This window comes from Euprymna scolopes, chromosome 21, assembly GCF_053919585.1.
Source record: "Euprymna scolopes isolate OS-2025 chromosome 21, ASM5391958v1, whole genome shotgun sequence".
Taxonomy (NCBI): Eukaryota; Metazoa; Mollusca; class Cephalopoda; order Sepiida; family Sepiolidae; genus Euprymna; species Euprymna scolopes.
The window spans coordinates 101,880,277-101,952,365 of NC_136502.1; the positions used below are offsets into that span (position 1 = coordinate 101,880,277).

Here is a 72,089-nt window from a genome sequence, read left to right on the forward strand (position 1 = left end):
ATAAGCTATTCTGTCAGCCACCTTCGCACTTGATTTCCCCAAAACACTTGGGTTCAATTGTAGCATAGGGATTACTGAAATGCCCCACCCATTTTAACTTAGGCGGTCTTTATTGGCTCTTCTTTCTCTCTCTCTCTCTCTCTCTCTCTCTCTCTCTCTCTCTCTCTCTCTCTCCTCTAATTGGTCTTCTGTTTCTGTTTCTCTCTCTCTCTCTCTCTCTCTCTGTTTTTTCTCTCTCTATTTTTCTCTCCTTTTGCCTTCCCTTTTCTCTCCCTCCTTTTTTCTCTCTCTTTTCTCTCTCTCTCATAGCATGAATTAAAAAAAAAAAAGCATTAAATAGCAAAGCGAGAGTGTTTACTCCATAAATATTTTATTGTTAAATTCTTCCGAATATGTTTTTTGTCATCGATTAATTCTTAAGTTTTCGTTCAATATTTTTTCTGGTAATTGATCTACATTTTTATTTCTTAAATTATTTTTACAAGGAAAGCACGACTTCCTAAGGTCCAAAAGCCACTCGAGGATAAGGGTTAATGAATATAAGATGGTAGTGTCGTAATCATTAATGGGTAGATTGGGTAGAATATCGATTATTTAAGGGGACGACTCAACAAGAACTTGTTTACTTTTGACTTAAAGGCGATCATGTTATAGTCAGCCAGGAAGCATGCCAGAGGAATAGAGTTCTACAGTTGGGCTATTTTAGGAAAGAAGCTTTGTTCATGGAACCTGTATTTAGATTAAGGCACAGATAAAGAGTGGGGTGGGGGGATTGTTGATAGTGATTGTAGCTAGGCGAGTGTTTTTTGTGAAAGTTTGGCAAGGAGGGACCATAGATTGGAGTTCAAATGAGCACTTGACATGAAAATAAAAATAGATCAGAGACAGGCTCGCAATGTCTCTTCTGTAGGAAAGAGGTTGCAGAGAAGAGGAAAGGTCATCTACTAGGTTTTGAAGCTGGTTTTGAACTCTATCAAGGCAGGATAGGGAACATCGAGCAGTTCCTGCTCAGATGTGGCAAAAGTACCATTTTAGGAAGTACTTAGCTCTTATACAGGTAGAGTATTCCATCGGCAATGAGATACCTTCTGGAGCAGTAGAGTGATCCAATTACTTTTCCTGTGATTTTGGCAACTGATTTGATGTATGTGTTCCATTTAAGATCAGGAGTGAAGGTCAGTCCCAGAAGCTTATCAAGACATGGTGCTTCCCCAAGACGAGAGCTATTCATTTTAATTGTGGCCAGATGGGGCTCAGGGTGATTGTGATGAAAAGAGAAAAGCTTGTTTTTAAACGTATTAAAATTAACGAGCCACCTTTTCTCCATGGCACCATGTTCTCAAGATCAGAAGAGAGAGAATCAGAAAGATCTTGGTCATCGTCGGCTTTTGAAGTGTTGCCATCGATTGTGGTGTCGTATTCATAAATGTCTAAGAATGATCTAAGAATGTGAGTTGGAAGATCATTGATGAAGATTAGGAAGAGAATTGGGCCAAGGATCGAACCCTGAGGAACGCCAGTGTTGATACTATGAGCTTCTGGTTTCTGCCCATCGACTTCTACTCTTATAAGCCTATCAAAGAGAAAGGATTTAATAATTGAGAGGACGCTTTCAGCTATTCTGTAGCTGGCAATCTTATAAATATAAATTTGATAAAATTTTTGTGGAGATGTGGAATAGAGGCCGCATCTTTTTTATGCCCTTTAATATTGGAAAATATCTTTTGTATTGAGTTAAATTTCTAATTTTTTAAACTCTTCAATGTCAAACTTTTATTCAATCTTGTAATCACTGGCAGCCATGTTTTTAGCGATTTTTTTTTTTTTTAATGCAAGAAAAAACATTTTACTTTTTAAGAAACGTTATTCACACACACACACACACACACACACACACACACACACACACACACACACACACACACAAATAAATAATATCTTGAGACAAAAAATTAGCTTTAAATATTTTTTTATACAAACAAAAATAAAAACAACTTTTAAAAGAAGTTAATAAATTTAAAAGTCAATCTCTAGAAAGTTTTTAGATGAGGATTGATAATTTGGATTATTTGGATTGTTGCAGCTAATTTAAACTCCTGTAACCCATCGGTTGTGATACCATAAATGTAACCTACCCTCTCTGATCAGATGTGCACATGGGCAAGATGTACAGTTATCCTGTCCCAGTTGCAACACCTTTAACTTCGGCTAGTGATGAACTCTTCAAAATGCAATCAGACACTTACTGGTCATTGGAATTTACCACTCTAATGTCCTGAATGCATCAAACGAGCATGACCATAAGTCCATGTGATAATGCAGAGTGACCCCCCCCCTCAAAAAAAACGGGCCCCAACTCTAATTAAGTCCCTTTTCTTAGTGTTTTGTCTGAAATGAAACTTTGGTCATAACTAGTTTATTATACTCAAAACACTTGGGTCTTTGGCCTTTTTTTCTCCATTCTACAGCATATGTTCTAGATGGCCTCCACTGTCTAGTCTGTGACCCTACCAGAAAGGTCTATCTGCTGGCTGTTTGTTGCCAGACGTCGTGGTTAAGTTCTTCCTTGTAAGTTCTCCAGTTTCAGCTGTGGCTTGAGTGTTGGGTATATGGGTACATCTGAAAACAACTGAGTTACTCAATAATTAATTAACGAAACATCGGACCTCATTTTTTGTAACAAAAATAATTATTTGCATTAAATAATTCCATATATAGTTCATACAAAAAGGATTAGTTAAACTCAGGGCTCTTCTGGACTTAAGACAAGTTGTTTCTGGTGTGACGTAACCCATAAATTAGATTACATAATTAATTAAAAATTGAAATATTTAATTTCAGGCCAACGAGAAATGTATCGTTTTTTTTTTTGTTATTTTAGTATTTTATCACCGAGGCAAATGAACATAGTTTCCAAGAGAGAGAGAGAGAGAGAAAAAAAGGGAGTATAGAAAAAAAGAGGGAGAGGCTAAACCTAAAAAGAGAGAGAAAGAGACAGTGAGTATAGAAGAGAAGGAGAGACATGGGAGAGGCGGCTATTACACAGGCTTGTAGGTGGCTGGTGACCTCGATCAAAAAACCCATCTTTAGACCCTGCGGGTTGCTAGGCAACAAAGAATAAAGGAAAGAAAGGGCTAAGAAATGTACTAAGAAGAGAAGAGAGAGAGAGAGAGAGAGAGAGAGAGAGAGAGAGAAAGAGAGGGAAAAATGAGGTACAGAACAGTTACTGCTTAGCTTGTGCGCCTAGCAGGCGTGTGAAAAACACACCCGGCAGCGACAGAAAAGCGAAGGAGATAATGCCTGGGAGAAACTCCATATCAGTCGCGAAAGAAGGCAATGTCAACAGCGATAAACGGCGAACTGAAGTACATTGGTCGCGACAAGCAGCGAACTTTGGGAATATACATTTTAACCTGTTCGAAAAGAAATGAAAGAAAACCGCTTGAAACAAAAAAAAAAAATAGAGGAAAGAAAAAAATAAAATCAGTAAGTTGCCCTTAGTAACAATCTCTCTCATATATTAAGACATTGGGTTCATTTTGCCATATCTGTTTGGACTGATATATTTTTTATTTTGATATATTTCTCATTGATGTTTTCAGTCAGTAGTTAAAGACACCCCCTTCCACACCCTTGTAATCTGTTTCTTTTATTTTACTTATCCCCCTCCCCATCATAGTTTAGTGTTTTACAATAAAATTTAACTTTGAAAGTTACCATTGCGTGTCGTGTTTTCCGTTATTTTCATACACTGTTCGTTTGTCTATTGTATATTTCCGGTTTTGAAAGAGTCTCTCCATGTTTTTATTTCAGCAAGGTGTACCGAACCCAGGCCACACATGTGGTTTAATGTTCATTGTATTTCATGAATATCTTTTTATTATTATTTTTTTTTTTATTATGAACTCACGAATGCGTTGTTATTATTGTCTGTTTGCATTAATAATAATGGAATTCGTAATACTGGAGTTATACCTCAAATCAAATTCTAGCAAATACAATGGAACCTCGGTACTCAACCATTATTCATTCCAGATGTTTGTTTGAACACCGAAATGTTCGATAACCAAAACGATATTTCTCTTTTAAATTAACTGAAATAGAATTAATTGGTCCCTTTTTTATCTGTAAACTTTGAGGATTTTATACATTTTATGGTAAAAGAATGTCCATTTCTTCTTTGTTGTTCAAATAATCAGTTTAGCTTTGTGTAAAGACTTTAAAGCAAAGTTTTTTTTGCGCAATTAATTACTGTCGTCCCGAGATACGCCCGCTTCGTTCATCGTATTGAAGTCTACTGACCTGTTTTTTTTTTACTTTCGTCCTTTGTCGTCCAACGCAAAAACGGGGTCGACGAATCGAATTGTGTGGTTCTGGTGCCACGCTGATGTGCTAAAAATAACAGACACTTTCTAGACTGTTGAAGGGGTTGCGATGACACTGTTCTAAATGTAACTCTCATCGTAAAGTTCAGACTCGCGTGGCGATATTGTCAGAGTGAGGTTGGTTCATAACACTACACTTCAAAAAATATCACAACCAGTATGAAATACAACGCTCCATTGAAGAACACCACTGCTTGCTTACATTCAAAGCGAAGCTGACGATTCGAACTCCAAAATTTTGTTCAACTACCGAGGTAAGAAAATCTCTAACTTTTGCTTCAAACACAGCGTTGTTTGATCATCAAAATGGTCGACAACTGAGGTATCACAGTAGCTTCTTCCACTTCACGACTTCAAAACTAACTCTTAGATTTCTCTGTTCATCGAGCGGGATTTGCATCTTCAATCAGTCCGAGGAGAAAAGGCAAGTCTTCAGCCAGCATGAAAGAATAGATCACTTCCTCTCCTAGCCAGCAAATGAGAAGCAAAAGATGTTCTCACCAGCCAGGTCTTTGGTTTTATGAAAAACGCTATGTCTTTCCTCTGGTTCTCTGAGGTCACTTTCTCCTCTTTTTTTTTCTTTTGAAATCCCTCTCTCTCTCTCTCTCTCTCTCTCTCTCTCTCTCTCTCTTCCCTTTCTCTTCTGAATCTCTCTTTTTTTATTTTCTTAACAAAAATGCTGCTTATCGGCTATCTGAAAGGTCCGCTGCTGACATCTCCCCCCCCCCTCACTCCAACCCAGGGAAAACAAACATTTCAGTCGCAATTTTTCTGATTTCTAGAAATCTTTTGTCAGCAAAACGAAAAAACAAAACTTTGTTTAAAATTTATTTTTCTGGTTAAAATTTGGCTTGCAACTGTCACTTCTAATCATCGTTGATGGTTCCTTTTTTTGATATCTCTAACAAGCGAAATTATTTCTCTACTTTTAGGACAACCTGAAATTTTTTGACAAAGTGTCAACCTGCCATGACCACATCTGACCCACTGAGCCTGCCCAGCAGGGAAATCCAGTGTCTCCCGGCATCAGAGACAGTATTACACTCTGTTCTTCTTCAAATGTATCTTGCAGAACTCGGGAATCTTTCTGTCAAACAGTATAGAATTTCAAACAGAAGGACCTATGCCATAGCGAATAAAGTACCAAGTAAAATTCAATTCTAAGTGACATTCTTATGGAGGTTGAGGGTTCAATTCTCAGTGTGGGCGATACAAAGAATGTAATTGTGAATTTTTTAAGAATTCTATGCAGTCATGGCTGATGGAACAAGAACATGTTACCCCCATAGGTTAACTAAAGGGTTCTGTTCGAAATTGTGTACAGACTCCAAGTTCGACAAGATACACCTGAAGGTTATATTGGCGGAGATGATGTAAGACTAACATTCAAAATGAAGATAGTAGTCCGAAATAATACACACTTATTATTTTCGCAACGTTTTGACTAATGTAACCTCATTATATACATATTTTCCAATTTGGAAATCTTTGTCAAATTTCAGAACCTAAACAGAATTTCAAACTAAACCCCTTATTAAATCCATGGGATTAGATCATTCTCATTCCATCAACACCTAGAGATCACTTGTGGGGATTGATGAGAGTTGGCTACGAACCAGATGTTGACACATCCACGGTCAGAGACTGAATAAAAAACGTCTTGTATGCACCGGCTCGACGCAGGGCTTCCGGTTGAAAAAAAAAAGAAAAATAATAATAAAAAAATGATTGCTAACTAATGAGAAATTTTGGCACCTTTTAAAAAACCATTGACCTCCATCACCGCTGGGAGCCCCCTGGAAAAATATAAAAGCCCAAGATTTTATGAACCAGAGAGAGAGAATTCAGCAGGAGGATTCAAGAGGAGAGTTTGTCTCACTACGTCAGTGATTCTGTCACCAAACCTTAAGAGATTAAGAAGAAAGACGACACTAGTGAACTGAAACTGACTCTGCTCCCACTTTACGGGCTGAACACCTTCATTTACTAACCATTACCTGATTCACACATAAATCGATAAGTACAAACCAAATGAACATTATTTTTTTGTCGATTTCTCTCCTCACTGACTTTTCTCTCACAAATTCACGAACATTCTCCTCCACCACTAAAACGAACACTTTCCGCTTACAGTCCATCAATAAATAAAGCTGCTTTTCTGACTTTAAAAATTTAATGTCTGTCGTAATTATTTTATGGAGTCAGATAATTACATGTTAAAATACAAACCTGATAAACCATGGGCTACATACTATTTAATTTATATATATATATATATATATATATTACTCATGGACTTCCTGGCATTGCCCTGTCATAAAATACACTTAAATATATTTTAATTTATGTAGATTTCATAAAGAACCTCTCCTCTATTGATTATCATCATATTGTACCATTATATATAGTAGTGATTTCAAAAGTTAAAATAAATATATGACTTGAGTGCCATCAACTAGAATTGAAACCAAAACAATCATCTTTCTAGTAATATTTGCTAGTGATGGGATGATTCCAATATTTTTCCCGATTCTAATACAATTACTGATTCTGAACGAGATTCCTGATTCTGATATAATTACTGATTCCAATTCTTTATAAACCTCTAAATATTTAATAATAAAAGTTTTTTCTCCCGATTACTGTAAAAACACATCTTAAATGTGCATGTATTTTCTCAAACGTAAAAACACATTTGTGAGGAGACGTTCTAGAGATTTTAGTTTTACTGGAAGTTTAAATCAATAAATATTTATTTTATTATTGCTACAAGCAGTGGAAGATGTTTTTTTAAAAACAAAATAAAATAGATAATTAAAGGAATCGGTTTTGGCATCGGAAAATAGACTCAAATTTTCCTGATTCTGATACCAATTTCGATACCTCCAATAACTCCAATTTTTCCGATTCCGTATTCCAATTCTGATTAATCGTCCCAACACTAGTATTTGCCAGCATATGACCTAAGGGTAGATGTATATCAAAACTTTACAAATAAAACCTACAAACCTGCGCATAAGTGTAGGAGTAGAATTTTGTTGCTAGACAAGTTTGTCGAGAGTACCTTGGATTGTTCATAAAGATGGCGACTATATTTTTAAGCCTTCATTTTGATGTTTCACATGTACGATGAAGATCTTTCGTCGCAGGAAAATTCTTCTATGAGTAGAAGTACTCATTAATTAAGTATTATGTTACTCTTAGTTATGTGTCTATGAGACACAATGAATAAAGGCGCTTATTAACAACCAACTTTAAATGACAGTTTTCCAGAGGTTGAAGGTTCAATCCTTACTGCAGGCAATAAAAATTAACAATGACATGTAATACTTATTCAACACTTTTACCCGGTTGTGGCTGATGGAATGAGAACACTACCTCCATGGATTAAATGAAGGACTCCATTATAGATTCCAGGATTCAACATAAAGATTTCTAAGTTTGAAAAGATATGCGACATGGTCTCTGGTCACAGGTTAAAGGCCCCAAATAAAAATGAAGATTTTTACAAGTGGTGACCCCCAAAACGACTTCCATACTACAGGAGACTATGCGAGGGGATGAGTTAGGTGTCTGTTCACATTACATTTAATATTCTGCATATTAATACAGCCAGGAAAGCAAGAAATAGGAAGGGAATTCCAAAGTCTAGCAGTCAGAGAGAAGTTCCAGCACCTAGGGATCACTCCAGTGAAGGGGTGTTATTTTGTTGCTAGATGAGTTTGTCAGGAGTACTTTGGATTGTTCATAAAGATGGCGACTTCATTTCGACGTTTCACAGGTACGATGAAGAGCTCTCGTCGCAGGAAAATCCTTCTCTTTATAACCACAAGAATTTACCCATGCAAACAATGCACTCATCAAGTGGAACACTCTGGGTTCAATGTTTGGTGGACAACACATGGCACGACCATTACACCCCCCCTCCCCGTGGGCCCGCATAATGTCTGCAACCTAGTGTTTTTAATGTCATTGTTTTTTTTTGATATTTGTTAAAATAAGAGTCGACAGATCGATTTTTAAAATGTGTGGTTTTAAGCTAAAACAACAGTGCTTACGCAACCAAAATATCAAAAATAGTAATATCGTACCGAAAATAGTAATATATCCAAAAATTACGAAAATTCATCGAGCAGAACAACTGGTATTGTATTTTTTGTAAAAAAAAAGTTTATCGCTATCAGATAAAACAAAACGTCAGCCATTAAAATGGTGAATAGAGAGATAAGTATGCCCCCCCCCGTATTCGCGATGTTCAAAGTGTTCACATCTAGGGAAAATGCCATTTCCCTCCAATTTTCCGTAAAAATTACCTTTAAGTATAAACAATTTTCTACTCGATGAGTTTTCATCATTTTTTAATATATTACTATTTTCGACATAAGTATTGTTTTTGCTTCAAATAACATATGGTAAATTTTTACGACGTGCCCCAGCGTATTATAAACATTCCAACCTCCTCGTGTTAAGAACGGCTTTCGGAATAAGCACCCCCAACTTCGAAAGCCGTTCTTAACATGGGGAGGTTGGAGGGGGTTATACTACGCTGTGGGGCAGGTCGTAAAAAAATGCCCAACATATTTAAAAATCGATCTGTTGTCAAGCGAAGCGAAAGCGCCGTTTTTTTTTTCTTTACTAAAACAAAGTTCAAGTAAAAATAAGTTCGTTGAGAGTAATTTTGAACACTGTAAATAATTTAGCTGTTTTTGAATTAAGAATTAATTTAACCATACTTTGGTTTCGATTTTTTTAAACTAAAAATCCAATTACAATAATTTGTCCAATTGAGGTGTGTGTGTGGGGGGGGGGGGAGTGATCGTGCACACTTGTCAATTTTGTCAAGTTTTTATGTTACTGCCAGGCGCAGTTATCTGCCCTTGATTTTTGCTACCCTTCCTCGGCCCGAAAGCGCCTATCAACAATTTCTAGGACCACCACACCACACACTAACCCGTTTAAATATTCTTTTGTGAGGGTGGTGTAACAAAAAACAGCAAAAAACAAAAAAAAACAAAAAAAACAAAACAAATCTAAAAAATAAAAAATCTTTCATAACACTCTAGTCTTGCACGGGCACTCCTTCTGCCATAGAATGTAGGTAATCTTGGGGTAGAGAAGGCGTCGAAACAGTTGCCTTTTTCTTCGTTTGGACGCGACTTAAGAAGCTGAAGGAAGATGATGATGTCCCTTTACTACTGGTCAGTTTTGTCGCGTAGGATTGTACTGCCCTCATTGTCCTGAAGAGACAAAGATCTTGGCACCGTCCTTATTGCTCCTCCACTATCTAACTTAAACAAACCTCTCAGAATGTAAATACCCGTATTTTTTACTTAATATTTCATATATCCGTCCATTTAGTGTCCTTTTGTTTTTCGCGTCTTTTTTTTTTGTTTTTCTTAAAAAAAAAACAAACAACATCGATCCGTCCTATTCGTTATTTTATATGATTAAATACAGCTTATATTCCGAAAGATATTTACGATATCAAGATAAATCTAAAAAAAACGGAAGGAATAAATTTCCAGGGAATATTCCGTCCTTGATCCACGGGCCCTAAGTCGTAGAAAAAAAAAATAAATAAAAAGCGATTAATTAAAAAAAGAATCAACATAAAAAAAGGTAAGTCATTTTTATTTTATTATTTTTTTTTATATATGTGGAGAGGGGATTGTGTCAAAATTAATTTATTTGTGACGGAAATTACAGACACGAGTGAAGATATTTTAACAACTGATTTATTTTGATATGTAAAAATAGCCGCACGATGTGGCCATAAACAAAAGCCTTATTTTGATTCCACGTTTCTTGGTCGAATTCTTCAATGTGAATTCGAAATCGATTCGAATAGTTACTTTTTTCACGCAAAAATAGTTGATTTTTTTTTTTCATGCCAAAGAAATTTAACAAAAAATGGAAATGTATTAGGCGTTTTCATGTTTCATTATTAACTTTTTATAAAGACTAAAGTCACACCGAGGTTTTAATTTGTTAAATATTAAAAATAGGTTCGGTGCTTCTTCACTGCTTAACTTACTGCAGTATTTTTAAATAGTTTTTTTTTTTTTTTTTTTTCAGATTAAATTCCAGTTTCATGATTTTTTTTTTTTTTTAATTTATGAAATTGTTAGGTGGAAGCACAAAAGTTACAATACATCCTCCCCTTTTTATGTTTATAGCTTTCAAAACTACGTTATTTCAGCACGGTAACAAATGTGTATACTGCATAAGTACTATAGGTTCTTATTTAAATTCGACTTAAACACACACACACACATCTTTGTACATGTCAGGGAACGAAGATGTCATATGGCAAGTCATAATTGATCAAATTTTTTTTTTTGTAAATTTTTACTTTCTTACCACCTTAGCACTTGCCTTTTAAAATGACGACTTTCAAGAAGTTTTCGGGCCTACTGAAAATGAATCACATTTAAATTTGGAGGATACACGTAGTTTTCTCGATATTAAGCATATTTTCCGATGTATTACTTAGTGTCTTCCAACACGCATTAGTACTTTTCAGTTGGGAAAAACATAGCCTCCAGTAAAAACACAATAATGGATAACTGGTTAATATCCAGAAAAGTACTTGTTTACTTCAAATTTAAAGGTGATATTCATTTTCAGCATACCAGAAAACCTAGACAAGTCGTCAATTTAACGGTGAATACTGAGGAAAAAAAGCGGGGGGGGGGGGAAACGATACTTTTTGGGGGGTTTGTATTACAGTATAACAAATAAATGTTATCAAAGGCAAGATAAATTACTTTTCTACCTAATTGGATATTTTTTAGTGTTTTTATTTAATGTAACATGTATATTCAGCTCTAAAAACATTAAGTGTTTACCGGAAAGTTAAAAATGGCGACCGACCGACACTCTCTTTGACACGGTAAGTTTGGGAAAAGGAGTTAAAAATAAAAAAAAAAAACTAAACAAAATACTGTTAGAAACTCGCTCAATATATGTTACCGTGACATAGGCTGGCATATATTCGGTGGGTTTTTAACAGTATTTTGTCTAGTTTTTATTTTTTTAATTTTTAACTCCTTTTTCCAAACTTACCGTGTCAAAGAGTGTCGGTCGCCATTTTAAATTTTCCAATACATCGGTAAACACTTAATGTTTTTCGAGCTGAATAAACATGTTACATTAAATAAAAACACTAAAAATATATCCAGTTAGGTAGATAAGTAACTTATCTTGCCTTTGATAACATTTATTTGTTATATATTTGTTTTTTGACAACTTTTTCGAATCTGTGTACACTGTACCGCCAAAACTGGGGGGGCAGGTCAGTACTTTTTGACGGACCGTCTTTTTAAAAATCTACCAAAAATCAGGTAATTATCCGATCAATACGAAATTTTCAGCGATTATTAGGAGAAGAATGAACTTTATAACAGTGTACTTATTTTTCATAAACGATATTTATATATATATATTTTTTTGCTTACAAAACCCCCCTTGTTTTGAAGTGGGAACAAATATGCTTAAAATAATCATCTGAAACTGAACAAAACATATTGTGTTGTTGTAAGGGACAGAATTATAGATTAAAAAAAAAAAAAAAAAAAAAATTGTTTGCATACCTTATTTTGACGTCTGAATATCAGAACTTCGATTGTGTTTAATTATCCCGCTTTTGAGTTTTGAAGTGTGAAATTCGGTGAATATGTTAAGTAAAATAATTAATTTAAGTTAAGCAAAACAAAAAAAAAATTTTTTTTATATTTATACGAAAAAAGCCATTTTAAAATTTTTGATAAATAAATTAACAATTTTTTTTTTAGCGAGCCGAATAATGCATGACCATTATTAAACAGAGCATGCTTTGAATAATCGATACAAAAAAAAAAAAAATTCGATAAATATTGTGCCCTTTGTGTTAAAAATAGCATCATTTTTTTCGATCTCGTTTGAAAACGTTTGCCGCCTTTCGACTACGGTGGACCAAACGCGCTGAAATAATTTTTTTTTATTCTGCTTTAAATTGCCCCCTCCCCCCATTTTGGGGAGCCTGGCCCCCACACACATACACATTAAAAACCAAACTCATACAAATGGTCACCCATCTGGTACTGGCCAGCCTCAGCTTGATAATACATTGAAATTTTCGTCACTGAAAAATAAGTTTTTTTGGCCTGTTTAGTCTTCCATAGTTTTCGTCTCATCGAAAGAAAACGTAAACAGAGTCGATCTGAACTCTTCGGCGACGCGAAATATCTGGTTACATATATGAATAAGTGGAATTATTTGCAATTCAGGTACTTATATTATAATATTTTTGCATATTCTCTTAGAAAATCATCCTAAATCTTAGTTAGACAATAAATGAATAAATAAATTATTTCAAAAACCCTTTTTTTTAAATATTTAAGTACGTTTTTTGTGCAAGACAAAAAATAACAATTGTTAACTTTTTGGGAAAATTTAACATTTAAAATTGAATTAAAAATAGTAGAAAAAGTTTTACATTATTCTGTTTTCTATATGATAAAATTCAGGGTTTTATCTTTCTGGAAAAAAAAAAGTTACTCAGAAATAATGGATTTTAATAAATGTAATTTAGTTTTAAAAAACAACAACAACTTGATTTTGCGGCCATTTTTGGCGGTGCCTAGTGTACAGTAATACAACCCCCCCCGGCTTTTTTTTTTTTTTTTTTTTTTTTTTTACAAAGGACTAAGGAGTCATGACTTATCAAGACCCGAAAGCAATTCGAGAATAAGGGTTAATGAATGTAAGGTGGTAGTGTACTTGTTAATGGTATAAAATACAAAAATAACGATAGACTAGAGACAGGCTCGCAACGTCTCTTCTGTGGGAAAAGGCCATTCCCTACTAGGTTTCGAAGCCGGTTTTGAACTGTATCAAGGCAAGAGTTGCGGAATTTTTGTAGGAATTTTTGACACCCCTAACACGAAACTGCGAATAAAATATAAAAAACTCGTAATTTCTCTTTTAAAAGTGGGTTGTTTATTTTCTTTATGGATTATACTTCCAAAAATAAACTATTAAAGTTGTTTTAAAAGTAATAGAAATATTTTTTAGTTTTTAAAACAGTAATGAAGTTTGCGAACTCAATATTTTTCAATTTTTAAAATTTAAAAATCTATCAATTTTTCTATTGATTCTATTTTTACGATATTTTCAGGGTCAATGTGAAATTTTATGCTCTTTCCAATAAACCGAATATAATATTTTAGACAAACGTTTTTTTTTTTAAATTCACGCCCCCCCCCCATTTTCAAGTGTCTATTAAATTTGAATATATTATTTATTGACCTTTTCTCTTCAATTTGTGATATATAAAAACTTTGAGTAAATTATTTATTTTTAAATAATTTACTCACCAAAGTTTTATACATCACAAATTGAAGAGAAAAGGTCAATATATAATATATTCAAATTTAAAACAAAAAGTAGTCTTTTAGAAATTTACCTGTAAAGTTCGAAGTTAAAATCTTTTTTTTTTTTTTTTTAACCACGTTGTTTGTTTTTTCTTTTTTTTATGAAACCTTGGTCCTTGCTCCTTTAATTGAAAAAAAAATTAGGGCTTGAATTACATTTTTCGATTAGTTATAAGCTTGGAAAGACAGAGAGTCGAATAATTCAGCCTCCCATTTTGAAATGTCTATTAAAAAGTAAATAATTCATTTACTCACCAAAGTGTTATATATCAAATTGAAGAGAAAAGGTCAATAAATAATATATTCAAATTTAAAACAAAAAAAGTAGTGTTTTTTAGAAATTTACCGAAGTTTAAAACCTTTTAAAAAAAAAAACAAAACGCGTTTTTTTTTTTTTTTAAATTTTTTTTTTATGAAACCTTGGTCCTTACTTCTTTAATCGAAGAAAAAATTAGGGCTTGAATTACATTTTTCGAGTTATAAGCTTGGAAAGACGGGGTGGAATTATTCACTATTTTTCATAAAATTTCTGACACACCTAGAGCTGTGTAATTTGGGGATATGTTCATTACTGTGACATGGCAGTTAAGTAGATACCATTGGTTACACTTGAAATTCAATATTTCGATTTTTGCTCTAATAACTAAGAAGCACCTAGTAATGTAAACAAAGATGGCTACTTTGCTCAGAGTGAAAGGTCGAAGGCTGTAGCTGTGTGTAGCTCTTAAATAATTGGGGGAGGAGTGAAGGTTGTGTGGTTAACGACACGAACTGACGATCTGGTGTCCCAATTTCGAATCCAGTTCATTCCATAAAAATGACTTTCACTTAGAATATTGGCAGCCTTCACGTGGTCTCTCCTGGAAGTACCTGATGTTCAGAAATAATTCTGACTAGAAAAATATCGGGGAAACCAATGCCTACGGTAGAATCTTCGGATTCATACGGTGTAGTATGATGATTATCGATTAAATATTCTAATTTTTCAACGCAAATGTGTATGTAAAGTAATTTTTGACTAATTTCCCAACCGTATTATCTTTTTAAAATAATTTATGTCGGTAATTGCTTACTCATTTGTCATATGTAATTAATATAGGTGCTAATGCAGAGAGTGATCCGCGCTATTTTTTTTTAAATCGTATTTCCAAGTTGGGTTTGCTTTACTGTACATATATATTCGAAAAAGTTGGCACAAAACAAATATATTACAAAAAAATGTTATCAAAAGCAAGATAAGTTACTTTTCTACCCAACTGGATGTTTTTAGCGTTTATATTTAATGTAACATGTTTATTCAGCTCGGAAAAACAAAGTGTTTACCGACGTATTGGAAAACTCAAAATGGCGGCCGACTCTTGCTCGGAGACGGTAAGTTTGGGAAAAGGAGTTATAAATAAAAAACCAGTCAAAATACTGTTAAAAACCCGCCGAATATATGTCAGCTTATGTCACGGTAACCTATATTGAGCGAGTTTCTAACAGTATTTTGTCTGTTTTTTTAATTTATAACTCATTTTCCCAAACTTACGGCCTTAAAAAGAGTCGGCTGCCATTTTATATTTTCCAATACATCGGTAAACACTGTTTTTCGAGCTGAATCAACATTGGCACCCGACTCTTTGACACGCTAAGTTCGGGAAAAGGTATTATAAATAATAAACTAGACAAAATACTGTTAGGAATTCGCTCAATATATGTTACCATAACAGAAGTTAACATATATTCGGTGTTTTTTTAACAGTATTTTGTCTAGTTTTTTATTTATAACTCCTTTTCCCAACTTACCGTGTTAAAGAGAGAGTCGGGCGGCCGGGGGCGCTATGTTAAATTTTCCAATACATCGGTAAACACTATGTTTTTCGAGCTGAATAAACATGTTACATTGAATAAAAACAAAACATATCCAATTCGGTAGAAAGTAACTTATCTTGCCTTTGATAACATTTATTTGTAATATATTTGTTTTTTGACAACTTTTTCGAATCTTTTTATTCAATTGTAAGGTTAAAGTACACAATAGGTACGAAAAACACCCTCCCCTCCCCATGTTAAGGATTTTTTTTTTTTTAAATGATAACGTTATTATATCACTCTGCACGAGTACCTTAATATAGATATAATACGGTGCTTGGTAAGATATAGTCGACAGATCGATTCTTTTTTTTTTTTTTTTTAATTTTTTTATTTTAAATATGTGGTTTTAAGCCAAAACAAGATTTACTTACTCAGTTGGCGTGTCGAAAATAGTAATATATTAAAAAATTACTAAAATTCATCACATAGAACAATTGCTATAGTAAAAAAATATAAATAAAAGAAATTTTCGTTCAGGTCCGTAGAAGTCATTTTTACAACATTTGTAGCCATAGACTTTTTGGTGCTTTGTGTACTTTTTCCACCGTGCTGTGAAATCATAACGTTATTTTGAAAACCATTCTTAAAACGGAGAGGGAAGGTGTTTTGTAACTATTCTGTGCTTCCATCTAACAATTTAATAATAAAAAAAGGGTATCGTGAAGCTTGAATTTAACCTGAAAAAACTATTTAAAAATAGCGCGGTGACAAAAGTGCAGAAACGGTAAACACCATGTCGTAAAAATTACGTTGGCGGACCTGAACGAGAATCACCCTCTTCCCCCCCCCCCCATCATATATTAGTGCCCAATAAATAAAAATCCATGAAAAAATTGCAAAAAACAAAGCCGTTCTTAACATGGGTGGGTGGAGTGGAGTAGTGGAGGGTATTTATTCCAAAAGCTGTTCTAGAGGGGGGGGGGGGTCTCGTTCAGGTCCGCCGTTATTTTGGTATTATTATACAAACACCGTGACAGGGTTAGGGTTAGGGTTGGGGTTAGGGTTAATTCGCTGTCACGGTGTTTGTATAGTTTTACCTTTGGTATTATTATACAAACACCGTGACAGCGTTAGGGTTAGGGTTAGGGTTTAGGGTTAGGGTTAGGGTTTGGGGTTAGGGTTAGGGGTAGGGTTAATTCGCTGTCACGGTGTTTGTATAGTTTTACCATATTTTTTACCCCCCCCTCTAAATTATATTTTAAAAAATATTAAAATTTATTATTTTCTTTTTAAAACCAAATCTCCCTCAGTAATTTCTTTAATTTTCTATTTTTTAGCGATTATCAAGACCCTGATATACCGGACATTATTTCTCGTTCTCACGTCGACATGTTTTTGTTTGTTTTCTGTGTTTTTTTTTTCACCGAATAAACGATTCCAAATAAATTAAGCAACATAGTCGGCGAGGTAGAAAAATCGATTTTACCCTTTTATAAACAACAGTAATAAGTAAATTCTTTTTATATTAATATAAAAAAAAATATGCGGTCTCGTTTATGAACATAATAAATAGTGAAACCACTAAGAACTTAGCCAGTTAGGTAGAAAACGGACACTTAGAAAATCGATTTTATTTAAAAAAAAACATTAAACAAGTAAAAATATATATTTTTTTTAAATATTATGGGGCTATAGTCTATTTAAAAAAAAACAATATCTCCTTCAAGAACGATCATAAAATGTTTTCAATCGATATTTATTCAATAAGGGACCAGTTTTCCTACCTAGCGAAAGGGGACGAGTTTTCCCGGGAAGAGTTTTCCTAAATTCGTTTTGCTTATATGGTGAAGATGTTGGTTTTATTTTTAATGTTTTTAATACAAAAAAAAAAAAAAAAAAAAAGCACCAACTATTTAACAACTTAGAGATTTGTAGACATATTTATGCTTGTTAAGAATCCTTAATGTCCTGATTGGATCTGTACTTTAAAATCTATATCCACGTGCTGTTAAATTTGCAAAATTTTCTTCTGGGGCTCATCTTGTAAACGCGTGTGTGCGTTTTAGCGTCCTAAATTCTTTTTTCTAAATAATTTCAACGCAATGATTTAATTTGGTTCACAGTTAAAATGACAATTTAAAATATAATATAAAAAAAATATTCATTACAATTTAATATCGATTCTTTTTAGGCAACTTTTAGTATCTTATTTTTTAATTTTAGATTAATATTAGAAGAAAAAAAATGAATGAATGAAAAAAAGACCAACACTAAAGAATCCCAAATCAATATTTAATGAAAGCTTGACAAACCGAATGACAACCGGCGACTCTTTAAGTGTGCAGTAAACGGTGTTTGGTCAGAATTGGTTCCTGATATTGATTAAAAATAAGCTTTTTTTTTTACTTAGGCCTATATTATAAAAATAAGTATTGAAATTGTTTGGATTTTTATTTGTAATTTAATTGCAACTTCAAATTGACAATTTTTATAGTAAAATTCGTATAAAATACCTTCATGAGGCAAATTACAACGCAATATTATAAAAATAAACAATATGGTACTTGTACAGTTTAATCAAGACATAAAAAAAATGAAAATATCGAAAAAGCTTATATTGTACGTATCCGTTATGGAATGAAGTTCTCCGAAAAAACAATTTATGATACCGAGCAAAAGGTTCGATTTTTAGGAAGAAAAGCGGATGAAGTAAAGAATAGATACCCCGTAGCAGACGACGCCGCCTGGCGGTGCCAGGCGCACGATTCAACTAACACCGGTGATTCGACCTTGACATTGGCACAAGCACATGGCGTCAGTTGTTTTTAAACACGTCAAATAGCAAACATGCTCGAATATTCACCAGCATTTTTTTAAAAATATATTTACAAAATTGAAGATTTAAAAGAAAAAGTATATATTTACAAAACATTTTTTTAAAATAAGTAACAAAACGAACGTATTTAAATAAAAGATATTTAAATAAACGGGTGTCTCTTTCTGTTTCGGATTTTTGCGACCAAGATTGATTTTTATGTGCCGTGTTTTGGGGGGTTGTGCGTTTTTAAGACAATTCAATATTTATTCTTTAAAACATTAACTTCAGCGACAATTAATATATTTTCAAAATAATATTTTTAAATATTACATTTTTACGAATATTCGCGACCAAGATTTAAAAAAAAATTCAAATAAAGACTGTTTGAATAAAACTTATAAAAAAAGGTTCATTCTATACGGTTTGGGCCATTTCTTTTTTGTGCGTTTTTGATACAATTCAATATTTATTTACAGTGCGATGTATGTCGGTGGTCAGTGAAGGAGAAATCGAGGAGAGGCCGAGGCAATTTTTTATGCATAATAAAATCACAAGTATAAACAATCGAGATAAAAAAATATATTATTTTATTCATATCTTTTTTTATAAGTTTTATTCAAAGTCTTTATTAGAACTTAATGTACTGTTTTTTTTTTATTAACTGTTTTATTCTTTTTATCAAACAAAAATAGAACTTTTATAATGAAATATATATTATGGACTGTTTTTCAAACATCGAAATTTTAAAATTAAAGTTTTATTTAAAACAAAAGAAAAGACGAGGTGTTTTTTCTTTTCGAGATATTTTTTTTCACCATTTATTACTTTGAAATTTTATTCACCAATGAAATAAAAAAAAACAACTTTTCGTTAAATATATTTTTAAAAAATTATTATAAAATATCTATAAAGTCTATTTTTATGTCTGTAAAAGTTTGTTGAAAGTTCAAATAAAGTTTATAATTTAATTGAAAAAAAAAAACACCTCGTCTTTTTTTTTTAAATCTTGGTCGCGAATATTCGTAAAAATGTAATATTTAAAAATATTATTTTGAAAATATATTAATTGTCGGGGAAGTTAATGTTTTAAAGAATAAATATTGAATTGTCTTAAAAACGCACACAGAACCCCCCAAAACACGGCACTGGTCGCAAAAATCCGAAACAGAAAGAGACATCAGTTTATTTAAATATCTTTTATTTAAATACGTTCGTTTTGTTACTTATTTTAAAAAAATGTTTTGTAAATATATACTTTTTCTTTTAAATCTTCAAAGGTTTTGTAAATATATTTTTAAAAAAATGCTGGTGAATATTCGACTGACGCCATGTGCTTGTGCCAATGTCAAGGTCGAATCACCACCGGTGTTAGTTGAATTGTGCGCCTGGCACCGCCAGAAGCTAGTAATAAAGATGGGGTGGGAGTATCGGCGCTTTACATGTAGTTATCTGCCCGTGCCGTGTTAAAAATTTTCACAATGGCTTACTTCAACGCGCTCTCATAAGAACGTGTTTTTCCGCTGTAAAAAAAAAAAAAAAAAAAACTACTCAATAAAATTAAATGAATTTTTTTTTTTTTTTTTCGGAGATCTTCAGTCCAAAACGGATGTGTACAATATAACCTTTTTTCGATATTTTCATTTTTTAGTGTCTTGATTAAAGTGCCAACGTATTTTATACGTATTTTTAAAATTCAAACAACACTTCTATCACGGAAAGCAACTCTGACTTTCATAGGTTTTCGAATCTGCTGAAAATGAATATCACAATTTAAAGCAGACAAATAGTTTTCTTTGTTTTTCCCAATGTCGGTGGCGGTCGCCATTCTTAACATGGGGAGAAGGGGTATTTTGCAACACGCATGTGCGTTAGGTGTGTCAGAATTTTTTGGGAATTTTTGACACCCTTAACACAAAACTGCATATAAAATATTCAAAACTCGTAATTTCTTTTTAAAGTGGGGTGTTTAATTTCTTTATGGAATATACTTCCAAAATAAACTAAAGTTTTTGGAAAAATAATAGAAATATTTTTTTTTTTATATAAACTGTTTACAAAATGCCTTCGCGCGCTCATGCAGCCATTTTAATTTTACGAGTTACACTTTTTTTTTTTTTTTTTCAATTTAAAAATCTATCAATGTTTCTATTGGTTCAGTTTTTACAATATTTGCAGGTTTAATGTGAAATTTTATGCTCTTTCCAATAAACAGACAAACTTTTTTTTTTTTTTAAATCACGTGGATTTCTTTTTTTTTTTTTTTTAAACCACGTGGATTTTTTTTTTTTTTTTAAGTGGAACCTCATATTTTTGAAAATATTGTCTAGTAAATATTAAGCACTTACTATAATTTTTTTCTATTTCATTCAGTGTTTTATTTTAGATTAAAAAAAAAATTCATTCCATTAAGAAGAAATAAAATATTTTAAATCAAAAACTCATGTATTTCTTTAAGAGAATAAAAAAAAAATGGAAAATTTGTCGAGGGGGTTGTTTATAAAAGTAAACTTATGAGTAAATGTGATCATTTTTCAAGTACGGTGACCCATATTGACTAACTTTTGTTGACAGCAAATAGAAAGGGGAGATTATGGCGCTTTTAGGCCTACGTAGTTCTCAACTGGAAGAAAGGGAGACAAACGCGCCCCGTGACCATCTGATACGACAATTTAAAGTCGCAGTATTTTTGAATCCTTGCTTAAAAAATTATTTTATTTAAAAAGTACATGGAATATAAAATATAAATATGGATAAATTCTTAACAACGAAGAATGGAAGTACCCATTGATTAGTATTTTTTATAGGCAAGTGATTGTTTGGAATTTATATATTTATTATATTTGAAGTAAGTTAAAATTTGTTGATTTTCTTAATCTTTTTTAAAGAATACAGAGTTAAAAAAAAAATAAATATTGCATATTTTGCTATTAAACCTGTTATTTTAAAATTTGGTCTTTGCCTCTTTTATTGAAAAAAAAATTAGGGTTTAAATTACATTTTTCAAGTAATTATAAGCTTCGAAAGATAGTCTACTTATTCAAGTTTTTATCACACATTTTTAATGGCGACTTCTGACATGCTAGTGCGTTAGTACTTTTTAGTTGGGAAAACATGGCTGCCAGTGAAAACCATGGATTACATTGAATAAGTGTTAATATCCAGAAAAATGTTTTTCTACTCCAAATTTAAATGTGATATTCGTTTTCAGCATACCCGAAAATCTCAAAGCCATCAATTTAATGGTGAATGTTTTGTTACAGTGAAAGTAAATATATATATATATTCACACATTTTCGTTCCAAGTTTTGATTCACAACAAGCCTATTTTTTATTTATTTATTTTGTTAAATTACTAATTAAGATACCGGTTAATGAGATGAAGATGTGTGTGTGCATATATATATGACTTCAAATAAATATTATTTTTATATCCACAGACATTAGTGTTTCATGCTTATGCAATCCTCAGTGTAGGAAGTGATAATCACTGATCAAGAGATACAAACCCAGTCACAATTCCACCCTTGACATCATAGATAAAGTAAAAAGGGGGAAAATAAGGAGGGGTCTTTAGTTCATGGCATTTCGAAGCTAAATGCTTCTCATCAGAAGAGGAGGGACAGAATTATGGCCTAAGGAGGTTTCTTTTTTTTTTTTTTTCTTATCTTTCCCTTTTACTTTTCCTTATTCTGATGATGTAATAAAGTTATATATACCTTTTTATTCTTCATCTTTCATTTAATATATTTTTGAATAAAAAAAAAATGATAATGAAAGAAATTTTTTTTTAAATTTTATTATTTTACACGTATTGTTTTTTCCTTGTCAGGTGGAGGATTCATTGTTTCGGGGAAACCTACCTTCTTCATATATTATTTTAATTGGAATTCATTGAGATGAGTATTATTTATATTAATTTATTCATCGCGGACTATTGTTCTCATCTTTATTAGTTTTTGTTTCACGACGTTTCGGCCAACTATTCTTCTGGCCTTTGTCAGGTGGTAACCACGACGGATAGGAACTTCGAATCTCTTAACTGCATTCTCAGCAATCACTGCCATCCGTAGTTGTTGCCGTCTCACCACGTTTTTTGCCAAGTAAACCTCAACAACTATGGATGGCAGTGATTGCTGAGAATGCAGTTAGGAGATTCGAAGTTCCTATCCGTCGCGGTTACCACCTGACGAAGGCCAGAAGAATAGTTGGCCGAGACGTCGTGAAACAGCAACCAATAAAGATGAGGATAATAGTCCGCAATAAATAAATTAATATACTGGGGCTATTGCAAAATGAGCAAATTAAAAATGTTTCAGTGAAAATAATAAACAGGTAACTTAATATGTGCTTTATTAATTTAATTTATTTATTTTCAGATTCTGGACTTAAATGCAGACTAAAAGAGAGAGTGGTCATTGTTGGTCTTAAAGTTCCGGCAGAATTTCATCTTTAAAAGAAGCAAAAATGGATTCCTTGCCAAGTAACAAATCTCTGCCAACAAACCTTTGTCTACGCCAAGGCTACCCGCTGCCAGCACATTGCGTTATCATAGATGACAAAACCTTTCACAGCCAGCTGACGCAGAATTACATGAAGAACCAGGAACTTTATAGCAAGCAGTTCATGCAGAACTGCTACCTTCAGGCGTCGTACGAGAAACCATTCCAGGCAGAAATCGGCACAAAGTCGCATCTTGCGGTGAAGACCTCCTCAGCTCCCGTAACTCCGTCGATGACCCTTTCCCCAGCATTAACAACTGCGTCAGTTAATTCATCACATCCGCACAGTAATCATGATCACCATCATCATGTACATGACCATCTTCAGCAATCATCACAACAACCACAGCAACAATTTTCACATCAGGATCATCAGCAGCAGCAGTTGCAAGAGTCTGATACGAAACCATCTATTATTGCAACAACGGCGGCTGCACTACTAAATCTGTCAGCAGCCACGGCAGCGAGTACAGCAGAAAACCGTCCAAAACGTTTTAGTTGCGACTTATGTTGTAAACTGTTTGCGCGTCGGGATACACTTCAGATCCACCAGCGGACCCATACTGGGGAACGTCCATTTCCCTGCGGGGTGTGTGGCAAGAAGTTTGCTCGGAAGGACAAGTTGCAAATCCACTTGCGCATTCACAGCGGTGAGCGGCCATTCCACTGTACACTGTGTCCAAAGAAATTCATCCAACGCGACAAGCTGCAAATTCACATAAGAACCCACAGCGGTGAGAAGCCCTTCTGTTGCGATCTCTGTCCAAAACGGTTCGCTCGCCGCGAGAAGCTCCAAATCCATCGTCGGATTCATACTGGGGAGAGGCCCTATAGATGTGACATCTGTCCAAAGCAATTTTCACGCGGGGACAAGCTGCAGATTCACAAGCGGTCGCACAGTGGAGAGAAACCATTTCGATGCGACCTCTGTCCGAAGCAATTTGCTCAGCGGGACAAGCTAAAAATCCACGCAAGGACCCACAGTGGGGAAAAACCATATCACTGCGACATCTGTCCGAAACAATTTGCCCGGGGGGACAAGCTGCAGATCCACAAACGGACTCATAGTGGGGAGAAACCGTTCCACTGTGATGTATGTCCGAAGCAGTTTGCTCAACGGGACAAGCTCGTCATCCACCGTCGGATCCATTCAGGTGAGAAGCCATTCCCATGTGATGTCTGTGAGAAGCGCTTCTCACGCAAGGACAAGCTGCAGATCCACTACCGAACGCACACATTTGAAAGGCCATTCCGCTGCAGCATGTGCATCCAGCAGTTTGCCCGCCGCGACACATTGCTAGTTCACCAGCGTACCCATTCCGCAGAAAAGCCGCTTAGCTGTGAGGTGTGCGCGAAACCGTTTGCTCGCATGGACAAACTGCAGCGGCACCGGCGGACACATGCGCAGGTGAAAAACAACTTTTTGCAAGCGTCTTCTTGCAAGAACTTGAAGGAGTACATGCCTCTGGGCACCTATCTCTGGCAGAATGTTTACCCCGTATAATCTTCACAATGATAACTTTTTTTTTTTGTCCTCAGCTTTAATACCTAATCACTCCTGAACTGTCAACTAAACTCCAACCTCTGTCTCATCACTGAACCTTGGCATCCTTGTGCCTGTTTTACAAGTATTTCAATAGCAAGTGCTCTGATGAACTCCGAACACTAGTACTCCCTTGACGACAATATCCCCAACAAGCAGCAAAATCCCACCCCTACGCAGTAGAGATACCTAGACGCCATAAAGCCTTCTACGTGAATAGCTTTTTCTCTTGGACTGCTGCACTTCAGAATTCCCTCCCGGGGCCCCTGCTTCCCTGACTGTACTGACATGCAGAAATTCAAGTGAACAGACATCTTGCTGCTTAACTCCATAAATAGTATCCCTGATCCCAAATAGTAACCCCTCATGAATAACTGGCCCTGTGCCTTGTTTGGGGCAGGACATCAATAAAAAAATTTTTAAAAATTAAAAAATAACAATTTTGAGTATTTTATTTATTTTATTTTTTTAACTGTAGACAGCAAACCGAAAAAGTGGTAAAAAAAAAACAAAACATATAACAAATGAGTGCTTCTATATTATAACAAAAAAAAAAAAATTGAATTTCAAGTGAAACAAATGGTATCTATGTGATTATGTCACAAATAGTAACATATCCAAAAATTAAAGAAAGTGATAAGGTAGAAAAATAAGTGTTACTGAAAAACAGTTTTCGATAAAGTTTAGATAAGGAATAAAATTTGTCCGGCATTTTTAATTACGTTCATTACATGACGTAAGCAACAGAACTTAATTATCTCCCCTCTCAGCTTTTTTTTTTTTTTTTTTGTTAAGTAAGTGTAACATAGTAATTTAGTGTATAGTCTTAAGTTAGAATAAGAAAAAAAATTGTTTTATTTTTTAGCAATTATTGAGACTCCAAATCTGACTGCCTCATGTCAACGATTTTGTTGTTGTTCTAACTTACCAACTCGTTACTACTTGTTTTTTGAATTAAACTCTTTAAATAAAATTAAAACACCAAAAACTTATCCAGTTAGGTAGAAGAGTAACTTATTTGTCTTTGGTAACTTATGTTATATATATATATATATATATATATATATATATATATATATATATATGCTGTGAGAGTTGGCAGCGATTAGTATTTAAGAAAAAAAGTTCTCCTGTTGTTGTTTGCGGCAATACAAAAAAAATATATGATTTTTTTTTTTTTTTTTTTTTTTAGTTTGGTTTTCTATACTGCAAAATGCTCAAATTTTATGAGCCCCATACTTTTCCAGAAAAAATAAATGATGTCTGTTTTTAAAATTTGTAGCTATTAATCCTTACAAATGAACGGTCTTTATGTTAGTTACAATGTGGTAAGAAAAATTTCAGTCATGGAATTGTTAATAAAATACACAATATTTTCTGCAGTTCAACCTGTGCTCGCTTGGAATAATAACAAAAATCGAAATATTGAATTTCAATTAAAACCAATGTCATCTACTTAATTGCCATGTCGAAATTAGTAACATATCTAAAAATTATGAAAAATGATCAAGTAGAAAGTTAATGATTAATGAAAATTGTTTATGAAAAAAAAACACTGCAAATTATACTTAGATAATAAACAGAACTACAACTTAATAGTTACTTTCCTTGTTTATGTTAACTTTTTCTTGCGTTACATTTAAAAACGATCATGGCAGATCGATGGATTTTGAAAGTAAATGTGTTATGTAATGTGGCAATGTTACGAATTTTGACATATTTAAGTAGATAACATTGCTTTTAGTTCAAATGCAATTTTATGACTTTTGCTAAAATTTCAGACAAGCACTGTCCAACCTTATTTAATACAAATAAACTTTAGTCTTATTTATTCATTTATTTTTTCCTGAAATCCTCTCAGATGAATGCACAAACTTCAGTTTGTTTATGGTTTGTCCACCAAGTTTCAGTCAAAAACCTCCAACAGTCTTTGTTTTATTACGCCACCAAAGATTATCCACAACAACCACTTTACTCTATTAATCCATCACTGCATGAATTTTAATCTTAAAACATGGAATCGTTGCTCCTTAACGGGTTTGAAGGTAAGAATAAACCTCCAGTCATGATCTAGTGGTAGTTAAGTTTTATGCGAACAAACCGGTTTTATGAGAGTGGCGATTTAAAAAATTTTTTTTTTTAAAACAAGATGAGCTTACTCTTCAAACATCCAATGATTTATTAAAATGCTTGTGGTACACATTTGTGACAGTCTCATGTGACCGTCTCCTTTTTTGTCAATTCTAATAAGTTACAATGGTAGCTTCCAAATTATGCAGTCAAAATTACCTGAATATTACTGAATCATTGAACAAAACAACTTTAATCGTGTTAGCAGGTGAAAAATTGCCGCTATCTTTGTTTAATTTGAACGGAAAATTACCTCCCTGCTGAACTGTCTTGTGTTTTATGATCATTTTCATCAAATTCTATTTTTTATTTTCTTTAGTAAAAATAATTTTCTACCTTATCGATTTTCGTAATTTTTGGATATAATCATTTTAAAAATATGAGGAATACATAGATACCATTGTTTTCATGTAAAATTCAGTTTTACGATTTCCAAAAATCTCGTCCTAATTCTGTAGAAGCGCCCTTATCTTTTTACATCTTAATGTCAAAAGGAACTTTCATGGGCAAAGTTTCTAAGAACTACCTGTTTATGGAACATAATACTTTGAGACTGCTTGCCAGCTAACTGCAACATTTGCATTTTTAAGTCCAATGTAAACAAATTCTTATGAAACCATCCTTAGATAATCAAATTTTGCTTAGTTTCATCCCTTGTTAACAATCCTCAGTGTTGTCTCACTCACATGATCGTTGTTAACCCTCATCCTCAAGTGGCTTTTGAGCCTTGATCAGCAGTGATTCATTAGTAGGACTAGGACAACAGCATATTCTTTTCATTGTTTTGACTCTCGAGTGTGTATCCGTTGATATCTTATATGCTTTTATATAGAGTGATGTGGTTCTCAGTTGATTAACTGTGTCGGATATATACTCTAGAGTCAAAACAATGAAAAGAATATGCTGTTGTCATAGCCCTAATCATTAGTACATAAAAACAAAATGGATTGAGTTCTAGACCAATCAGTCACGAGTAACTGTGACAAAAACTAGAATCCCAGATGGGTTATAGTCAGCTAACGTATTTCCTGACTTTCGGCGTAGCGCTACCGGAAGCGGTGACAAGGTAAATCGGTTCCTTCACTTTTATTGTTCTTCAACATTTCTATTGTGAAGCGATTTATTGAAATAAAATATAAGAAAAGGACATTATTGAAAATTTAAAAATAACACAATTAGTCTTTATTTGCACTTTTAATAAAAACTTTTTTTTTTTTAATTTTTATTTTATTTGAAATTTTATAAGAAATATGTTTATGAAATTATAAAAATTAAGTTATCGTAATCAAAATAACAAAATCATTCTTAATTAAAATTTTTAAACATGTTTTTAATAATTCTTTCAAAAAAAAAAAAAAAAAAAAAATTGAAGGAACTGATTTGCCTTGTCACCACTTCCGGTAGCAGACACACCGGAAGTTAGGAAGTACATTAGCTAACTATTATCTTAGATGGCAGAACTTTGACCTTACCATGATGAGAAAGGGTTGGATTTTAGGGGGTCAGTATTGCAGCTGTAAAAGCTGGCATTAGTACGTTTGTTTAATTTCCTATGCTTCTCCATATGGTCAATTTAATGTGACAAATCCAGCTCCCCTAAAAAAAACTTTATGTATAGCGTGTAATAAATGCATCACTCCCTCTGAAAGGAAGATCTAATATCAAGGAAAATGGCCTTTTCAAATGGTACAAGATCTTGGAATCGTTAATAAAATTCACAATCTCTTCTGCAATCCAACCATATTTAGTACGTATAAACTTCAGTATATGCCTGACTTGTCCACCAGAGTTTCAAACATGAATATCCAACAGTCGTTGTTTTATTGCCATTCATGTTGCTCTCTATAAGCAAATGTGGTAATAGTCAGCTAGCATCTTCCCTATTTTTTTGTGTGATGCTACCAGAACTGGCGAAGAGGTAAAACAGTACCTTTGCTTTTTGTTATTCAGTATTTGTATTTTGAAGCAGTTTATTGAAATAAATATAAAATAAAAAGGACATTGAAAAGTATGCAATAAAAAATAACAAAATTAGTCTTTATTTGCACTTGTAATAACACACTTAGTGCAAATAAAAAAAAACATTTAATGCAAATAAAGATTAATTCTGTTATTTTTGATTGTATAATTTTCGACAATGTCCTTGTATATATTTTACTAGTGATGATGGCGGGAGCTTGGCTTGTGCATAAAATACGCTTAAATATATTTTAATTTGTCCAGATTTCATATATATTATTAATCATAATTTCAAGTAAAAGAAAAAGCACTTAGGTGCCATCAGCTAGAACCGAAACTGTAGTATTCAAAGCTGGTAACGTTATCACTGTACCACCAACGTGACTCGCATATAAACTGAGATGAATGTTTAATGATTTTTCAATTTTGACCCATTAAAATCTATTTTAACTGGATAAAACCCCATAAAAATTCCAATTATTTGAGGCCCCAAGCGTTACTCTGCGACCTTTAGTTTCAAAATATGGAGACAGACAGACATATAGCCTTTTATATATTAGATTTCAATAAATTGCTTCAAAATACAAATACTGAATTAAAAATAAAAAACGTAAAGGTACTGTTTTGGCTCGTCACTGTTTCTGGTAGCGCCATGCAGAAACTTAGGAAAGACTCTGACTATAACCACAAATTTAGATAGATTGTCAGTTTAATGTGGCAAATTGAACTCCTCAAAAAAGCATTCTGGGTACAGCGTGCAATAAATCTATGCCTCCCTCTGAAAGGAAAAGGTAATGACTAGGAGAATGGCCTTTTTAAAACAGTACAAGATCTGGCAATCCTTAAAATCGTTAATAAAATTCAATCTCTTCTGCAATCACTGCCATATTTGGTATGAATAAACTTCAGTATATTCCTGACTTGTCCACCAAACTTCAGACATGAATATCCAACATTCTTTGTTTTATTGCCGTTCAATGATAAACTCCGAATGTGCACTTCTGTATTAATGAAGCTCATTTAGTGTTGTGTGAATTTGATAACATCTTCACCAGAAGACCGTTCACAAGTTACACTATCATCCATCAAATACATGGGTTGCAATAGGAGATAATTGCAAGGGAGATAATTCGTGGTTAACTGGTTTGAATATGAAAATGACTTGTCAACCATGATGAATATTGAGTGCTAGTTAGTGATTAAGATGTTTTGGTCAGATGAAGAGGTGACACTGAAGGATGAACAATGGTTTAAACAGGATGGAGCAACATCCTACACTTTAAATAGATCATTGGAACGACTGTGGGGACACTGGTGGTTGTCGTCTCAGGAGTTTCACACTCAATGGACTTGAGGGATTATCTCAAAGACAATCTCAACATGTAAACTTTAAATCAATCCTCAGACTATTCTAGAACTAAAAAACCAAAAGGATTTATTGACAGTTTACAGATTGTTTTCAATGCTGATGTGCAATTTTGCTGCAAAACATTGAACGGTCATAAAACAGACTGTTGAATATTCATAACTGAAATTTGGTGGACAAGTAAGGCATAAATTATAGTTTACTTATTCTAAATTGTGAATTTTATCAATGTTTCCATAGTTGGTATTTGTTTGACATCTCCTATAGAAAAATAACCAAGCAATAAATCTATTCCACTTTTTGGTGGCGGAAATGAATGGGAAGACTGTCGTATGAAAAGACAAGATAAAATTTATTGAAATGTGATAGGATTCTAAAAGGTTGTTTATTGAAGTACACAGTGCCCTAAGTTGGCCTATTTTAAATTTACAAAAAAAAAAAAAAAAAAAAAAAAAAAACTTTACTTTTTAGGATCAGTTAAAACGTTTTAGATTTTTGCTGCTTGTGACATTTAAAAATCATGAGTCGCATCTTTCGCTTGGTGCGGATTGCGAACCCATGTGACTTTTGATCAAGGGCAAGTTGGTTGATGGACTCCTAACTGTTGAGAGATGTCCAATCAAAATCATTTTCTCTTCATCTTCTCCTTGGCTTTTCCCTGCCTCTTTTGCCTTCTAACATACTCTTAAAGCATAACTTTGTCAGGCCAGTGGTTGATCGTTTGACATGGCCAAAAATTTTAAGTGTTTTACTTTTTATTTTATCAAATAGAGGGGGTAAGGAAATAGTTTGACAAAGGGTAGATATTTTGTTCTGGCGATGTCCCATAATGAAACGCATGACATGATTTTGAAACCCATCAATGCAGTTGGTTAGTTGTTCAGTCCATGTGATACAATCAAGGCCATGTAAAACTACTGGGGAACATGAATTCGATAACTTACTTTAATAGTTATCAGCAACTTTTTTGATTTTAGAATAGTGTTGCATTTTGGAAAGCCACCTAACCCAACCCAATTTTGTGTTTCGATGTTGTCTCATGATCACTGGAGAAAATCAGTTTATGCCCTAAATAAATGAATTGGGTAAATTTAAAGTCCCAAAAAAAGGTCAAAATAACATAAGCTCTATTCCTTTTTCATGGCAGATTTTTTCAGTTAAATATTTTTTTAATTTTTTTTTATTTGTTTTATACAATCAAAGGGAGACAACTGCGTTACGTTTTCATTGCTGGGGGGTAAAAAAATTAAATTTTTGCATCAAAGGGAATTATATTTCGTAATTTTGAAAATTACGATGACACCAAATAACAAACTTTTGTGCTTATTTTTATTGAAGCTTATGAGATATGCAAGTTCAAAATAAATTAACAAGAAAATATTAAAAAAATATTAGGATGCACCAAAAAATTATAAAAAATAAGTAGAATTTTGATAAATTTAAGCCAGCATGTTGCATTTATTTTAGAAGGCAAATAATTTTCTAATGAAACAGTGAATCTCGTTCAGAGTTTGTGGGCGACTATTAGTAAATTAATTTAATTATTTATATATTTTTTTTTAATACAATTCAACTCTTATTTTCCATGTATTTTTGTGGCTATTTTCTTTTTTTCCAAAACTATTTCAACTAACTGGTAAGTTAATTATCTTTAAATCTAACTAGGGATTCAATAATATATAATTAAATAATAATTATTCTTTTATACCTATGGACACTGGTGTTTCATGTTTACGCAATCATCAGTGTAGGATAACAATTCCTGCCGGTTGAGGGATTCGAACTCCGTCACATAGCCACCTTTGACTCCATTTGCTAAGCCTCTACCTCTAATCCACCAGATAATTGCCACAAGAATGAAAGGAATTAAGAACTAATAAACGCTCAATTCAAGCACGGTAGACAATCCAAGGTGTTTGAACGATGAAAGTCTTGAACGTTGCATAAACGCTAGTTGACTGCGTCTTAGTTTATACTTACCAGAGAGTGACCATCCTTAAATACTCTTAAAGGGGGCTTGATAATTATAATTAAATAATAATTATTCTTTTATACCTACAGACATTAGTGTTTCATACTTATGCAATCATCAGTGCAGGGTGACAATTCCTGCTAGTCATGAGATTCAAACCCAGCCACGAAGCCACCTTTTGCTCCATTTGCTGGGCCTCTATTTCACGGCCATCAAACAATTGCCACAGAAATGAAGAGAATTCAGAACTATAAAACGCTGAATTCGGGCAAGTACAATGACAACCTACAGTGTTCACACAAGTGGAAGTTGTGAACATTGCATAGATGTAAGTTGACTGCTTTGCTGATGCAATTTTCTATCTATATAAAAGCCAAGTACGTCCAAGGATGGAGTACTGCTGCCACATCTTGGCAAGAGCTGCTAAAAACAGTCTGTCCTGCCTTGACAGAGTAAAAAGTAGACTCCGTGGCTTAGTGGGGATGCCCTTTTCTCTTCCCTGCAACCTCTCTCCCACAGAAGAGACGTTGCAAGCCTGTCTTTGTTTTATCGTTTTTTTTCCATGGCAAGTGCTCGTCTGAGCTCCAATCTCTGCCCCCCCCTGCCCACGCCAATCTTTCACGATAAACACCCATCTATCTGAAACTACTGTCAATAATTTTCCCCACTCTTTATCTGTGCCTAAATCAAAACATAGATTCCATCAACAAAGCTTCTTTCTTAGAAGTGCACGCCTGTGGAACTCTCTTCCGTTTGCCTGTTTCCCACTTGACTACAACTTGGATGTCTTCAAGTTCAACATAAACAAGTTTCTGATAAACTGCCCCCTTAAGTAAGACACTTTATCAAATCTCCAATACTAACGATTACTATGATACTATCCCATTGATTACTGTACATGCAATAACCCTTATTCCCGAGTGTCCTTCAGGTCTTGATAAGTGATGAACACCATGTTAAAAAAAAAAAAAAATTATAATTCTGCAGTATTCTTAAAGGGTCTTGATAATTATAATTAAGTAATAATTCATTTTTACCTACAAACACTAGTGTTTCATGCTTATACAATTATCAGTGTCGGATGACAATTCCTGTCGGTCGGGAGATTCTAACTCGGTCACAAAGCCACCTTTGACTCCATATATAAGCCCAAACAGAACAGTTATCCATTTAACATTTAAAAAATGTGCAGTATAATTTGATATCAAAAAAATTCAGTTTGGTAAAAAACCACAATTAACGTACTTGTCATGCCGAAATCAGTAAAAATTCTAGAAGTTAAAAAAAAAATGATAGTGGAACAGAAATTTTAAGTAAAAATAAAATTTAGTTTTGTATTTGATAATGTTGAAGAGGTCTTAAAATCCAAGGGAGGTAACTACAGTCCATGAATGTGACAAAATAATTGTAATCCGCCATTTCAAAATAGAAAAAAAAAAAAAGAGACGTTGCAAGCCCGTTTTTGTTTTATCGTTATTTCCATGGCAAGTGCTCGTCTGAACTCCAATCTCTGGTCCCCCCCCCTCGCCAATCGTTCACGAAAAACACCCGTCTAGCTGAAACTACTGTCAATAATTTTCCCCATTCTTTATCTGTGCCTAAATCAAGACGTAGATTCCATCAACAAAGCTTCTTTCTTAGAAGTGCACGCCTGTGGAACTCTCTTCCGTTTGCCTGTTTCCCACCTGACTACAACTTGGATGTATTCAAGTCCAACATAAACAAATTCCTGACAAACTGCCCCCTTAAGTAAGACACCTTATCAAATCTCAATTACTAACGATTACTACGATATTATCCCATTATTGCAATAACCCTTATCCCCGAGTGGCTTCTGGGCCTTGATAAGTGGTGACTCCCATGTAAAAAAAAAAAAAAAAAAAATTTCTCGATGTTTCTAAACCAACTACAAAGCTTGTTGCTCAATAATAACAACAACTGCAGCAACTGAGACTTCTGAATCTGACATGAATTTTCACGATAGATGACATTCTCTTCCAATAATCTAGTACTTTCCAGTTCGTCATGATCTCCGGCTCTGAAACCCGCAAAAAATAGTCAACAGATATAAGTATTCATTAAACTTCAGCGCCTTTAAATATTCGAATTGTTCTGTAATAAAAGAATATGAAAACAGTTAACAAATGTATCGCCCCCCCCTTTTTTTTTTTTTTTTGCGTGCAATAATGTTCCACCTCCATCGATTACCTTCTGTAACGCGAGAGATAATCACCATATCAAACGTTAGAAAGACAAAAACATTAAATCACTTAATTATTTTATCCCAAGATTGAACTAAACTTACCAACAACGTTTTTACAATTTAATAGCGATCCAAATTTAATTATATAAAATGAAACGACAATATTCGTTATGACAGGATTTAAATGGGTCAGACAGCCTAGCATATTAGGCTGGGGTGGTAGCATTGTACTGAATCTTGTGTCTCTTCCTTTCTCCCTCCCCATCAATTCATAGGCAACACCAAGGCGATAGGTAGGTTTTTCATTCTTCTCATTTGAAGATGCTCTATTACCTGCAGGATCAAAATAAATTAATAATGAAATATTAGTGGTACTTGTGGAAATTCCACATGGTTTCATTCATATGTAATATATTGATGTTGGCATTCTGTAGATGTTCAGCGTAAATGGAGACGCTCTGATATTATTGTAGTTCTTTTGTTAAAACTGCAAAAGTATCTAAGTTAGCAGGGATGCCTGGCGTATCCCGGTAGTAAAGTATGCTTAAATATGATATTTTAATTCTTGCAGATTTTGTATATATTATTATAGAGTTAATGTTCTATCGATTTTATATATTATTAAATTGCGATTTCAAAAATAATAAATATATCTATATGATTTGGGTTCATCAGCTTGAATTGAAACCGACCCCCCCTCCCAAATATGTGTGTGTGTGTGTGTGAACTTTAGTTCCTTCAGCTATAATCAAAACCGAAACCAAAACTTATGAAGAATTCTTGGTAAAATTATTTATTACAAGAAATGGAAGTACATAACAATTAAACGACCCGGATGTAAGCGTGACAGAAAATAACACACATGCTATTGTATTAATATATAGATGGCTAATATGGTGCTTTCTTCTTTTAACTTATACTAGCAGGCCGCCTGGTATTGCCCGGTAGTAAAATACGCTTAAATATGATATTTTGATTAATGCAGATTTCGTATTTATTATATTATATTGAACCCAATATATAATAATGATTTAAAAAGTTAAAAAAAAGACAAAATGGCTCGTGCGCCACCACCGAGAATCAAAACCAAAGTATTTAGCTTATAATTTACTTTTTCCTTTGATGTAAATACCTGAGCTATGAAGACATGTTTGCTACAAGGCTAAAAATTAAAACATGAACCAATAGCTATTACATTACACATACATATTCGTAATACCATCATTTGACCTTCATTTGGCAAATTCCATTTTTTTTTTTTTAATTTTTACACTTTCACACCGATTTTTCCAGGTTAAAACCCCAAATATAAAGTTTTGCATGAGTTCAAATGCCCTATACATTAAGTTTCATGTATGTAGACCAAAAACTGACAGAGGAGTTTGGTAGGCAAAATTTTTTAAACAAATATATATGCACATACATAAATGTATATAGAAAGAGGTTTGTGTTTACTATAACCTTTTTATGCAAATATTACTAAGTATAAATCATGTAGAATATCTGAATGAAAATAATTACACATTATAGTTAACTAAAGATGATCATCCCATAAGAAAACTGAAAAAACTAAATGGAATTAATTAAAATAGAATCAGTAGTAGGTTCTCTACAGTGTAATATATATATATATATATATATATATATGACATAATCATGCTAACACACAGGTTCCTGTTGGATCACCGAAGTTAAGCAACGTTGAACTTGGTCAGTACTAAATGGGTGACCATTTGGGATTTCCAGGTGCTGTATCTGCTTTCCGCTTATCTCGGCATTGTTTCCAGTCATTCTGGAATTCTCTTTGCCACTGAATTCAAACATTGCTGATTCAGAAGAGGTGTGGTTGGGATTGCGCAACCCTTGACTCACAATTAAACTAGCGTTTACTTTGAAAAGCTTCCTTTTCACAATGGTTTTATTATAAAATAGTAAAAAAAATTTTTTCTAAATAATTATAATTAATAATAATTTATTATAAAACAATATAATTAATAATAATTTATTATAAAATATAATAAATAAATAAAATAAAATTATAAAATAATAATTATAATAATAATTTATTATAAAATAATATAAAAAATCTTATAATTGAAATATATTTTTTTTTAGTCGTTACCTTGATTTTCTTTTTTTCATAATGATTTTATGCAATAAAAAATATATTTTTTAAAAGTTACATAAAAAAAAAAAAAGTCTTTACCAAGCCTAAAATCAGAAGGTATGTAACGGAATTACCTCTACTAAACAAGGGATGGGTATTCTTTTTCTTTCAAGACTCTATCGAGGCATTGTATTGCAATGTAGACTACAATGTGTTGTGGACTAAGCCACTGCGGGGAGGCATGTGAAGTTTCCTTGTGATACACAACGGTGGGTTCCTGACAAGAACAATCAATCAATTTGATCGAAAAATCATGCTCAATCAATTTCGATGACAATAGAAGCTTTGGAAGTATGGAACATTTATTGATCCTCATTCAACCCTGAGCAACATCAGGTCTCCCTGCTAGTATTATAAGAAATGGATTTCAGAGGCAATATTTGGAATTTTCCGATGAAATTTATAAAAGAATCAGACTTGCTGATGCTTCCATTAACATGGTGACACAGAAAGGAATCAAAGGAAAAAAAAACCCAAACAAACCAATAAAGAATAAAAAACATTTTATTTATTATTCAAAATTAAATTTTTTTGTTAATATATGTGCATTCCGTTTTTTTATTTAAAAAATTTTTTTTTATATCTTCACACAATATTTTTAAGGAGAAGATGGTTTGGAGCATCATCATAAAAGATCCGATTTTGTTTGATTGTAAACCAGAGTCAAACTTTTTGAACCATCAACTGTGATAGACTAAGCCTTCATCTTTCATACAACGAATTTAGTTGATTGCTTCAAGTGTTATAGCTTGAATTAAACTACATTCCATGCTCGTCTGTGCAATTTTTCAAATGAAACTCGGAAGGAGGCAATGCATGCATCCGTGCACCAACCACAGCAGTTGTATGAGCTTTCAATGAAGATAAATAAAAACGTTATTCTAACTTAGGCTTTCTGTTCAGTGGAAGTGATGCCGGTGTATACCAAAGAAAAGTCCCTTCTGATTATTACTTCCTTTTGATTTTTACAATTTAAATACAATTTCAGGACCCACGGAACACGCTTTTCTCATGTTTTTATCGCATATATGAGTTATAATCAGCTAAAACTTCCGGCGTAGTGCTACCGAAAGCAGTGACAAGACAAAGTTCTTTTGCTTTTTTTCTCTCTCACGCCTATATCTCTCCTGTGCATGTACTCTTTTTGCTTTTAATGTTTTTCTGATCTTTTTTTTTTTTCTTTTTTTTTTTTTTTAAATAATCATTGAAAAGTTTTTTGATCTTATTTTAATTAAGAATTGTTGAAATTAGTTTATTTTATTAGTTTTTAGTCGCGTGCAAGTCGGTCTGTTGGTCTGTCTGTAACACTTTTGTGCTTGGCCTTTTTGGTTAAGATCAAAGGTCTGTTGTTAATAGATGCTGTTAGATCAAAGTGTAGTATCTGTTCCGGCAGATACTGCAAGCAAAGACCATATGTGGGGGCGACCCCACATATAAGACCTTGGTCAATGTAGGGCAACCCTTCATACCAATTGTCACTATCCAGCTCCACTACTCCCCGGGGAGTTGGTCCCCATTTCCCCTTCACTCCTCATATTAAAAATCGGCCTTGTGCCTAATTTGCTTGGTGGGGGAGCAAATAAACCCTTTTCTTGGCCTTTTGGCCAAGATCAAAGTGTAGTATCTGTTCTTACTACATGCTGTACTTCTGTTTGTAACTTTGTGATATAAAGTGGGGGATCACTTTTCTCTATTAATTTAATGTAAAATGATAACCCACTTTACAACCAGTTAGTCTCAAAACCATTCAAGTCATTCTCCAGATCATTCAAGTTGATTTTTTAAGGACTCCAGTTATTTTTTAAGCATTCAAGTCATTCTTAAGGTCATTCAATTCATCCTTAAGTTCATTAAAGTCATTCTAAGTCGTTTACTTTTTATTTATTTCAGTCATTTTAGTTTATCTTTAAAAATTTCATGTCAATCCTACATTCATTCATTACACGAGAGCACACGACTCATGGCGTAACCTAAAGGTCCAATTTTTACAAAAGGCTGTATTCTGCAATAATGTGTATAATGTCTTCCAAGTATTGTGACGGGTTTATCATCGTAGACACGACACTTTACATATCTCCAAAGAAAATATTCTAAATAGGTTAAAGTGATGCAATTTACATCCACGTCCCTTTGACAGACAGAAATATTTAAGAAATCAAAAACATTTATGCGATAAAAAATTTGTGAAAAGTGTTTTTCCAGTTTAATTTTAAAACTTAACATAAAATAACTAGCGTTTAATTTGAAACGCTTCCTTTTCACAATGGTTTTATTTTTATAATAAAAAAAAAAATGTTATAATTGAAATATATTTTTTTAGTCATTACCTTGATTTTTTTTTTTTCAGAATGGTTTTATGTAATAAAAAATATATTTTTTAAAAGTTACATAAAAAAAAAATAGTCTATACCAAGCTTTAAATATTAATCAGAAGGTATGTAATGGAATTACTTCTACTAAACAGAAAATGACATAAGTTTTTTGTTTAATTTCACCTACCTTCCATACATTTAACTGCTTCGCTTATGTGATATGCATGGTACCTGTTTGGAATAATAACGAAATTCGTAAACCATAAAATTGTATTTCAATAAAAACAATGTTTTCTATTTAAATGTCATGTCAAAATTCGTAGCATTACTACATTACATAAAAAATTTATTTTCCCGATCCATTCGTCCACGATTATTATTTTGAAATGTAACTTTAACAGGGGAAGTAACTCAGACTGGAGTTCTTATTTTTATTATTATTAAGTATAACTTGCAGTTTATTTCGAAAGCAATTTTCATTAATAATTAATTTTCTATCTTATCATTTTTCATAATTTTTGGATATGTTGCTAATTTTGACATGGCAATTAAGTAGATACGATTGGTTTTAATTAAAATTCAATATTTAAAATTTTTTTATCATTTCGAACAAGCACTCATGCTTTTTATTTATTTATTTGCAGACCACTATCCTCATCTTTTATAGTTGTTGTTTAATGATGTTTTGGCCAACTATTTCTCTGACCGTTGTCAGGTTGTTAACCACATTGACGTTAACATTGAATCTCTACAGTTCCAGCTGAGCATTGTCTGAAGATGTAATGGTTTCAATCCTATCCAAAGCCAGCCAGAGGATTGGTTGGCCAAAATATGGGGAGACCACACCAACTATTATAAAAGACAGTAATTACTGAAGATACAGTTGCAGATTCAGCATTGCTATCCCGTTGCGGTAAACAATCTGACGAAGGCCAGAGGAATAGTTGGCCGAAACGTCATTAAACAACAACTATAAAAAGATGAGGATAATAGTCCACAAATAAATAAAATATATACAAATTACTCATCTCAAAAGAATTCCAATAATTAAGTAATATATAAACACTCATGCTGCAAACTAAGATGTATGAAAAGATTTGATTCACTATTACGATAATCAAATGTTAAGATCTCCACAACAGATACTGATAACATGGCATCCAGTGTATTGCATAAGGGCATAGAGAACGTTTGATAAAATACATTATTACTTCACAAAATTAAAATGTCATAACTTCCAGTCCATATGTTCAGTTGGGTAATCTATTTTAGGTACTTATACAGTTTAATCAAGACAAAAAAAAAAAAAAAATGAAAAAAGTTATATTGTACATACCCGTTATGGAATGAAGTTCTCTGGAAAAAAAATTTCACTTAATTTGACAGTTTTAAAAAAAAAAAAATTTTTTTAACAGCGGAAAAAGACTTTTTTATAACAGCGTGCCGAAGTTAGCTAAATTTGTATTTTTGGAACATGCCACGGGGAGATAACTCAGTCTAAAACACCGACACTCCCCATGTTAAATAATAGATTTTTTTCTTAAAAATCGAACCATGGCTACCTTTTGATCGATATCATTCATAACAAATTGTTTTTTTTTTTGCTGTAAAAAAAAAAACCCAAAAAACTACTACTTGATCAAATTAAGTGAAATTTTTTTTTGAGAACTTCATTCCATAATGGGTACATAGAATATAACTTTTTTAAAATAATGTCTTGATTAAACTGTACAGGTACTCTATTTTCTTATGTTTTTATAACATATATGGGTTATCATCAGCCAATGTATTTCCTAACTTCCGGTTTAATGCTACCGAAAGCAGTGACAAGGCAAAGTTCCTTCGATCTATATCTCTTCTGTGCATGTACTCTTTTTTTTATGCTTTTCTGATCCTTCTTTTTTTTATTTAATAATCATTGAAAAGTTTTTCAGTCTTATTTTAATTAAGAATTGTTGGAATTAGTTTTATTTTATTTTTTAAAGAATTACTGAAAAACACTTTTTAAAATCTTTTGAACTATTTTTGGAATATTATGTGTTGGATACGTTTTTTTATGATATTTGAAATTTTGTTATTTTAATTTCAATAATTTCATTTGTAAATTTGAATTTCAATAGTTTTATTTTTATAGTTTCATAAATATATATATTTATTATATAAATGCAAATAAAAAATTTTATTTTTAAAATCTAAAAAAAAAATATTTTAATTTTTATAATTTCATAAATACATATTTATTATAAAATTTCAAATAAAATAAAAACTTACATTTTTTAAAAATTGTTATCGAAAGTGCAAATAAAAACTAATTGTGTTATTCGTATAATTTTGTTAATTTTTATTGTATACTTTTAAATAATGTCCTTTTCTTATATTTTTGTCATTAAATTGCAACACAATTGCCACATCTGGGCAGGAGCTGCTAGAAAGGACTTGTCCTGCCTTGATAGAGTTCAAAATAGACTTCGTAGCCTCATAGGAGATGTCCTTTTCTCTTCCCTGCAACCTCTATCTCACAGAAGAGATGTTGCGAGTTTGTCTCTGATGTATCGTTATTTTCATGGAAAGTGTTCGACTGAGCTTCAGTCTATGGTCCCCCTCGCCAAACTTTCACAAGAAACACTCGTCTAGCTGAAAACACTATCAATAATTCCCCCCACTCTTTATCTGTGCCTAAACCTAAACGTAGATTCCATGAACAAAGCTTCTTTCTTAGAACTGCCCGCCTGTGTCTTCCGTTTTCCTGCTTTCCGGCTGACTACAATATGGTTGTCTTCAAGTCTAATGTAAACAAGTTCTTGATGAGCCGTTCCATATAAGTTATCAAATTTACCGAATTTCCATTACTAATGATTACTATATTGTCCAATTTCTACTGTACACTCTTTAACCCTTATCCTCGAGTGGCCTCTATGCCTTGATAATGTGGTGATGCCTGTGTAAAAAAAAAACACACACACACACACACACACAATAGAAATACTGAAGAACAATAAAAGCGAAGGAACTGATTTGCTTTTTGACCATACCGGAAGTTAGAAAGTATGTCAACTGACTAAAATCCATAAATGTTTTTTATTTAGATCTTTTAAGTATTTCTGTCAGTTACAGGGACATGGATGCAAATCCTATCGAATACTCCCGGTGCAAACTATGGATCCAGAAAAAGTGTTGCACTCTCACTAGAAAGCAGACAGTTCACCTGAATTATGTTTGTTGTTGATGTTGGGGTGTTGCACGTTCAATAAATAATTCAGTGAAATGTTGCAAACTAGTATGTGTGAAAATATCGCAAAAGATTTGCCTCATTTTTGATTTAAAAAAAAAAAAAATGTTCAAATCTCCATAACAGATGCTGATGGTATGGCATCTAATGTATCGCATAAGGGCAGAGAGACAATGTTTGATGAAATATTTCGTTGCCATGCAGACCCTGAAGCAGGAAGGCAGGAAGTTGATGCTAGTTGCTCATTTTGGGTTTCGGATGCGGCCACAATGACCATTGGCGGTTCCAGCCATTTTCTGGGAGTCAGAGTAGTGGACAGACATGTCTTGGAGGGAACTGGAGTGTTAGAAGGTGTCTGCTGCAAATGGAATTCTTTCTCAGATGCTGGTAACGTTTGCAGGTGATTACAACCAAAAGATGATCTTCCACAATGAGTACAAAGAGTTGAATGCTTTGGTTCTGTTAGTAAGCCTGTTGGGTTAATGTGGGGTGCCAAAGTTATATTATGACTATTGTTATAGGTACTGTGTTTACTGCTTGCTTCAGAAAGTTTATTGGCAGGTATATTGGTATTTTGGTCAAGGTGATTGTGGTAGTTTTCATGCTGTTGACGGATACACTCTTCGTTTTGATTAGTACTACGTAGACTATGAACATTTGTGGTTTGATTAATAATTTCGTTATTGGTTATATCCGTTTCATTTACAGGTATCTGTTCTGCAAAATTACATTTCTCATTGCTTAGATGTCCCTCCTTGTGTTTCGTTAACGTACTATTCCGAACAAACCGTTTTCCACAGAGGTCGCACTTGTAAGGCTTGATCCCTGCATGGCTCCGCTCATGAACGAGCAAGTTGCTCCGTCGCGAGAACAACTTTCCACACATTGTGCACGGGAAGGGTTTTACTCCACTATGAGTTCTTTCGTGCACGCGAAGGTTACTCCGACGCGAGAAGTTCTCTCCGCACACACTGCACGTATACCGCTCCTTGCCTGAATGGCATCGCAGGTGCTTTCGAAGTACATGAGGCCGAGGAAACCGTTTCCCACACACGTCGCAATCATAAGCCGCCTTGCCGGTGTGGTCGACGGCATGTTTTTGTAACGTGTACCGTCGGGTGAACCGTTTACCGCAGACATCACAAACGTGGGGCTTCTCGCCCATGTGCATTCGCTGGTGTTGATGTAACGTGCTACGACGCGAAAAATACTCGTAACATGTATCACACTGGAATGGTTTTTCCCCGGCATGACTCCGTTTGTGTTCGCGTAACGTGCTGCTACGAGAGAATTTACGTCCACAGAGATCGCATGTGAATGCCTTCTCCCCCGTATGACTGCACAGGTGTTTCTGGAGGGAATATGGTCGCGTGAATGATTTCAAACAAATCATGCACTGGTACGGCTTTTCTCCGCTGTGCATGCGCCTGTGCTGCACCATCGAGCTGCGTCTTGAAAAGGTCTCCCCACACAAATCACACGAGAACGGCTTTGGTGCTAACATAGTCTCCATTCTTTCTGTTTGTTAAGTGGGAAGATAAGGCCGCTTTCTGAAATTATACAATCGTAAAAATATAAGCTGAACGATAAACTGGTAGAAGCCAAACAAAAAAAAATGGGTACTTATGCACTTATTGTACTGTGCTGAAATAATAATGTTATCATTTAGAAGGCCATTCTTAACATGGGGAAGGAAAGGTGTTTTATAAATATTCTATACTTTCAACTAACCATTTAATAAACAAAATATACTATACAACTTGAAAAATACTATTAAAAAAAATAGCACGGTATGTTCTCTGCATGAGCACATAAAAATATTTAATAATTAAATATCATAATTTTTGGGTTCCGTTGAGATTTTAACCTGCAACACTAGAAATGGAACCTCAGACAAATAAACTATATCAGTGAAGATAAACTTATGCTAAGCTTTAATTTTGTTTTGAATTCCATGGAATTTTTAATGTAATTGTTACTTGATTAAATCAGATTATTTTTCTCATCTTTGTTATATTCACGTTTCGGTCGATGTAACCTCAAATTCTTTTCAAACTTTGGAATCTTCTAGTCGGACTTATAAATTTTTATGTGAAATTCAGGTATGAAATTCAAGCTGAAGTCTTTATTCCATTTATGAGGGGTAGATTGTTCTCGTTGACGTTCTGTCAGCGAGAATGGTTCACGTGGATCCATGGCATAATGGGTGATCGCACTGATTAACAATCAGTTCTCTAAGCGACAATCATCTGAAGTGTGAAGGTTCAATCCTTACTACAAAAAATGATAATAAAGTTTTACTGCATATTAACTTCTTTGAGCCATTTCCTGTTTTGAATGTCAGAGGAAGTAGACAGTGTTAGTTAATTTGCTGACCCCGCCCAATCATGTCTCGCGTTTTCTGGTTTGTTTTGTTTCACTTTCATACAATTCTTTGATAAAAATATTGGGTGCTTTTATATTGAACGAACGAATTGAAATATTGAATTTCAAGTAAAATAAATGGTTCCTACTAGTGTTGGGACGCTTAATCATACATTTTGAGAACGTTTATTCATTTTGCACGTACATAGTTGATTTAAAGGAAATATTTGTTTTCAGCATACCTCAAAACCTGTAGAAGTCATCATATTAAAGGAAAATGCTAAGGTGGAAACAAAGTAAAACTTTACCCTTTTTTTGTTTTTTTTAAATAAATGTGTTTAATGGAATGACTTGGAAAAGTTAATACGTGGTAAAAACCGATAATAGTTAAAGGAAATGAACCCTTCTATGCGGTCATGACAGACGTAATGAGAATGATCTACCCTGTAGATTAAAAAAAGGAGATACAATTCGAATTTCCGTACAAATTCCCCGAGTTCAAAGTTCAACTCGACGATTTCCAAACTCGCAAAGATGTAGCTGAAAAAATCTGGTATCGGCCAAAGATGAGAATAATAAATAGAACGAATGGGAATTGTTGCGGGTTCACTTTGTTTAAACTCCCCATGTCACGAGATGTGGAATAGCGTAGATTAATACACTTAGTCCCCCCACCTCCACCCTTCCTAAAAATAAGATTCTACTTTTTAGGGGAATACGAGCGAACACTGAAAAACTGTGTGGAAATAAAAATAGAAAAACAAAACAATTATTTTAGAATTTGTGAGATCAACGTAAAATTGTCATCCATTACTGACCAATTCTAACTTTTTATGGACTATTAACAAGATTGTTTTATCGCTACTAACTCTAAGTCCGACTTGCAAGGTAACCGCATAACAAATTAGGCACATCCGCTGATAAAAAAAAAAAACACAGAATTTATTTCTTATAGCAGTAGAAAAAAAAAAATTGATTGGTGGCCTGTTCAAGAGTGCCCCCCCCCTAAAAATATGTGTCTTACATCTTTTTAAAACTTTCTCCAATGAGGATCATAGATTACAGAGTTAAGAATCATATTAGCAGAAAAAAATTTTGAAAAAAAAAAAAGAAAATAAATAAATGACTATTTAGAAGGGGGTTCACTTTCTTGTTATAACGTTCTACCGTATTGCTACCTGACTTACTGTCCGTGTCACGTGATTAGAACGTTATGATGAGAAAGTGAAGCCCCCTTTCTTAAAAGTCATTAATTTTTTCTGCTAATATGATTATTAAGTCTGTAATCTATGATAATCGTCGGAAAAAAAACTTAAACGGCGAAAAACACGCATTTTTATGGCGTAGCCACTCTTGTGCATGTGCGCCAAATGATTAACTGGTCTCAATTGCTAAAATGAACCAAAAATAGCTAATCATTTTACGTTAAATTTACATATAAAGCCGGTCCTAAAATGTTTTTGACTCTTTTGTAGATTGGTGATCTTTTAAGGCAACGCATATCAGGTGAAAACATTACATACTTATTTTTTCGCTTTTTTTTTTTTTTTCTTTCAAGTTTTTCAAGGTGTTTAAGAGTCAGCGCCCTAGAGGAACAGCACTCTGGTCTGGGTAACCTCGTCTGCATTCCAATAAACTAACTAAGAGATAAGGCAATGCCCGAGAGGCTGGACATCCTAGAATTGCACATAATCAGCAACATATCGCAAGGGAAAATATCATTTTATTTATTTTATTTTTTTAAGGAAGTCATTTTGCTGAGGATACAATAAGTTATTTAGTTTTCTCCTATTTGCAAGAACTTAGACACCAGGGTCGGAAAGCGAGATTGAGAAGTCAGCGACCCTGAGGAGGAGCACTCTGACCTGCAAATAGTGCCTGGGAAGCCCTGTCGGCATTCCCCGATGAGGGCGCCTCATACACTTAACAATAAACTAATCCCTTCTCAGAGAGAGAAGGCAAAGACCACCCGAAGACGGTCAATGTGCACTGGTTGTCCAATCTGCAAAGGGCGTTTATTCCGAAAGACGTTTTTAACATGGAGAGGTTGGGGGTGTTTATTCTTATTTTCAACCTCCCTGTAATCAACTCCTTGATTACAGGGAGGTTGAAAATAAGAATAAACTTCTTAAAGGTAAGTCATCGGGTGGTCCTCCAGTGCACTTTCACCGAACTTAACTACCCCAAAATCAACACGGACCGGTTAATTACAGGAATGGTCTAATTTCAGTTGATTTTGGGGGCCAAGGATGAAAAATCAGTATCCACTGCGCAAGCATACAATAATACCAAATAAAAGAACCCCTTTCCTATTTGTTTTAAATAATTTAAAAAAAAAAATAAAAGGGCGGAGTTGTACAACCATCACCCCCATGCGTAATTTCTATACTGATAAGTTTTTTGAAATTTTTTCACTGGATTATTATTGATTGGACACTAATTAACCAGATTATGAAAAAAAAAAATTGGGAAAGAAAAAATCATTTTGACATTTGAAAGGGGTGCTCACTTTTTAGTTACAACATTCTGGTAAATCGGTCACCTATTTTTATTTATTTTTTTTTTAAATACGGAAGTGTCTTCGAGAGATATGAAATGCAGTGTCCTGAAACTAGGGAGCAGGAGATCAGAGGCTAAATACACATTGAAAGACAACTCGCTTGGAGTGATAACACTGGAAGAGCATGATCATGAGAAAGACCTGGGCGTCTACATCGACAACAAACTGAGTTCCAAGGAACATGTAGCTAAATCCATCGCAAAAGCAAATAAAGTTGTCAGGATCATTCGCCGCACATTTGACTTCCTCTCAAATACAGTCTTTGTGCAACTCTACAAGAGCCTTGTGCGTCCTATCTTGGAGTATTGCCACTCTGTCTGGCAGCCGCACCATAAGACTTTATGCAGTGATTTGGAAGACGTACAGCGCCGAGCAACCAAGCTGCTGGCATCACTGAAGGACAAGCCATAGTCTGAAAGATTGAGAACCCTGAGACTGCCACTCTTGAGCATCGGAGAAATCGTGGTGACATGATCGATCTCTACAAGTACATCCATGGGATCTATGCTACAAGAAAGCCGTCTTTTCAGATCGCCAAAAACAGCGCAACCAGGGGGAACAACCTCAAAATCGTAAAAAAACACTGTAGGCTAGATGTCCGCAAAGGGATCTTCTCACGGAGGGTTGTCAACACATGGAATGATCTCCCAGATGCAGTTGTACAAGCACAGACTGTAAACGCATTCAAAAGCAGACTTGACGTCCATTGGAGATTGCTGCCGAGTTTATATTGTCCATCCTCCAAAATGGAAGTGCAAATTCCTGGGTTTCTGTGCCACGCATGCCACAAAGTTGTCTAGGAAATTTTTCCCTTGGAACGATGAACAGGTCCAAAACCTGGACCTCAAACATCTATATGTCAAAGTCAAAGTCAAGTCAAAGAAATGGTCCCATGTTGACGAAGCAACGTATCCGGAGGTGTACGATATGAACATTGACAACGGGATGGAAAATTATGAAACATTTCTCCAGCATGTTAGTGAAATTTATAATACTTAAAAAATTAAAAAAAACAAACCCAAAAACATGCTACATTAAATAAAAACACTAAAAACATATCCAGTTGGGTAGAAAAGTAACTTATATTGCCTTTGATAACATTTATTTGTTATATATTGTTTTTTTTGACAACTTTTTCGAATCTATGTGTACAAACTCAAAAAACTAAATAAGTTAAAAAAAAAAAAAAAAAAAAAAATCGAAACTTTATTTTCATAAAACCAATTAAAAAAAAGTCATGACTTGATTCTATCTTTTTTTTTTCTTTGAGAAAACAAAAATATTTCTGACTTACAAATGCGGGTTTTTACTGCACACATAGATTCGAAAAAGCTGTCAAAAAACAAATAAACGTTATCAAAGGCAAGATAAGTTACTTTTCTACCTAACTGGATAAGTTTCTAGTGTTTTTATTTAATGTAACATGTTTATTCACCTCGAAAAACATACAGTGTTTACCGATGTATTGGAAAATTTAAAATGGCACCCGACTCTTTCTTAGACACGGTAAGGTTTGAAAAAAGTGTTATAAATAAAAAACTAGACAAAATACTGTTAGAAACTCGTTCAATATATGTTACCGTGACATAGGTTGACATATATTCGGTGGGTTTTTAAGAGTATTTTGCATATTTTTTTTTTTTTTTTGAACTTCTTTTCCCAAACTTACAGTCTCAAAGAAAGAGTCGGGCGCCATTTTAAATTTTCCAATACATCGGTAAACACTGTATGTTTTTCGAGCTGAATAAACATGTTACATTAAATAAAAACAGTAGAAAATTATTCAGTTAGGTAAAAAAGTAACTTATATTGCCTTTGATAACATTTATTTGTTTTATATTTGTTTTTTTTGACAACTTTTTCGAATCTGTGTACAGTAATACAAACCCTCATTTTTTTTTATTTTTTTTTTATTTTTTTTTTTTTAATAATCTGGTTAATTAGTGTCCAATCAATAATAATCCAGTGAAAAAAATTGAAAAAAAAACCTATCAGTAACGCGGGGGGGGGGTGTGATAGTTGTACAACTCCGCCAATAAAAGATTGTGATATTTTCAAAACGGTTCAACTCAACAAATGATCTGGATAAACGTTGTTGACATTAAAACAAAACCAAAAAAAAAAAAAAAAAAAATTGATATGTGTAGAGGAGGGGGTGTGTAAAAAGTAACGTTGCATGACTGCACGACACAAACATTATTGCAGAAAAACAGGTAATCGTGCTTCCCAAGCAAATTCCCATATCAACCAAATACGTATATAGTTGATAAAGAATATAGGAATCGCCGAAAATTCTCACTTGAAAAAAACAAAATATATATTTAACAGTGTTATACTTTGTTTTTGTTTCTTTAAACGCCCAATAAAATACCGGACTATAATAATAAAAAGAACTGCGACTTATAGTTATTAGTAATTAAGATGAATTTGTTATTTCCTACAACAATACCTCACAAAAGGAACAAACGTGGATATGCATTAAAATATAGGTACACAAGAGAAATAAGAAATTATTATTACTACGAACCGTTTACATGGCTTTAGTTTTTAGAAGTAACCATTTTTATTCAAGGGAATTAATTCAGGATAAAGACTGACAGACATTTTTCTTATCGATAAAAAGTAATTTATGATTCCGAGTATATTTTATCTTTTCTCTATATCAAATGAATGAATCGGATTTACAAAAGAAGGAGAAAGTCATATTTAACTCTAAAATCATTATAATTAAATATATTACATAATAACATATTGACAGTATTTTAAAGAGTAACTTAAAGGCTGTTACACCGCCGGTGTTGTGTGAGTTGTCAGTTTAAAATGACCCACTGCGTATATTTAGGATTAAACCTATTAAAAAAAATAATAAATCGCTGAAAGATCTTATGATATACATACCCGTCACGGAGGGAAGATGTCATATTCCAAAAATTACGTAAATTAACTAGTGAATAGATGAGCCCTGGTCCCGTTTTATTTTTTGGTATTTGAATGCCTCCGAAGATGTCCACTAACTTCCCCCGTCAGACCCCCATATAAGATTTTAGTTTTCAGGCGATTACGTGTAAACACCCTGAAAAATTGGTAGATTTGCCGTTTAGTTGTACAAATATCCTCAAACCAGGTAATCACTAAAAGGGACACTTAAAGGTCGACACCGGTATCTTAGCAGAAGCTTTTTTTTATTTTTACATGTTTCACAAACTTTAAATGGGTAAAACATAATCACATAATTATTGAAATTGTGATTATGATATAAAAAATTAATTTAAATTAACCACGTTGTTTAACAAATAATGAAGATGAAGTTTTAAAATGATTAAATATACATTATTTTATAATTTAACATTAAAAACATTGAACAATAAAAGTCAAATTTTGGGCACTTATGTATTTTTTGGTAATAATGTGCTGAAAGAATAATGTTATTATTTACAAAACACCTCCCCATGTTAAGAATGATACTTAAAAAAAAAAAAAAAAAAAATTGTGAAACTTTAATTTAACCTGAAAAAAATATTTAAAAATAGCGTGGTACCAAAAAGGCATAAACACCAAATTTTTGGTTCATTTTACAGTAGATATTGTTCTCGAGAATTTTTGTAGGAATTTTTGACACCCCTAACACGAAACTGCGAATACAATATAAAAATCTCGTAATTTCTCTGTTAAAAGTGGGTTATTTATTTTCTTTATGGATTATACTTCCAAAATAAACTATTACAGTTGTTTTAAAAGTAATAAAAATATTTTTATTTTTTTTTAAAACAGTAATGAATTTTCCGAACTCAATATTTTTAAATTTTTAAACTCAATATTTTTAAATTTTAAAAATCTATCAAAATTTTTCTATTGATTCTATTTTTACGATATTTTCAGGGTCAATGTGAAATTTTATGTTCTTTCCAATAAACCGAATATAATATTTTAGACAAACGTTTTTTTTAAATTCACGCCCCCCCATTTTCACGCCCCCCCCCCATTTTGAAATGTCTATTAAAAAGTAAATAATTAATTTATGTTTAATAGGTTTATATATCACAAATTGAAGAGAAAAGGTCAATAAATAATATATTCAAATTTAAAACAAAAAAAAAAAATCAGTTTTTTAGAAATTTACCTGTAAAGTCCGAAGTTTAAAACCTTATTTTATAAGAACACATTTTTTCTTTTTGTCTTTTTTTTTTTCTTTTAATGAAACCTTGGTCCTTGCTCCTTTAATTGAAAAAAAAATTAGGGCTTGAATTACATTTTTCGAGGAGTTATAAGCTTAGAAAGATAGGGGGTCGAATAATTTACGCCTCTCATTTTGAAATGTCTATTAAAAAGTAAATAATTAATTTATGTTTAATAGGTTTATATATCACAAATTGAAGAGAAAAGGTCAATAAATAATATATTCAAATTTAAAACAAAAAAAAAAATCAGTTTTTTAGAAATTTACCTGTAAAGTCCGAAGTTTAAAACCTTTTAAAAAAAAAAAAAACACATTGTTTTGTTTTGTTTTTTTTAAAAATAAAACCTTGGTCCTTACTCCTTTAATTGAAAAAAAAAATTAGGGCTTGAATTACATTTTTCGAGGAGTTATAAGCTTGGAAAGATGGGGTGGAATTATTCACTATTTTCACGAAATTTCTGACACTGCTATGCGATGGCAAATGGTACCGACCGCGCTATTTTTATATAGATGTTTTATTTATTTATTTTTTTGTTCGTTTCTTTCCCGTTTAAATTCAAGTTTCACGATACTTTTTTTTTTTTTTTAAATTGTAAGGTGGAAGTACAGAATCCCACTAAGAAGACTGGAGTTTAGGTGGAAAAATAATCTCGAACCCTTTATCACATAAAAGGAACTAATTTCCCTAATCACCGGTACCGGTACATGTCAATAATATATAAACAATATTGGGATTTCAGAAGTTGTTTTTGAAAACAACTTTAAAAAAAAAAAAAAATTCTTTTTATATTGCTTTTAATTAAAATAAAAAAGGTTTTCGTAGGTTACAATTATGAAAAGTTATATTCATATTTAAATGTCTTATATGTTCCCTGTTTTTTTTACACAATGAATACCTTTTTTAATGAAGGTGCTAGTGCAGAGAGTGACCGCGCTATTTTTTTAAATCGTATTTCCAAGTTTAATTAAAGTTATATGATATGTTTCTTATTCAATTGTAAGGTTGAAGTATAGAATATGTAAAAACACTCTCCCCTCCCCATATTAAGAATGGCCTTTTATATAACGTTATTATTTACGTCCGGATCGCTCTATGCACTATTGCAGTGCAATAGTGCATAGAGCGATCCGGACGTAAATAATAACGTTATATTTAAAAGGCCATTCTTAATATGGGGAGGGGAGAGTGTTTTTACATTTACAATAGTATTGCATTGCACTAGTACCTTAATGATAAACAATACATAAATAGAAATAATAAATTATCAGACTTTTTAAAGTTTAAGTTGAAACAATATTTTTTAAATTAAAAATTGAATCGCGTGATTATTATTAAATAATTTAATAATAAGTGAGTAGTTATAAACGATACAAATTAATATTAAACACGCGTAATCTCTTGCAATTTATTATTTCTCTATTTCAAATTTAAATTTATTTATTATAAAACGTTCGGTACTTATGTATTTTTGTTACCGTGCTAAAAAAAAAAGGTGAGTAAGATATCGTGAAACGTTCTGTTTAAAATTAAAAAATGTTGTTTAAAATAAAGAAGTAAAAAATGAGAGAAGAAAGATATCGTGAAAAAAAAAGATCGTGAAACGTTTTAAAATAAATAAGTAAAAAGTTGGGCTTCTTTAAGTTGTTTTCAAAAACAACTTCTGAAATACCTATATTATTGACATAGTAACGTAACGGTGATTAAGGAAATTAGTTCCTTTTATGTGATAAAGGGTTCGAGATTATTTTTCCACCTAAACTCCAGTCTTGCCAAAGTTTTTAAAAATAATAACGTTATCATTTCAGCACAGCAGTAGCACACAGCACGAAAAATACATAAAGAACCCAAAATTTCATTTTTATTGGTCAATGTTTTTAATTTTAAATTATAAAATAAAATACATTTAATCATTTTAAAACTTCATCTTGCATTATTTTTTTTTAATTTGTAAAACAAAATGGTTAATTTTAATTAAATTTATCCACATGATTACATTTTCAATTTTAAAGTTTGTGAAACATGTAAAGAAAAAAAAAAAAAGAGAAGCTTCTGCTAAGATACCGGTGTCGACCCTTAAGAGTCCCTTTTAGCGATTACCTGGTTTGAGAATATTTGTACAACTAAATGGCAAATCTGCCGAAAAATTTACACGCAATAAAAAGAAAAATTAATTTAGAATTCAGAATTTAACGTAAAATGATTACTTATATTCGAGCGAGCGTTTTAAAGGGTATATAACAAGATTTTAAAAGGAAAATAAAGTGTCTTCTTTTTTGAGATGGGGGTATGGCATACCCCGGGTATGCTGTAAAGTTAGTAATAAAATAATACAAGTAATTTTCATCATTAAAAAATGTCGCTATATTGGGTTTGTGGATGATGCAAGAAAAATAAGGCATTAAAAATGGGTCGTGTCTTTAACATTATTACATGAGAAGTCGTTTCGTGTAAAAAGTTAATTTATTTTACTCATTGAAACTCGAGAAATGCACGATTAAAATGTGTAAGCATTCAATGAATAAAACAACAACATGGCTGCCAGTTGCCGTTTTGTAGACCAAATAGCAGCCTAGGTTTTGCGATCAAAAACCAAGATTCAGTCAAACAGATCGAATCGATGAGAATTCAGTGAATCTGGTCCGTATCTTTATGAATTTATGTGGAGAAAGTGAGTGGCACAAATAACTTCGGCGATATTTTCGTTTTACAATTTTTACGTTTGAAAATCTTTTGACCATCAAAATTGTCCAATTATGTTTTTCTTTGTTTTTGTATTTTTCCTTAAAAAAATGGTTTCCTGTCTTTTAATCAGAAAATTATGAACTTAAATAATCTGTCCTTAGCCATGTTCGCGACCATTTTTTTTAAAGATGGCAACTGTTTTTTTTTTTGCTTAATTTTCATTTCGACATGTATGATGACATTTACTATAACTTATTTTCGTCTTTACTAACATTGACAACGACCAATTAAGAGCCTTAGTCAAAGCCAAAGCACAATTGTTTGAGAACTTGCTTCTGAATCAGACATAACGTTATTTGAGAGAGATTGGAAAGAAAAAAAAAACTTGATGAATGGGTGCCTCACAAATTGAACAACAACCAAAAGAAACACCATTATGAAGACGGATCTTCCTATCTTTTATGCAGCAAGAACGACTTGCTTCTCAACTAGGTTGTGACTTGCGATGAAAATTTGGTTCTTCATGACAATTGGCAGGGCTCAGCTCAGTGCTTAGATGCTGACGAAGCTCCACGACACTTTCTGAAGCCAGAGTTACACCAAAAGAAGGTTATGCTAACTGTTTGTTAGTCTGTGACTGGTCTTATCCATTAAAGTTTTTTGAATGCATGTATAACTATTACGGCGATGAAGTACTGTCAACAAATGTATGAAATGCATCAGAAACTTTGATAACAACACTCAGCATTAGTCAACAGAAAAGGCCCAATTCTATTCCACAACAATGCCCGACCACTCATTACTAAACCAACCCTGCATGAGCTGAACAAATTGGGCTACAAAACTTTTTCTCATCCACCATAGTCTCTAGACCTCTCACCTACCGACTACCGCTTTTTCAAGCATCTTGACAACTTTCTGCATGAGAAATAGTTAAAAAAACTGAGCAATATCAAAAAAGCCTTCAACGACTTCATCACCACCAAAACAAGATTTTTATGGCATGAATACACTTGTTTTGCATTGGCAAAAGTTAATTCTCATGTTGCTTATTGCAATCAATAAATTTTTGTTTGAACCAATATATGTTCATCTGAATTTAAAAGTTAAAAACCGCAAGCACTTTCTTGTAAACCTGATATATATATATATATATATATATATATATATGATAGCTAAATATAAATCAAATTTTAACATAATGAATTTAAAAAGTGAAAGAGCTTAGAAAAAATCATTATATGTAAGGATCTTGAATTAAAATCGTAATTTTTGCTTTTTTGGAACAAAAAGAGTTCTAACGTGTATAACGATTAGTAAACCTAGGTTTATGATAGACAAAAATTATAAAAACTAAGGAAGTATTCGAAACTCGTACATCCAAAAATGGAAGACTAGAATTAACATCTTCATCAACCATAAACTTAAGGGCTGTTTGTGCATCTACACACACAGCAGATTGGTTGGTTGGTTGGTTTTTGTTTTACGGCATATCAACCCTTTTCAGGTTATTTAATGCCGAATCCGGTGATTTTGAAGAAAATTTTTTTAATAGAATATATTTGTTTTTTGCAAGTCAGTTTCTATTTAACCCATAGTTGGGACCCTAACAGGTACTACCACTCCGGGTCAGAGTGGACCTGGGAGCAATGGCAATTAAAAGGTGGCTCCACACTCCCCAGAGCCCGTAAGCTGGGGGCCTCACCATCGGATATAGTTTAAGGTCATATCCAGGACCGTACACACAGTAGAACCCTGGGATAGATACGGCATTAAAATTTAGTAACAAAATACAGTACAGTATATAATACACATACATATAATCAAATAACATTATAAATAACATTGTAAGGCAGGGCAAATGCCGTAACCAGGGGGCCGGAAAAAACATTGTGTTCCATATCATAACCTGAAAAAAAAAAAAAAAAAAAAACGTATCCTAGGGCCACCATATCTCCAGAGCTCTACAGTATATTAATAGTTTCTAAAAGTGGGTCACACATGAAGAGACTAAAAATATCAAAAAAACACGTAAATTTATTAGAATAATTACAGTTCTGCATAAAGTCAGGAAATGTAAAAGAATTTTTAATGCAAAAAGAAGTGTAATGTTCCAAAACAGGTTCTAATATAGTTGTAAGTTGTAAGTCATTTGGCTAACTTATGTTGGTAAGACTCTATCTTTGATAACATAAGCCTTAATGGTATTCCGTTCTTTTGGGTTTTAGGTAAACCACAGAGACAAGGACATATAGAACCACTAGGTTTGACCAAATTTGAAACAGTAGCAGGAAGAACTCTACTTTTTACCTATTTAACCAGACGTTTTTGAACTTGGTCTGGGTTAGATACAGTAGAATTATGTGTATCCACCGGGCCTAGCTTGACAAATTTATCATTTTATTGATATAATCCTGATGATCAAATATGACCACACCAAAGATTTATTATAGCGAAGTGCTTTAATTGTTCCAAAATGTTCACTATGACATTTAGATTCATCAAACGCGACCAGCATAAGAATGTACAACGTCATTTAATTTCACCTTAATATCACTAACCTCGGAGTTGGAGCATAGTGAAAATCTTTTTAGCTTTGTAAAAAAAAAAAAAAAAAAAAAAAAATGAATTCAGATTATATCTCTTTTCATAATAATTATCAAGTCTCATCTAAAAAAATATACAAACATCATATCAAAAAAACGAAATGGACCCGGATCTATTTAAAAAAAAAAAAAAAAAAAAGAAAAAATTAATAGACATGGCGCTATTTTTCATCATTCATGTGAATGCATCTGGAGACGGTCAGAGATTACATCAGCCAAAATGTTGTGAAAAAACAACCAAGATGAGAACAATAGTCCAACCCAAAAACAAATACCAAGCCTCATCTCAAAAATATGTACAAACATCATATCTCTTCTCATTTTAGGGATCTGGGAGGAATGCAGAAATCCAAACCATGGGGAAAAATATCGAGTTCAAGTTGGGACAACTGCGTAGAAAAGATATTAAGGGTTTTTTAAATAACGGACTGGAGATAAAACCCTGATGAGGCTAATTTTACTTAGCGAAATATCGTTTTTAAATAACACCAGGGTTCGTCGAACAACCATATTTTTTAAAATATCAAATGTTGCAAATTATTGTGCTTTTTTAATATTAGAAAGAATACGTTTGTGAATCAGTGCAACATATGATGTAAATCTGATCTGATCAAAAAAGAAAAAGTGTCTACACAATTATTCCATATTTCATAGTATTTTGTCTTATATTGTGCTATATCACAAGAAACCTTTAACAGAAAATTGAAGATAAAAGCAGTTCCAATAATCTGCCCAGGATGTAATTTGGCTCTTTATTTTAAACAAAATAAGAGGGCTTTTTTTAGTGTACCTTAACAACATTCATCCATAATAAACATTAAGTTTATGGTTGGCAAAGAAGTTAATTCTAGTCTTTTATTTAGATGAACTAGTTTTCAAAACTTTTATTTTTTATTTTTTACTTCTCTCTATTGCAAACCCACATTTACTGGTCGTTATACACGTTGGGACTCTTTTTTTGTCCCCCCCCCCCAATAATTAATTTAAATAAGATCTTAAAGGGCTGTAATGATTTGTTCTAAGCCTTATCTGAATGATGAGATTAAATTTTTTACAAGGATCCTCTGTAACAATGGCTATCACTTAGTCATTATGGAATTCACAATAAAAAAAAAAAAAAAATTTCTAATTTTTATAAAGTCACAGAAACTACAGTAGACAAATGTCCCATTTACCTCCACCTACCTTGGCTAGGTAATGTTAGTGATAGATTTGCCAAACAAATATCACTGGCTGTTCGACAGTGGTATTTTGCATCGAATCCATGTGTAGCTTATTCTACTAGACCTATGTTGTCCTCAATGCAAAAAGACTAGAAAACTTTAAATGTCATGAAATGATAAAATCATTTTATTTACTTTGTTGATGTTGAATTCCGGTATTTCGCTAAGTAAAATTAGCCTCATCAGGGTTTTAGGTCCAGTCCGTTTAAAAAAATTTTTTTTTTTTTTTTTTTACTTCATATTTTTTATTCATTTAAATGCAGTTCACACTGCATTGGGCAGACGTCGCAAAAATTAAACCCATGAAACAGCACATTCCAAGAACAGATTCATCATGCAAATTATTTACTATCAGATATTTTGAATAATACTTACAGTTGGTAATCTGTGAACACCTTATAAATAGCTGTGTTTGTGCCTCCAGTTTCAGTGTTGATTGTTCTTCATTCTAAGCAAGTCATATTCGTTATTTAATTTGAAAATTTTAGAAATCATTTATATTAAGTCCTTGCGACCTTATCTTTGTAAGCAAAAAGAAAATATTTTAGGACTTAATGTGGTGTCTATTTAATTCTTTCTTCGCTTCTCTCCTCGCCTTTTTTTCGTACCCCCCCCCGCCATATCTCCATTTCATATTTTTTTATAATTATATCTCGATTTAGTTCTGTTGAGTGAGGTACAGAACCAGTCAGCTAGCTCTTTCACTTTTTAAATGCATTTTGTTAAAATGTAATTTATATTTAGCTATCATAAAATTCTGTACCCACCAAAAGATTATATATTAAAATTTTTGAATAAACAGAAAAACTGTTTTAGAAACACATTAAGATGCAAAAATTTTACTTTCTTTTTTAAAATATCTCTTCTTTTTTTCTAGAAGAAACATTTCAATTTAAAAAAAAGAAAAAATTTTTGCAGCATAATGTGTTTCTAAAACAGTTTGTCTGTTTATTCAAAATTAAAATTTTTTTTTTAAAGAACTTAAACATTTCAATATGCATGTACAGGCAATCACATTGACAAACCGGTTCTCACCAGATCACTGAAGTTAAGCAACGATGAATCTAGACAGTACCAGATGGGTGACCATTTGGGAAGGCTAGGCGCTGTATGTACCGTACTGAATGGTAGAAATTTCCAGGTTGGTATCTAATAACCATGGCTGATAAGAACAAACCAATCAAATACCAGAATCGTTTTGTAAAATAAACTCAATTTCTTTGAATTGTTCAACGATAATTCTATGTTTTGACATGAGAAGATCACTATGCTATGCTGATTCAGACTGTTAATTCTTCTCTCACTGGATTTATGTTGCCATTTTTTTTTTCTTGGGACAACTACATTTTTCTATTTCAAAAATAGCTCCACACAGTGTTTCAATAAAAAAATATAAATTGTTTCAAAGTAATGCCCGAACTTATTTCACTCTAAAGTTTTGCCATGGCAAATAACACGGTATCCGAGAGCACATCTTTCCAACTCCTCGACCTAATATTCACAGGTAACATGAATTGGAACAAATACATTGATATTGCCAGGGATGCTGCAAAAATGGGCTCCCTGTATCATGCTAGAAAATTACTCATACTAGAGAGCATCCTATATTTTTATAAAGCCACAATTTGCATGGAGTATCGTTGCCACATCTTAGCTGGTGCATCTGCCACTTGTCTGTCACTCTTACAGTTTAAACAAAAAAAGTCTATGTAATAGGTCCCACACTGTTAGCTAAGCTCCGACCCATCACCGCAATGTCATATCACTTTGTCTGTTTTATAGGTACTTTAATGGGATGTGTTCTGATGAACACAGCACTTGTGTCCTCTCAACATACATACCCCCACAACTAACCCGACATACATACCCACACAACTAACCCGACAAGCAGTAAAATTCCACACCTTCACTGTTGAGGACCCCAAGTGCCCAAAAGTTTCTTCCCTCTGACTGCTAGACTTTGGAATTGCTTCCCTGTTTCACTGACTGTACCAAACTACAAAAGTTTAAATGTAATGCGAACAAACATTTTGCTGTTCAACTTCAACTCCTCACAGTCTTATATTAGACATGATTCCACACAGTAACCCCTTATCTTCCAAGTAGCAATATGCCTTGTTTTGAGTGTAAAAAAAAAAAAAAAAAATTAATTTGGGTGACTGAAATAGGATATTGCTCGTTTTTATCATGGAAATTGAATAAGTGTTTCTCCAATCATACCAACATGTAGAAATTTAAATGTAATTTGAACAAACATCTTGCAGTCAAACTCCTAACGTAGATTTCATAGATCGACTCCTACCACAGTAAGCGCCTATACATCAATGGCAATATGCCTTTTTTAACAAAAAATTAAAAAGACTATTTCTTCTTTTGATTGCGTATCTTTAATGTGACCTTTTTTGCAACATTAAAACGTGGTCTGTTAAACCATTAACATGGTGGCTGTTGTTCAATAAAATACCTAGGTCGTTATAACTAGGGTTAGGACAGCAGAATATTCTTATTGTTTTGCCTCCGAGTATATATCCGACACAGTTAATCAACTGAGAATTACATCACTCTGTATAAAAATATGAAAGATATCAACTAATATGCACTGGAGAGTCAAAACAATGAAAAGAACATTCTGTTGTTGTCTTAGTGCTAATTATAACATACAGGAGACAAGGAGATCTACGAATGAAAAGCATTAAAAAAAATATATAGACAAATTTATTTACTTCCTTTCAAATGCAGGAAAATGTGACACAAGGTCAGAAGGTGGAGAAAGCCAAGCCAAAGCACTATGTTATATAATAGCCGGGTAGAAGCAGTTAATTATCTGTTTATCTATCTGTGCATATAATTATCTATTTATCTAGCAGAGTAAATAACAGAGAATTTAAATCGTGATGTATTTTGACCTGTATCAAACTTTGTGACTGGTGAATTGCACCGGAAGTATCAGAACAGGAACCGGACTTGATTTGTCAAGTGTTCTAGTTTGAATAAGCTGAGTTAAGTTTAGTTGAGTTAGATTTGAGATGCCGAACAATCAAGATGGGTTAAGAAGGTCTCTCCATGGGGAAGGTGACTGTTTCAAATCGAGAACCCCAACCCCAAGCCAAAAATTTTCGGTCACTCCATTTCTGCTGATGCGATGCCTGGGAGTGAATAAAATATACATAAAAACACACGTCATCTTGGGTCCATGTCTTGAAGTGTCTGTTACAGCAGGTTCCAGCCCCCCTCCCCCCAGGACAGTTGGCAAATCCCCTAGAAGCAGCCAGGTATGTCGTCTTTATTACGTGTATGATATGCTTGACACACACACACCAAAACACTAGACGAGTCATGGCCCTTAAAATAGGCATCTAGGACACAAGGACAACAGTCCATTATGCTACGAACAACGTACATAGATACATATATATGGCCCGTTAAATAAAGATACAAACTATGTGATTTAGATACTGACAACACAACATATGTCGTTATATAAGAACGCAACATGCATTCGATTTGATGACAGCACAACACCTAAAGGAGAAGGGAGAAGCACTGTGACCTTTCAAAAATTGCTTGGGCAGTCCTGTTGGCATTCCATGGTATGGGCGCCTCAGGCAGTAATAAACTTACTCCACCCAAAAGGTAGAAAGCAATGACTTGGAAAGGTGGACCTCCTAAGACTACTCAGAACTATACCTAAACCCAACAGATGCACGATCATCCTCATCCTCACAAAATGGTCAAGGCTCTGCTAGACTGATTGTCAAGGACGTATCCTCGACTTGTATGAATATAACCTACTCTGGCTGTGCCAGGTCTTCTAGTATATACACATTTTGTTTTTTCATGTAAACATATATGGTTAAAAAAAACAAAATGGATGTTTGATAAACATTTGATATAGTTTTCCTATATTTCTAATAATTTCTTTTACTATCATTCAAGAGGGAGGGGGGCGGGTTGAACGCTCCGAAATATTTAGTGGTTCAAGTACGTCCAATTCTTTCAGGAGTCATTAGCAAGCCAATGAAAGAGATGGCAGCGATTATATGTAACACACACATAGACATAAATGTACATATACTAGTGGGGGTGGGGGGATCCATAGAGATAGTATGCTCTCGTTATGTCAGCCATGACTGGGTAGTAATTTGCAATTGTATATTGAGTATTGCCCTCACTGAGGACTGAACTTTCAAGTTCCAGAATAGTGTAACTTACAACTGAATTTTACCATGTACTTTATAGATTAACTTACAACTGAATTTTTACCATGTAATTTATAATGTAACTTATAACTGAATTTTTACCATGTACTTTATAGTGTAACTTATAACTGAATTTTTACCATGTACTTTATAGTGTAACTTATAACTGAATTTTTACCATGTACTTTATAATGTAACTTATAACTGAATTTTTACCATGTACTTTATAGTGTAACTTATAACTGAATTTTTACCATGTACTTTATAGTGTAACTTATAACTGAATTTTTACCATGTACTTTATAATGTAACTTATAACTGAATTTTTACCATGTACTTTATAGTGTAACTTATAACTTAATTTTTACCATGTACTTTATAATGTAACTTACAACTGAATTTTTACCATGTACTTTATAATGTAACTTATAACTGAATTTTTACCATGTACTTTATAGTGTAACTTATAACTGAATTTTTACCATGTACTTTATAGTGTAACTTATAACTGAATTTTTACCATGTACTTTATAGTGTAACTTATAACTGAATTTTTACCATGTACTTTATAGTGTAACTTATAACTGAATTTTTACCATGTACTTTATAGTGTAACTTATAACTGAATTTTTACCATGTACTTTATAGTGTAACTTATAACTGAATTTTTACCATGTACTTTATACTGTAACTTATAACTGAATTTTTACCATGTACTTTATAGTGTAACTTATAACTGAATTTTTACCATGTACTTTATAATGTAACTTATAACTGAATTTTTACCATGTACTTTATAATGTAACTTACAACTGAATTTTTACCATGTACTTTATAGTGTAACTTATAACTGAATTTTTACCATGTACTTTATAGTGTAACTTATAACTGAATTTTTACCATGTACTTTATAGTGTAACTTATAACTGAATTTTTACCATGTACTTTATAATGTAACTTATAACTGAATTTTTACCATGTACTTTATAATGTAACTTACAACTGAATTTTTACCATGTAATTTATAATGTAACTTATAACTGAATTTTTACCATGTACTTTATAGTGTAACTTATAACTGAATTTTTACCATGTACTTTATAGTGTAACTTATAACTGAATTTTTACCATGTACTTTATAATGTAACTTATAACTGAATTTTTACCATGTACTTTATAGTGTAACTTATAACTGAATTTTTACCATGTACTTTATAGTGTAACTTATAACTGAATTTTTACCATGTACTTTATAATGTAACTTATAACTGAATTTTTACCATGTACTTTATAGTGTAACTTATAACTTAATTTTTACCATGTACTTTATAATGTAACTTACAACTGAATTTTTACCATGTACTTTATAATGTAACTTATAACTGAATTTTTACCATGTACTTTATAGTGTAACTTATAACTGAATTTTTACCATGTACTTTATAGTGTAACTTATAACTGAAGTTTTACCATGTACTTTATAATGTAACTTATAACTGAATTTTTACCATGTACTTTATAATGTAACTTATAACTTAATTTTTACCATGTACTTTATAGTGTAACTTATAACTGAATTTTTACCATGTACTTTATAATGTAACTTATAACTGAATTTTTACCATGTACTTTATAGTGTAACTTATAACTTAATTTTTACCATGTACTTTATAATGTAACTTACAACTGAATTTTTACCATGTACTTTATAATGTAACTTATAACTGAATTTTTACCATGTACTTTATAGTGTAACTTATAACTGAATTTTTACCATGTACTTTATAGTGTAACTTATAACTGAATTTTTACCATGTACTTTATAATGTAACTTATAACTGAATTTTTACCATGTACTTTATAGTGTAACTTATAACTGAATTTTTACCATGTACTTTATAATGTAACTTATAACTGAATTTTTACCATGTACTTTATAATGTAACTTACAACTGAATTTTTACCATGTACTTTATAGTGTAACTTATAACTTAATTTTTACCATGTACTTTATAATGTAACTTACAACTGAATTTTTACCATGTACTTTATAATGTAACTTATAACTGAATTTTTACCATGTACTTTATAGTGTAACTTATAACTGAATTTTTACCATGTACTTTATAGTGTAACTTATAACTGAATTTTTACCATGTACTTTATAATGTAACTTATAACTGAATTTTTACCATGTACTTTATAGTGTAACTTATAACTGAATTTTTACCATGTACTTTATAATGTAACTTATAACTGAATTTTTACCATGTACTTTATAATGTAACTTACAACTGAATTTTTACCATGTACTTTATAGTGTAACTTACAACTGAATTTTTACCATGTACTTTATAATGTAACTTACAACTGAATTTTTACCATGTACTTTATAGTGTAACTTATAACTGAATTTTTACCATGTACTTTATAGTGTAACTTATAACTGAATTTTTACCATGTACTTTATAGTGTAATTTACAACTGAATTTTTACCATGTACTTTATAGTGTAACTTACAACTGAATTTTTACCATGTACTTTAAAATTTTTGAGTTTGACAACACATATCTGATTGTCAGAGATTACAGCAAACAAAATATGAAAAAAAAAAGCACTCAAGATGAGAACAGTGGTCTGAAAAATCCAATTAAAATGAATAATCAATCCTCATCTCAAGATAAAAATATTTATCTATTATATAAAAAAAGTTGTCATTTTTATTTGTTTGTTCACTTTAAGTTGAGAAATTACCAAAAATACTTAGAAACCATACAACTTCTGATTTTAGTATAACCTAGAGTAGGTCATCGTACAAAAATTGTGTTGTAATTAGTGATAGGTCGATACCAATACAATTACCAATTCTGATTCTAAAATCTGTTAATAATCTAAGAAAGTAGAATTTCATTGGGGGGGGGGGTGACATTTAGCAAAGAATTTGCATCTATTTTTAAATTTTATAATTTTTTTTTTAATATTAAAAACTTCTAAATGTTTTCCCTTTTATGTATTGTACCCCAATTTTTCATCAACTCATTTGTTGTGAAATTTTCATTTTTTTTTTTTTTTACTTGTGCCATTTTAGCTTATTTATCCATTTGTGCCATTTTGGCCTGCGACATTTTTAACTGGTTATTTTTTTCCAGTGTCAATTTTAGCTAACAATTTTTTAGCTTTGATTTAAATCAATAGATATCTATCATTTTATCATTTGTGCCAGCAATGAAAAATAAGCCTTAGTCTTATTTTTTAGAAGAATCGTTTTTGGAATCAGAAATTAGACTAAAACTTTTCTGATTCAGATACAGATTCAGATTAATTGTCCCAACACTAATTGTAATAAAATTCATTTAGAGTGACCAGTAACTAAATAAGTAATTGTGGAAAAAAAAATGTTAAAGCTTCCTTTCTAGGGCAATTTCTCTTGAGATATCAGCTGGAAATGTCTTTTCAATTATTAAATCATTTCTCTCTGATAGGTTCATATAGTGATTGATGGGCAGAAATCAAAATCTCACAGTATTAATGCTGGAGTCCCTAAAGGATACATCCTGGGCCTAACTACTCTTTCTGATCATCATAAATGATCTCCCAAATCACATCCTAAGATCATTCATAGACATTTATGCTGACAACACTACCATCTATAGCAACATTTCAAAGGCCATAAACAACCAAGTTCTCTCGGATTCTCTCTCCTATGATCTTGATCACATGGTACAATGGGGAAAGAGGTGGCTGGTTAATTTTAATGCATCTAAGACCAAGTTTCTATCTTTCCATCATCAATCTTTGTCTGGCATCAATTGAAATGAATGGCTCTCATCTTGGGGAGGCCCCATGTTTTGACAAACTTCTTGGTCTGACCTCCTTTACTCCTGATCTGAAATGGAACATGTACATCAAATCCGTTGCCAAGGCTGCTGGAAAAATGGTGGGATCCTTCTACCGCTTCAGTAGATATCTCACAGCTGATGCAATTCTCTACCTGTATAAGAGCCAAGTACATCCAAGGATGGAATACTGTTGCCACATCTGGGCAGGAGCTACTAGAAGCACTTATCCTGCCTTGACAGAGCTCAAAATAGACTTTGTAGCCTTTTCTCTCCCCTGCAACCTCTTTCCTACAAAAGATATGTTGTGAGCCTGTCTCTGCTCTATCATTATTTTCATGGCAAGTGCTCGTCTGAGCTCCAATCTATGGTGTCCCTTGGCCTGACTTTCACTAAAAACGCTCGTCTAACTGAAATCACTATCAATAATTTCCCCCCTCTTTGTCTGTGCCTAAACCTAAACGTAGATTCCATGAACAAAGCTCCTTTCTTAGAACTGCACACCTGTGGAACTCGGTTCTGTTTTCCTGCTTTCCAACTGACTACAATATGGTCATCTTCAAGTCCAACATAAACAAGTAATTGATGAGCCATCCCTTAAGTAATCCAATTTACCAAATTTCCACTATTAACAATTACTACAATATTTTCCCATTGACTACTGTACACTCATGAACACTTATCCTTGAACGGTCTCCGGGTCTTTATATATGGTGACTCCTTTGTAAAAAAAAAAAAAAAAAAAAAAAAAAAAAAATCAAGGGAATTAACTCTATAAACAGTTTTAAAATTACTTCCCCTAAACAATTAAAATTGAAAATTATCGAAACTAGCAGTTTCGCTTGGGCCCTATGTACTGTTTATACCTTTACGTGCCTATGTATATATTTAAAAGTGTGAATATGTACGGTAATGCCTTTCTGTATAATAGTCTTCCTAAACTATCATAGAGAAAGTTGGTGGAGACCGCAGATGTCAATTTTTTAAAAACTTTGACCCCAATTTTGACCCCTTAGCATAGAATTATAAAGTTAGATCCCTGTCCAAGCAATCTATTTTTAAAATTTCAAGTGTTTAGACCCAAAATTTGCAGGGGAGTTTGGTAGAGTTCTCAAAGGTGAAATCGTTGAACTTTGACCCCTTAACAGCAAAATTTCTGGCCAAAAACCGATTAAAAAGATTTTCCCAAATTTCAATCCCCTTATGGCAAAAAAATTCAAGTCTGTAGACCAAAAATTGACAGAGTTACCTGGTTGGAAAATGTACACAGAGAGACACTTTCACTTTTATAGATATATAGATTTAAAAAAAAAAAAAAAGTAAAAACAAAAATTGTTAATTTACGAGATCAAGACTGAAAACATGACTACACAGCATCCCTTATTTATTTCTGGGCAACGCTGGTCTGCTAATATAAAATAGGAATAGAAAAAAGTAAGGTGCTTATCCAGAATTCAATGTCATTAAAGAAACAAAAATACAGAAAATTCTTTATGATGTATGTACTGTCATGGATGAAAATATAATATTAAAAAAAAAAAAAAAAAAAAAAATCACAGAAATTGAGCAAGTTATTTTTTTTTTTAGCTAAGAAAACCAAATTTTATGAGAGAAACAAGAGATTCACCATGTTTAAGAATGCTTTAAAAATCAAGGGAGACAACTCACTTTAACTTCCAAGGTTTTTTTTGGTTTGTTTTAATCAGCTTTGTAATGGCTGAAAAATATTAATTGTTAAAAATCATAAAATTTGTATTTTCTTTAGGTAAGACAGGGCTCTATGGACAAATTTATCTTTAGTTGACCTTTAACAATTAAATATTTTCGTTTACTAGCCAAATAGAAAAGTTGCTAGCCAAACATACGTGATTTTTGGAATATGACATCTTCTTTCTGTGACGATTATGTACATAATAATTTTTTTTTATATTCTTTTAATAAGTGTAAATTCTACATATACAACAAATTTTATGTTGATACTTGAAGGTATAAACATTCTAATTTCTTCAGATGTTTTTTTTTAACAGCCTTCATTAAAAAAGAAAACGCAAAAAGAAAAGTATATTGTTCTATTAAACTTTTATTGTTTAAATAATTTAACTTTGTTCATTTTATTAAAAAAAAAAAAAAATGTTGAAAAGATATTTTTCACTCAGTAGTGAGCTTTGGAAGATTGTCAGTGAAAGAAATACAATCACCAAAAGATAAGCGTTTCATTATTTCTAGTCGCCAGTTTGAAAAATCACTCGTGATGTAGAGCCCTGTAAGAGTAAAAATAACTGTAAAAAAGGACCCCTATGCCCCGTAAAAGAGGCTTATATTTTTTTTTTAGTTTACATCTAAATTTTTATCATGTTTGATAACAGACAAAAGTTAATCTCTAAAAGTTAAAAAAAAAAAAAAAAAAAAAAAAAAGAAAAAAGCTGTATATATATATATATATATATATATATGTGTGTGAGTGTGTTAAAAAAAATTACAATGAAAACTACTGTAAAAAAAAAAATATATTATTTGGATTTCAAGTCTGAATAAATCAACTTTAAAAATCTCTGGAAAAATAATTACCAGTTTTCTGATATTATTTCAATAATAATTAGTAAATTCAAGTCATAAGATACTGAATTTTAAAAATATACATTTTTTTTTTATAAAAAAAAAAAATGCATAATATTAAAAATACAATTTACGGTATAAAAAACCCCGTCTCGCTAAACATGTAAACACAAATAATGCTGGTTTTCACCAAATTATGGATCATGATAAGCGTAATTATTTCATTTAATTCTTTTAATTTAGTTGTAATAAAACAGGACAAGCTTATTTAATTAGAATATTTGTTAAGGTGCACAAATAAGAATTTCATTATTTTTTTATCCGGAAAAAAAGGTTCATATTTAACTTGGTATAAGTTTTTTATTCAATAATATTATAAAATTCTTTAAAATATATATATATATACTGACAAGTGACAATTTATTCACCGCAAAAAAAAAAAAAAAAAAAAAAAGCTAAAACCATTATTTATTAATAATTAAAAAGAATTAAAATTTGAAAGAAAATGATTATTATAAATGAAAAAAAAATTACATACTCAACCCCCCCCCCAAAAAAAAAATACAGACTTGCGTTTTATTTATTTTTTAAGAATGTCTGAATGTAAATTTTAGAATTGATTCAATCAGTCACAAACTGATCTGAAACACTGGGTTTAAAGATGGGATGAGGTGGGTGGGCAAAAACTGTCTGCTTTTTTTTCAACAAATGAAACATTGCTACAATTTTCCCCATTTATTAAAGTAATTTTTTTTTGAGTTCCTGATATTCAATATTTAATTTTTGTTTTTGTAAGGTTATTATATGTAAAATTATTATATGTAAAATTTAGGCAAAAAATGGTACCTTAATAACATGAAATATTTTTTGGTGAAAATATTGAATAAACAATGCTTAATTCGAAGATAATATCATTAATTTGAGAAAATTAATTTTTTTTTTTAGTTATAACGATAATATTAACACAGACTTTAAAGGTTTTTTTTCTCGTAACGTTCCTGAAAAAATTAAGTAACTCTTTTTTAAATTGTTAGAATCTACGATACTTTATGTTCATAAAGAAAGCAAAAATAAATTCATGCGTTTTTTTTTTTAGTATTTTAGTAAAGGTGTTTTTTGTTTACACAAAATAATTTTCAGTAAGATTTTAAAAATAATAAATGGGTACATTATATTCCGTGATCATTAATTAATAAATACTGAAAATTTCATTGAAATTGGTTGATTTCCTGAATTTTAGTTCATTTTTAAGTGATGAAGGGGGGGTAAAATGTTGATACATTTTGGGCATCAGTCATTCACTTTTGTATGTACCTAATTTTTCTTAGTTAAAAAAAAAATTACTTGATTAATTTATATGATTTTTGGAGTATGACATTTTTGTTCCATGATGAGATAAAGTTTTTTTATCTGCATTTTTTAATTTTTTTTTTAATTATGTTTATTTCCTGAATTTTGATGAATTTTTAAGTGAAGGGAAGGGCCAAAATGTTACATTTATTTTTGTGAAGTGTACCTAATTTTTCTTAGCAAAAAAAAACAAAAAATAAAACAAAAAAAAATCTATTTGATCCATTTATATAAGTGACTAAAAAAAATACAAAATAATACCAAAAAACTTTTGTATTTTATTAAGTTTCAAATGATTATTATGGTTGTTCCTATTTACTTACTTCCCCATGAGGGCAGAGTTAGACACAAGGTCAGTTTTTAATGTGGGGAAAATCTGACTCCCCCCCCAAAAAAGGGCCCTCTGGAAAGGAACAAAAAATTAAAATTGTCTCAGACATGAACTATTTTTCCTCCACTGACCAAGGATAGAAAAGGTGAAGTTGTAGCATCAGAACAGATACTACACTGTGATCTTGGCCCAGAGGCCAAGAAATGTTGGTCAAATGATTATTATTGTTATTGTACGAGGTAAAAAACTAAAACAAAACAAAAGAAAAAAATACTTGATCAATTTATGATTTTTGGAATATGACATTTTCATTCCATAACTAGTATGGACATCATAAAGTTTTCTTTTTTTTTTTTTTTTAATTAGGTTTAATTCTGGATAAGACCCCAAAGTGATGTAAAAAAATAGAAAATAATACTAAAAAAAACTTTTGTATTTTATTAAGTAAAGTTTCAAATCATTATTGTTGTTGTTGTACGCGGTTATCCAAGATGTGTTCTTTTGTGTTGTAACAATTTATCCGAACGTCCAAACTCTTTTCCGCAGATTGGACATGAATATGGTTTCTCACCTGTGTGGATCCGGTTATGCCGCAGCAGTTTGTCCGAGCGTGCAAACGCCTTTCCACAAACCGTGCATGCAAATGGCTTTTCACCGGTATGTGTCCGACGATGCCGCTGGAAATGGTTGCGTTCCGTGAAGTATTTTGTGCAAAAGTCACACTTGAACATTTTCAAGCTGACATGGCCGTGCTTATGACGTCCCGTCTCGACTGGTCTCCCAAACCTTTTCTTAGACCGATCATCACACTCAAGCAAGCCATCCTTCCCTTCCTCCTCGCCTGATTCACTTTCGTCAGTGATTTCGATATGGACAGGTTCCTTTGTGGCGGAGTTAGTGTTGTCATTACTTTGGTCTTTCGTCAAAGGTTTCTTTCCAAGATGTATACATTGGTGCTGTTCTAGAAGATCCTTATTTGCAAAATATTCTGAACAAGCCTGGCATTTTGACCAGCCGTTTGGTATAAAAGGTGGCTCCAGGGTCTTGAGCACTTTGTCGGGATACGACTGAGGTGAATTTTCTTGTTCTGTACTACTTCCGCTATCCGTTTCATTCGATGCTGCAGATTGGTTTTCGTAACTATAATGACTATTGATGTGTGTCCATTGGTGATTTTTAAGGCTACTTTTATTTGCAAAGTTTTTGTGACAAATTTTGCAAGTGGTCAGTTGTTGACCAGTAGAGTTTTCCATTGTGATCAAGTTGAAAATCACTTCTTTTTTTCTATTAAAAAAAAAAAAAAAAAATCCCTCTTAGAAGTGAATAATATTCAGATGATTATTTTTCTAATCCCCAGAGTTTGTGACTTATACTATTATCTTTATAGAAGATATAACAAGCTTAAATGTTTTGTTCATAGGATCACAGTAGTGCACGTGGCAGGGGTACCAAGTCTGGATCAGACTCACTGTAAAATATGTAATTGTCTATTTTTCACTGCGTTAACCAAAAATAATCATACAAAAACAAGTTTGAAACGATGATTTCTAGTTGAGCGACAGGGTTATCTCCCTTTTTTGGTCTCATCTTCAAAGTCCACTGTCAAGAATTCTGAAAAAGAAAAACAATTACGAATATAATTTTTATATTTAATCACACGGATATTTATACCTTGTATTATTTGGATTATTCGGGCTACTGTCCTCATCTTTAGTGTTATTTTTACAACGTTTTGGCCGATGTAACCTCCAGCCTTTTTCAGATGTATCTTGTTGAAATCGGAAATTTGCATGGAATTTTGAACAGAACTTATTTTTTAATCCACGGAGGTAGCATGTTCTCATTCCATCAACCATGACTAAGTAGAAGTCCTAAATAATTTGCAATTGTATTCCGAGTATCACTCATTGAACCTTCAACATTCTGAAGGTTAAGGTTTAATCTCCAGAAGAGTGTCTCTTACAATAAGTAATTACCAAATATTTATCTGCTGCACCATGGGTCCTTGTGGATAATTCTAGTATGAATTTTGGGAGCCTTATTAAACCTATTCTTGTTTTTAGATGTACAGTTATGCTACTTATTAATATGAATCAATACTACATTATATATATATATATATATATATATATATATATAATTCGTATTTGTTTGTTTGTTTGTTCCCAATTTGATTAATATATACAAAAGGTGCGTTAGTTTAGTATTTCATTTATTTCTATATATAGTATGATTCTTTAAAAAATATACGATTAAGAGGTCACTTCATTTGTTTTTTATATTAAGGAAAAGCAATTGTACTAAATAGCTGTATGTTAGTTTAAGTTTCTAGCGAAAGAGTTGTGTTAAGTTTTCTATTTAAGATTGTTATTTCATCAACTCTAAATAACAATTATATTGATAATATATTT

General features: G+C 32.5%; 3 protein-coding genes and 1 pseudogene across 5 annotated transcripts in view; 2 read left to right on the forward strand and 2 right to left on the reverse strand.

Moving 5' to 3' along the window:
• Window positions 1-9,027: 9,027 nt before the first annotated feature.
• On the forward strand, window positions 9,028-24,895 carry LOC145242640 (uncharacterized). Its single transcript, XM_080105760.1, has 2 exons — window positions 9,028-10,004; window positions 22,790-24,895. The coding sequence occupies exon 2, from the start codon at window positions 22,878-22,880 to the stop codon at window positions 24,414-24,416; it is 1,539 nt and encodes a 512-aa protein (XP_079961886.1). The 5' UTR covers window positions 9,028-10,004; window positions 22,790-22,877; the 3' UTR covers window positions 24,417-24,895.
• An 11,843-nt stretch (window positions 24,896-36,738) lies between these two features.
• Window positions 36,739-49,884, reverse strand: LOC145242641 (uncharacterized). Of its 2 annotated transcripts, none has more exons than XM_080105762.1 (2): window positions 49,616-49,884; window positions 36,739-43,343 (listed from the first exon to the last, which is right to left on the reverse strand). In XM_080105762.1, exon 2 carries the CDS (start codon window positions 43,304-43,306, stop codon window positions 41,903-41,905), a length of 1,404 nt encoding a protein of 467 aa, XP_079961888.1. In that variant the 5' UTR covers window positions 43,307-43,343; window positions 49,616-49,884; the 3' UTR covers window positions 36,739-41,902. The 2 variants fall into 2 exon arrangements, with proteins under 2 accessions (XP_079961888.1, XP_079961887.1); XM_080105761.1 differs by lacking the exon at window positions 49,616-49,884 and adding an exon at window positions 49,245-49,376.
• On the forward strand, window positions 37,836-37,973 carry LOC145243176 (U2 spliceosomal RNA; annotated as a pseudogene).
• A 20,212-nt stretch (window positions 49,885-70,096) lies between the features above and the next one.
• The window catches only part of LOC145242643 (uncharacterized), a 13,723-nt gene continuing 11,730 nt past the window's right edge, over window positions 70,097-72,089 (reverse strand). For both annotated transcript variants that reach the window (XM_080105764.1, XM_080105763.1), the window contains exon 2: window positions 70,097-71,289. In XM_080105764.1, coding sequence (XP_079961890.1) covers window positions 70,161-70,931 — 771 coding nt within the window. In that variant the 5' untranslated portion in view covers window positions 70,932-71,289 and the 3' untranslated portion in view covers window positions 70,097-70,160. The remainder of the gene's footprint in view (window positions 71,290-72,089) is intronic.

What these genes read in the sequence shown, in the direction of transcription:
- LOC145242640 (XM_080105760.1), top strand. Translation starts at nt 22,878, where the DNA reads ATGGATTCCTTGCCAAGTAACAAATCTCTGCCAACAAACCTTTGTCTA.
- LOC145242641 (XM_080105762.1), bottom strand. Translation starts at nt 43,306, where the DNA reads ATGGAGACTATGTTAGCACCAAAGCCGTTCTCGTGTGATTTGTGTGGG.